General features: G+C 40.5%; 2 protein-coding genes and 1 long non-coding RNA gene across 6 annotated transcripts; 2 read left to right on the forward strand and 1 right to left on the reverse strand.

Moving 5' to 3' along the window:
* Positions 1-928: 928 nt before the first annotated feature.
* Positions 929-29,987, forward strand: slc5a6a (solute carrier family 5 member 6a). Of its 4 annotated transcripts, none has more exons than XM_041975844.1 (18): positions 929-1,030; positions 13,272-13,367; positions 14,956-15,184; positions 15,823-16,044; positions 16,529-16,594; positions 17,062-17,113; positions 18,561-18,628; positions 18,740-18,894; positions 18,988-19,128; positions 19,206-19,335; positions 19,422-19,510; positions 21,404-21,516; positions 21,605-21,672; positions 22,106-22,192; positions 22,299-22,483; positions 22,694-22,797; positions 29,081-29,202; positions 29,291-29,987. In XM_041975844.1, exons 3-18 carry the CDS (start codon positions 15,059-15,061, stop codon positions 29,489-29,491), a joined length of 1,929 nt encoding a protein of 642 aa, XP_041831778.1. In that variant the 5' UTR covers positions 929-1,030; positions 13,272-13,367; positions 14,956-15,058; the 3' UTR covers positions 29,492-29,987. The 4 variants fall into 4 exon arrangements, with proteins under 4 accessions (XP_041831778.1, XP_041831777.1, XP_041831780.1 ...); XM_041975843.1 differs by lacking the exon at positions 929-1,030 and adding an exon at positions 1,497-1,638; XM_041975845.1 differs by lacking the exon at positions 929-1,030 and adding an exon at positions 1,710-1,823.
* A 1,664-nt stretch (positions 29,988-31,651) lies between these two features.
* Positions 31,652-34,489, reverse strand: LOC121634195 (adenylate kinase 9-like; the record flags this gene model as incomplete). The annotated part of the gene is given in 4 exon segments (XM_041976708.1): positions 31,652-33,084; positions 33,310-33,767; positions 33,770-34,184; positions 34,280-34,489. Coding segments are annotated over 4 exon segments (2,373 nt in total), but the record flags the coding sequence as incomplete, so codon positions are not given.
* A 12,082-nt stretch (positions 34,490-46,571) lies between these two features.
* LOC121633696 lies at positions 46,572-47,724 on the forward strand. The gene is made up of 3 exons (XR_006009106.1): positions 46,572-46,761; positions 47,156-47,238; positions 47,472-47,724. It is a non-coding gene; the product is annotated as an uncharacterized LOC121633696 (long non-coding RNA).
* The last annotated feature ends 10,346 nt before the right edge of the window (positions 47,725-58,070 follow it).

Genomic DNA, 58,070 nt, shown 5'->3' on the forward strand with positions numbered 1-58,070 from the left:
AAACTGTATTTGCTTGGTAGAGTCTTGTAGCTGACTTTCTCCCCATCATTTTGGTATACTACATTTTAGCTTCCTAGTGTGTACAAAGATCTTCTGTAATGGACAAATCTCATTCTGCCCTCAGCACAGAAGGCTCCCATGAGATTAATGCTTTCAATAGGCATCTTTGTCCAGACTTCATGTACAAAAGCTTGTAACTCTGTCACATTTATGATTTCTTGCTTTAAATCCTAAAGATTTTTTATCAGATTTAAATCCAATGACCACGAAGGCCACTCCAGGAAGTTCCAGCATTTTTTTTCTCTACCAAGCTTTGGTTAACTTGGAAGTGTGACTTGGGGGTTGTCTGCTCAAAAGTTCAAATAACAACCAGGTTTACTTTGTCTACACATGGTGACCTGGAATTTCTGGGAATGCCAGATACATAATTAAGACTGCCAGTTCCTGGTGAAGAAAAGCAGCCAAACATCAATGAGCCATGTCTGTTTGATAGTAGATCTGGTATCATAACTCGAAGGTTTTGCATGACAATTAGTTGCAGTTTGGTGTCATGGTCATGGAACTGCCTCTTAATTCTCTGTTGTCTTTTCCAAATTCCTGGATTTTTCTAATCAACTTTTGACCTTTTAAAGAAGGATCATTATATAGATTCCCAAAGGCTTAATTATTTTTCACATCCACTTTAAGTCATAAAAACAATTTTATATAGAGGCTGAATAATTGGGACATGGCTTCATTAAATCATACTGTTATAATCTATTTTATGTGCATATGTTCATATGAGGCTGGAGAATTAAACGAGTCTCTGTTATGTGTTTTTCCACCCTCATCCTCTCCCTGTGGTACTACACTGGTGTCAGGATAAATTGGGTGTAAGACATGAGTCACCAGCCTGAGAGGGATGTGGCAGCTGCGCTTGTACGAATGCGCACTGGGGAAACATGGAGGACGGATCCACTGATGTCCTCTCCAGGACAGGATGCTCCCGACGAAATGTATTCATATTAGATTACAAGGTGGAAAAGAAAAGGTAAGATGCATCAACATGATTTGTGTTGAGTGAGCAACTGTTGGCTTAAGCGAAATCAATCTGCGGCTATTGGCATAGTAATTAATTACCATGACGACCGTGTTTTGTGCTTTTATTATAGCAGGTTATGGACGGGCGTCGTGATAAATAATACACCAGGTTCTACTCAGGGACAAAAAGGCTATTTTACGTGTAGGACAATTGAAAAGTGTTACAAAAAATAAACGTAGCTTAGTCAAATGTAAATGTGTTAGAGGCTGTAAAAGCACGTGTTGTGTTGCCTTCATAGATGTTGGAAGGATAACACGTATCTTAGCACTGTAGAGACTTGCATGATTAATGTGACTCCTTTGTTAACAAATTTATAGTTAAAATTGTTAATTGTGTATTTTCTAACCAATTAACTAAAGTGACGTTGACGCAATGTGTACGTGACTGGTGACGGAAACTATTTTGTCGTAGTTAGGGGTTTTGGTTTACGAGGTGTACATGAACGCAGCACATCGCAGGCATCAAGGAGAATGGGCGGTCCGTTGCGCTTTAACGTACTAACACCTCCAAACGACACATTGGAGCCACGGGATTTTGACAGCAAAGTGAGGTCAAAGGTAAGGTTGTCGAACGACTTCATTCCGCCGATAAATATATTATTAGAATATTTAGAACGCCCGTGTTCTGCGGGCTCGCGTGTAACCGGTGTTGTACCACCAGATTAGTTTCACGCTTGTGCACGCGGTATCTGAAAGAAGTTAGGATGATTGGACAACAGCGCCATGTGGTTCGCGTCCAAAAGGTTAAGAGTGCTTGTGTTCTTCAGCTAGCTGTAGATCACACGGCCGTAGCGGTTACAGAGGAGAGGGGCTGGTTATTGTTTCGTGTTGATTGTAACCAGTTAGCAGGTTTGACTGGTCCACACTCAGGACTGACGAAATGAATGACAGAGCGCGTGAGGAGTAATTAGGTAACCCCGCGCGTTAGGAAGAAGAAATTGTCCTGTGAAATTGTACATTCCTGTCCCTAACCTTAACAACCCAACATAAATAAATACAACCCAAATCCAAAAGAAAAAGTTTGGACATTGACTGAAATGTAAATGAAAATATAAGAAATGATTAATAAATCTCACCAACCAACAGGCCAATTTTAGACCCAATATCAGAACCAACAAATCAGATGTTGAAACTGAGACATTTTACCATTTCGTTACTTATTTTGAGCCTAATGACACCATCATGTCTCTAAAGAGTTGGAACGGACATCAAAAACCTGGAAAAGTAATTGGCTTAATTTAAGATCAACTGGATGAGCATTTAACTAGTTAACTAGCGACTAGTCAGTAACAGGACTTGGTTCAAAAGAACTGTTTCAGAGAGGAAGAGTCACTCAGATCTAGAGATGGGTAGAGGTTCATCCATCTGTTGGTGTAAAGCTTGACAAGAACAGAGAACTTTGTTCTTGTTCTCGAGGTGGTGAGACAAAGTTGGTTTTGGCCCGTTTATGTCACGAGAAGCTTGGCCGGAATTTTGTATGTAGTGATGTCTGTGTGTTTACATGTCACGCGTTGTATAGATTTTCCTACTTTCTCACCTCTCTTCCAGCTGTTCCTTAAAACTATCTATTCAATCTCATTTGAATCTTACGTCTCAACGGACAAAAAAAGACAACTTGGCTTTTTTTTTGTCAAATAGGCACTAATGCAGCCCCATCCCATCAGAGATGCAGCTTTTCACCTGTCCACTGATAACAAGCTGGATGCTCCCTCTCCTTTTTAGTCTGCAGGACACGCCGTCCATGCTTTCCACAAACTAGTTCACATCTTCATCCATCTGACCACAGAACAGGTTTCCACTTTGCCTCAGACCATTTAAATGATCTTTGCTCCAGAGAAGACAGCGGTTTTTCTGGATCCTGTTCACATCTGGCTTCTTCTCTGCATGATGGAGCTTTAACCTGCATTTGTGGATTTCAGGGTGAACTGTGTTCACAGACAGTGGTTTTTGGATGTATTCTTGAGCCCATGCAGTGGTTTCCAGTAGAGAATCATATCTGGTTTTGTTGCAGTGCTGCCTGAAGACCCCCAAGATCACCAGCATCCATTTTAGACCGTAAGCCTTTTCCCATGCATACAGAGATTTCTTTTGATTCTCTTAAACCTTTGATATTATTCACTGTAGATCGGTGGTGGGGAACCCTTACTCTCATGGGCCACATTCCTGCTTGTTTAGTCCAACACATCTGATAAGTACTTCCAAATGTGGCCTCTATCCTTTGGGTGAAAACTTTCCTTAAATCTGATGTATGAAAGAAAATAGCCATTTACAAATAGATCATCTATTATCCTGATGTCTTTTCTTAGCCACTAAGCCCAATAGATAGACTGTCCTTTGTTTTGTCATATCTTACTAATAGTTGTCTTGGAATGCAGAGGGGTATCATCCCGGTTGGTGCCACTATCATTTTTATTACATTTATTTTACCCCATAATGTCAGTTGTAATTTACTCCAGTTATCCAAACTAGCTTTCATTTTATTTAATACCTTTTCCATGTTGGTTGTCATAATTTCTCCTATATCTGGATCCAATTCTATACCTAAATATTTCACCCCCTCCTTGGTACCCATTTGAAATTAAAAGCAGAAAGCTGATCATGTGAACAAGTTTGAGATACTGGCATAACTTCTAATTTGTGCCCGTTGATGTAATAACTAGAATTTTAGAATATGCTTTTATAGTTTATAGTAAAACTTACACAGACCTGACTGGATCCCAACTGAGTATCAAGATATCATCAGCATAGAGAAAAAATGTATGCTCCCTGTCACCTGAACACATTATTCCAGCAACTTTAGGGCTCGATTATAAGATTTTTATCCAACTGCAGAAACCATCACCAAATCCAAATTTTGTAAGAGTTGCAAATAAAAAGGCTTTTTGAGCATCAAGTGATATGACTGGAACAGGGTGAGGGTTAGTTCTAATGCAACAGTCTCCTCATGTTATCAGCTGAAGGTCTATGTTTTATAAATCCTACTTGAACTTTGTGAATAACTTTAGGTAAAACCTGATCTAATCTAAGTGGGAATTCCTTGAACAAAATTTTGCAATCAGCATTTATTAGGCTTATGGGTCTATAATTGGCTGGGTCTGTTGAATCCTTATACTTTTTTGGTATCAGTGATATAATGGCCTTGTTAAGGCTGGGAGTGAGCCATGGGTGAAACGTACATGCGCAGTGCCTTTGCTTTTATCTGCTGTGAAGCCCATGGAACGAGGAGCGTGGCAGCGACTGAGGAGGGCGAAAGCAGTGCATTGACTGACAGAGACGAACCAGAATTGGCTTGCAAAAAAGGTGCATTCTCATGGTTCGGTTTTTGTCCGTCAAATACACGGCAGAGCATTATTTTTTGCAAAACGTGCAATGGTTGTGGCGAAGGGAGGAAATATCCCAAACTCACCATTTAAAGGTGAAGGTGGGGAGGCGTCTGCTTCAACTGATGTGGTGGTTAGACCAAATAAACTGATTCTGCAAACCATCGACGTAGCTTTAAATAGCAACACACCTTTGTGAAGAAGGTAGCAAACGCTGGGGGGACCTAACTAACGCAGTGACACGCTGTTTGGCCAGAGACATGATGCTCATTCAGTGTCGAAAGAGAGGGCTTTACAAGTATGCTTAAAACGTTAGATTTCCATTACAAGCTGTCACCCCCAAAAAGTACTGCTCTAAAGGTTCCACATGCCTAAAGGTGTCTGACGTCTTAGGCTTTCCTAATCTCAATAACCAAGCCGACCTCCCATCGGTGTGGAGCTGTCCCATATTCTGCCAGTAATGATTAGACACAAAGAATCAGCCAAGTGGCGTCTTTTATCATCTGTTATGTTTTTGATTATCACAAAAGACAAACACAAAGTTCAGGGTCGAGCTTTCTGCAGCAGCAGCAACCAGTAACTGATTAAGACTTTACTTTGTGGTCCATGGTGGTAGTTTATGTTCCACATGAAAGTGTGCTCTTCAGCTGCGTTTCTAATGTAAACAAGTTGCAGTTTCTTCAGTGTTCCCGTCTGTCCTCAGTCTGGACAGTTGGTGGTAATTTTATTTAACATATTGCAGCTGATTACTCAGATTATTGGACTTTAAGGGTCATTAAGATACAAACAGGTGATCTCTGCTGGTGCTTTTCCAAACCAAAGATATTCTTTCGATAACTGTTTAAATGACAGTATGGTTCAAGAGAACGTGTCCTTTTTAGACCAGTAGTGAAGCTCAGATGATTACTCTCATTGGGATGCAACAGAAACTGGTGAAGCATCATTGCTTCTGCTGTGTGACACATATCTGTGTCAAATGTCGAGCTAATCCAAAACATTTGTGGTTCGCTTTAATTTACTGTTTTCAGGTCATCAGATGACAAAAAAGGCCTCTACCAAAAACTGCTATACAAAGACAATTGCAGATTCATATTTTTTTTCCCACATTTATTTACGTTTATTTATTATTATTTATTTATTTTAATGTCGCTCAGATTTCTACAGAGCCCCCCAGTGGACACAAATTATTTTATTTTGTGTTAGCACGCAATACTTTTGCATTACCTTCCAAAAAAAGGGATGATCCGAGAGCAAGCACAGCCTGCTAAAGCCGTTTGGCTCAGTTTCTGTAGGTGTTTCTAGTCTGCATCTGTCCCTCTCAGCATCAAATCAACATAACAAGCACATCCGGTAATTACTTTATGTCCACGTTAACAGGAAGTGTGTTGTTGGAATGTAATGCTTTAACGGATTAATTACAAGTGCAGCCAAATTTGCTGTGATCAGAAACTGCATCAAACATCTTGCTGCTTTACTGTTTTGGCTGCTTGTGTTCAGACTTCAGTGAGATTGATATGATTTGCTGGTAATTTATATAAAAAAAAAACCCTCCAATTTCCATTCATTTTCATATTAACTGCTGCAGCTTATTATTAAGAGGATATTAGGCTGAGTGTGTAAAAAATGCCAGGGTACTCGCCACCCAATGGTCTCTGTGTGAGAGCATAAACATTTCCACATCACTGTTGACGGTGTTTTGAGCCCACTTATTCTTATTACCTTCTTAATTCATCTTTTGTGTTTGTCTCTTCTCTGAAACAGTGAAGCAGTGACTGTGAATTAGGCTATTTAACTGCTCAGTAGTCTTCAGACATTGTTAATTGTTGGCTTCCTTCTGGCTCAAACGGGATAATTTAATCTTCGTTCTTAAAGGCTAAGTAAGTAACATTTTTTTCTGTAAAAATAATTTAAAATGTTCTCCTTTGTTGCGAGGGATAAAAGGAAGCTTCTCTATAAACAATCTGTCTCTCTACATTAACAATGTCTTTGTCAAGCTTTTCTCCTTTCAAAATAAGAGTTACGTGATGGAATAACTTTCCTACTTCCTGGTTCCTTAACCAATCAAATGCGGCTCCCCACGGTTGCCAAACAACACAGTGTTTGTTATTTTATGTCGGCAGAAGAGCAGCAGCGTGCAGGTATGGGAGCTAGTAAAAGAAGCGGACCAGAAATAGTTTCAGAAAAACCTTGTTTTTCGTTCGTCATCATGATGTTTGCTGGCGCCATGTTCTCCGTCCTTCATAGACTGTTTATAAAAGAACCGTCTTCTCACAAATCGGCAACCTGTGTGAAACTCTCCGAGGGGGGATGAGGGAGGAAGAACGCTCTCTGTGTTTTTCTCTTTCGACTGCAGTTCTGATTTGAAACACTAGGTGTCATTGTTACTTATTTTGCCTTTAAATATAGACTATTTTGTTTGCACTCATCAGCATCGTCATCTGACCACTATAACGTGTCATTAATCAGCTGTTATTCATGTCAGATCCACCAGACGAGGCAAACCGTAATACTAAACTCATCGGGGAAGAGAGAAACACAAAAGAGAGGGACAGATGCAGACTAGAAACATCTAAAGAAACTGAGAAAAACAGATTTACAAGCTGTGCTTGCTCTCGGGTCGTCCCTTTTGTGCGAGGTAATGCAAAAGTATTGCTTACTTGTGCAAAAGAAAAAAAATCTGTCCTTTTGGGGGCTCCGTAGATTACTCAATCAGCTTTAGTCCTGAACAAAAATATCAAATATGGAATTATTTAAATTACTTTAACATTTAAATGCCATTAATAACACCATCACTGTTTTATAAAAAAGAAAATCCTGCAATCAAACTCAGATTTAAATGTTCAAGAACAATAAAAACAATTTTTTTCTGCATTCTGTATTTTCTGTGAACACAATTTTCTGTTTTTTCTTCTTGAATTGTTGTTTTAGTGCTGACAAGGTGAATCCGTTGTGGTTTTGTGCTGTGTTCAGTCTCTGGTTGTCAAGTGGGATTGAAGGATTTGCTTTGAAGTGTCTTTAAAGAACTAGAAAAAGCCCTGTTCTCTTTCATGAGACCGCCCATGACCGCAGCGAACTTTCCCACGCTAACCTTTGCTTTTATATCAAGCAGCAGCTGAACATCAGAGGCAGCAATGCTACCAGCTCAGCCTGGCTCATATTTTGATCACTTCGTAGTCCTGTGTTGCTAGGCAACCTTGTCTCACTGACTTTGTGTGATGTTTTGTGACGTTGATCTACACCAGCATTTACAAGCTGGAAATGCACAACTTGATATAAACCTGGTCATGAATTAATTCTATTATTATTATTATTATTATTATTATTATTATTATTATTATTATTATTATTATTAATATTATTATAAACAGAAAATAATGTTAATTTTAAAGTCAGGGCAGCTTCTTAGGATGCGCTTAGCCTCTGCATACGGAGTAAAGGAGTTTTTTTTTCTTCTATTCTGAACACTTGTCTAGCAGAGAGGCACATCTCTTATAAAATGGTCCCCAGCCAACTGGTGCAGAAGCTAAATATTAGCTGTGAGCCATGTTCCTTTGTATTGAACCTTTCTAACTATTGCCTATTGCAGCAAGCTTGTAACTGTACACTATTCATGTTGAGTGATGTGTTAGGTTGGAATTAACATGACTGCCCCAAGGCCAACATGGCATTATTCCACATAGATCCAAACCTTTTGTCTCTAATTGAAAATGTACCCACTGCGTATTTATGTGGTCTTTCATTTTACAATTCACTACTGGTTGTTTTGAACACTGAAGCTGAGTACATAGAAAAAAACATTAACCATTTAATAACTTGTGCTCAGAAGGGCTTTTTAAACCTGATTGAATTGGTCTTAGCTCTAACTGTACAGTCACATTTTCTCAAACGAAAGACGTTTGGACGTGTGAGGCTTGTGTACCAGGATTTCTTCATCTTAGAAGAAACAGTTTTGGTCTTTTTTATTTTTTAAGTAATTGGTTAGCCTGTGTTCAAATACAAAGGATTATATTCAGCCAAGGAAAACAAAGGTGTGATTGTTTTCTGTAAAGGCTTTGTTTTTCTGTGTTGGATGTTTATGTTTGTCATATTTGTTTTGCAGTCTGTACCTTAAAAATAATGTGAAGTTGGTAGAAAAAAAAAAAAGAAAATGCGTGTTTAGTGGAGTATTTATTAACAGACCCAGCAATGAAAAGCAGTCGTTGCAGCTGCAGGTTTTCATGGGTGCAACACACATCCTCAACTTTGCTGCTCATTCCACAGATGCATTTTCCTTACAAATGTAGCTCAGTTTAAAAGGGAAATGGACTTTCCAAAAGTATAAGACTTATTACCAACAAGCATTGTTTATACTGCATCGCACGTTGGCGACTGCATATCAACAAAGTGGTCATTTGTCATCAACGCACACTGTGGCTGATTCAGCAAAGAAAAGCAAGAGGACATTATTGGAGAAAAAGAGAAAGGGACAAGAGATAAGACCAGAGTCAACCTCGACTGACTTTTACTTAGTGAAAGGCGCTTAGAGAAGAAACAGGAGAAAGATAGATGCTGGATTAGCCATCTTTGGGGGGCGCCAAAGTGAGAAAATCTGTCAAAGTTCAGTAGTGCCTCTTTAAAGGTACAGTGTGTAGCTTATTTGGCTTTTTATTAGCAAAAATCTAGTATCACTTTCATAAATACGTATTTTACCAAAGTCCAATCACAGTCGCATCCAAATGAAAGCGTTCTCGTAGCTTAGGATGAGTTGTTAATAGGTGGCGGCGCACCCAACTGGAGGCTGCCATGTTGCATCGCCATCTTTGAATACGGTAGCCGAAAGGGGACAAATTTGTTAGCCTTGCACGATTTACCTTCAAATCCCTGCATATTTATGGGGGGGGCAAGCAAAGACGACCGTGGATCATTCAGCTTGCCAGTTTACATTGAAATGGAGGACCATCCCCACGAGACGGAGGACAAAATAGCCAAGGAAAAAAAAGAAATAATAACTAAGAGAAAACGAGCGTGTACATTGGTGGAGCGTTTACCAGGTGGAGACAATTGATGAAGGAGAGTGACTGAGGCGGAGGTTGCAGCTTTCTGCTGGTTAGGTGAGTTAATTCAGTCTAACAGTGAAGTTTATTTTGACATTCTGTTAAAAACAGGGAAAGATGGTCCAGCAACTACTTTATCCTCCTGTTTAAGTCGGATCATTTACTGTTACTTAAATTATAAAAAGGCAGAAACGGCTAATTTGTTAGTTAGCCTACAGTAGAAAAGCTCTGCTGCAACAGTTGTTGTTACTCTTCACAGGAGTCCTACCAGTTGACGACCGTGCGCTTCTTTCACAAATATTTTCCGAGAGCTTTCCCTCGTGTTTCATCTTTTATTTCAGCTGATTTGTCAATGGGGGTGGGGGGTAGTTGTCCTCCTTCTAGTCAGAATAGACCAAAGTAATACCAGTTTGTCGTCGGGATTTAATCACTAGAACTGCAGCATTCTAACGCAAAAATATCTCACATGACAATTATTTTGAATCAATGTCGCCCACCTCCCTTGACAAATCAGCTGAAATACATGTTATTAAACACAGAGTAAAGTTACAGCACAGGATCTTCCTGTTGCAGCGCCGACAGGTCCACTGCCCCTGCTTTGGCTTCCTCTTCCTCTCCCTCTTCCTCTCCCTTCATCAGATGATGATGATAAAGTTAGCTATTAGCAGTAGCTTGGTACCAAATACATGAAGGGCATGCTTGTAACTTATCGGCACAAAAGAAAAACACAGAATTATGTATCATTCTGTACGGGACACTCGAACTTCTGTAAGATGTTGACATTTTCACATTTACGACTCTCCGCAGCTTTTTTAGTTGTAATAACGCGTTTAAACGGTGAGGTGCTACTCGCTTGCTTGCATTATGTATTAGTGCACCACTAGATGGGAGTAATTCTTACACACTGGGGCTTTAAAAAGAGTAAAATAAACAGGGCTGTAGTAACTAGATCAATGATACTTGAGCCACTTTCATCCTGACTTGACATTTGACGTTTTAAAACTGATTCACAGGATCTTTGCTTGGTGTAAGCGATAATATCAACAAACCTGTAATGCTCAGTTTGTTAAAATTGTCCATGACAAATTCATAGATGCTGTTTCCACACATTCTGTTTTGTGTGCACCTATTTTTTAATTCTTTAAGCAGTTTATAAACATATTTAGCTGTTTGCGTTGTGCCAGTACTTCTGTGCTTGTGTCAGACACAAGCTACTTTTCCATGTCTGTAATCAGCTTAGAGTCCAGTCTTTAACAGAGCTTCTGCTTGCTTTCCCAGCCTGCTGCTGTCGTGTAGATTTAAAATAATGAGTCAAAACCACAAGTCTGGGATTTACATGATGGAGCTTTTTACTGTGAAGGGACTGATCAAACAAACAGAATATTACAGATGTCAGACATGTCAGAGCGGTGCACCACCAGTTTCTGATGAGCTCAGATAAAGACTTCCTTTACTGTTTTTATGAGTACAGAGGCTGTTTTCTTATAGGCTGGATATGACGAATGGCACAAACTGAGTGTTTGAGCTGTGTTTTAAAGAGTTCATTAACTTCTAGTTATTTAAAACAGTTGCCTTTAAAGCATGTGGCAACACCGTTCTGATGCACAGCTCAACAGCTGTCCATGTGAACGGTGTGCTCGGTGCACATTCCTGCACAGATTTTCTTTCTTTATTTTTTATTTATTTCAGCCAGCCATTTAAACCTCAGTTTTCCATTTTGTGATTCTTTGAAACTGCTGGTTGTCTTTTCATCAACCATTTTTTTAACTGCTCAGAGTCCATTGTTTGCAATCTTTTCAGCACTGTCTGCATGTAACAAAGTTCACACATCTGAGCAGACCGTGAAGCTAAACAGACACCTGCCACTGGTAAATAATTAGTGCTATTCTTTTTATGCATTCTGCCCTCTAGCATGGTTGTGTCCTCTTTGTACACGTGCTTCACACAGCTTTCCTAACATAGTTGTTGCTTACATTAAGCAGGTTGTTTTGTTGCTTTTTGTGATGTTTTCAATTTTCTGTCATGAAAACGTCAGATCTCATTGAACAAATAGCTTCTTTATAATGTTGATGGAAAAAAACAAAATGCATGGACTGCTGCTTGGGTAGGAAAAAAAACAAGTAGTATTCCTCTCGTGCTCTTCAGGGATTCAGGTAAAACTCAGAAAGAAAACTGAGGTACTCAGGAAGATGATGAATAAAAAGCCTTTATTGTTTCATGGCTAATCTAATAAAATATGTCCATGCCAGTGCATTTCAGCCTAAAAGGCCTCCGTCAGGGCAAATGGCAAAATGTTTGTCAGTCAGCTCAGCCAGCCCATGTCACCCTTTTGGGCTGAGCCCGACCGGGCCCCATGGGCAAAGGCCCGGCCACCAGACACTCGCCTCAGGCATGGCTGCAGAGGGGTGCCCCAGTGACCCATGTCTGGGCAAGAGAAACCTGGATCCATTGATTTGACTCATCATAAGGGTCTGTTGAGCTGCACTTTGTCAGGTTCCTTCCCTAGAGACCTGTTTGCCATGAGTGACCCTACTAGGGGCACAAAGCCCCCAACAACATAGCTCCTAGGATTTTCAGGACACACAAACTCCCCCATCGCGGTAAGGTGTTGGCTCAGGAGGAGTATATATTTATATTAGGATGATTAATGATTAAAATTTTTATTCAGATTGACAGCTTACAAATGAATTAATCAATTAATCACCACTATGCCTGAAATAAGCCAATGCCTCAAATATTTAGTGTTAAATTACCTTGAGTAAATGTCAGATGTCCAAGGGTCATTAAATGCAGCATGTAAAATACTTTGTTGTTCTGCATCATCTCTAACACGTTTTTGACCATGATGCAGAACTCATGCAGCATCATCTCGCCAACCGTCTCCATGGTATCTGTCATACAACCAGCAGATGTGACGACTGGAGTTAAACAACCGACGTTTATGCAAAAACTAATAAAACTGGTGATCTGGATAAAAACACATTTTTCTTTTTATCATTGAAGTGTGTTTATACAGCAGTGATAAAAGTCCTACAGCAGCATCACCCAAAGTAAAACCTGTTGATGAAAACGTTTTCTTTGCGATGCATAAGATAGTGAGTTTTTATAAACACTGAATGAATCCAGCCCTCAACTTGTTCCAAGTTTTTCCATTTTGTCCAACTGTGTATTTGTGTACCCCTGTTCTATAAAACATGAGTAGATGAGATTTTATAATCCTTGCTGCACATGTATATTTATTTATGTTTTACACTAAGTCCCAACATTTTTGGAAGTGGGGTTGTATACACCATAATGCCTCACCTCATATTGTTTAAGCATGCAACCTTCAATAAAATGTTGTCTGGTGGTCGTGACTGAGCATAACTCCAGTTCTGTTTGTAGAACTTAATGCACTGGAGATAAACAAGTAACCACAGATAGTGGGAAAGAGATTATTCTGCTTGTTTTAGTAATGTCCTTATTTTAAAACCCATTTACCCATGATGCTTTGTTTAAAAAAAAACAGTCTGAAGGCTCTTATTTCTCACCTCTCTGCAGTCTGCAGCCACTCAGCTTATCTGTGTCATAAAGAATACAACTTAATCCAGCACAGGTTTATTTTACAGAGAATATAAAGGTTGATTCAGCAGCGCACAGCATGGCGTTGGGGAACCAAAGCTATCGTGGTTGTTGACAAAAGTATGTCCCCTGAAGTGAATTCTGAAGATGAGCATGATATATTATATCTTGTTTAAACATAATAATGTATTTTATTTAAAAAGGCCAGAAATCAAAAGAAACGACCCATATCAAGTAATTTGTAATAATAAAGTGGTCATTGTCTCACAGGCTTTAGGAGGTTGTGACACGGCAGGATTTTCCCTCCAGCCAGCCAACAGTCGAAGTGGTCAGTGAGAATCCAGCAGCAGCAGCAGCGACTGGATCCCAGCAGGTAGTAAAAGTCATTTACTGGTTTTCTGTTTTATCCAATATTGTCTATTTTCTGTCGTGCTATTTACTAAAATTACAATTAACAGCTTCCCAAAGAGCGTGTGGATGTGAGACCCAGGGAAGGATTCTGCTTTTAGAACTTGTTCTGCTGTAGTTTGAGACAACAGACGCAAGCCAAACGAACTAAACATGTCTTCTTGGCGTGTAAATCTGCTTAAGCTGTGTCAGCAGTAATCTTAACATGTAGAGTCTGTGTTGCTCTTTAGTCACAACTTTGAAGTTTAAAGTTCAGTTTTGAACTTCAGTAGGTCAATGTTGTTTTTACAGTCTGCAAACACATCAAACATCTGAACTTAAACGGAGGCTAAATCACACGTTGGTCTGCCTTCAGTGTAACTCGCTGGAGTCGTTGGAAAAAAAAATCTTTATTGAACATATGCAGTGAGTTGCAGAGGAATTATGGGACTGGTTGTTCAAACTTAATCCGATCGGATTTCTGTTAACGGATAGGACCAAATCTTGAAAATGGGTTGTTCAAAAGGGAAATCCAGATTCCTAAATCAGCTTGGATCATGAAATCCAATCCTGGTTGTTATCCGGATAAAACCCTCGGTTTGGGTTGTTCCGAACTTTGGAGTAGAACCCGGATAACTCTGATAAAAAAAAAATACAGGATTATCCTGATTCCAACAGAGGGCAGGACTACAAGGTGGATTTCAGGAAGAAAACCTAACAGCTGATCAAATAATAGAACTTTTTATTCAGTGAATATGCTTATATTTGTATTTTGCACCTGCCTTGTTTAACTGTTACAGGGATAAAGTGGTTAACATAGGGACAGGCTCCTGTTAGGCCTTTCAGCGTAGTAAAGCAAGAATAAAAACATGACATTATCATGTCCCCATGAAATAAACCCCCAAACAAATCCAATAACACAAATAAAATATTCAATTTTCCTGTTATTCATCACTGCATAATCAGAAAAGAACTTGTAAAAAAAAAAAAAAAAAAACCTACACGCCCCGTCCATCCCTCATTCTGACAGAAAGCCAGAGGTTGGACCACACGGGCTCAGGTACATCATCAACATGGTCACAGAGAGGGACGGTCCACCTGGTAGCAATGTTATGCAGGACAATACATGCACGTATGATGTTACATGTTCCCGGTGGTTCCACTCACAAGTAGTTAAAGCAAACCGTCTCTACTTCCTGTTGTTCTTCACATGGCCGGCAGCCCTCATTGATCTACATGCTGGAAATCCGGATTTTGTGATCCTGGAAAACGGGATTCTGGATCAGGGTGATCCAATCCTACCAGCTTTGAACAACCAGGGTAAAAGTAAGCCGGATTACGTGATCCGCCGTCCCGAAAAAAGGGATTCCCAAATCCGGATCGCTTTTATCCGGATTAAATTTTTTTGAACAACCGGCCCCATGTTCTTGATCATTTAAGTTAATAAAAAAAAAATACTTTATTTTTCTTGCTGTTTCATATCCAGGTTCTGACTTCATGCTGTTCATGTTTTTGTGAAGGAAATTAACTTTTAAATCATTGATTTTCCAGCATTTATTTCCTCTTGCTTTCAGTGAATGTCTCCATGGGCAAACAGCTTTCTTTGAAGTCCTGATCAGCCCCTGAGCTTTTGTCTTTCCCAAAGGCCATTACGTCCCCCCACCATCACATGTAATTATGGGGGAGGTGGTCCAGATGCACTTCACCACCGTGGACTACGTCATCTTTGCTCTGCTACTGGTAGCCTCAACTGGTATCGGCCTCTTTTATGCCCTCTCTGGGGGCCGTCAACGCACAACGCAGGTAAACACAGACTAGTTTAGTATTCATCGATTGACTTCATTTCATTAAAAAATATTGTAAAATGTATTTTATTTATATTTTGAGTGTATCTTATTGATTTGATTTATAATACTTGTAGTACTTATATCCTTTTTATTTTTCCTTTTTGTTTAGGTGGTGAGGTTGTTTGCATGCGTATTTATTCTTCTTTGTTTCGCCTGTTTGCAATGAAAGTGTCACATATCTCTGTACATGTACACCTTTTCTGAAAGGGCACTATAAGCTGACCATTCCCCAGAGCTGGACTTTACAGAAAAGAAAGGCCCAACTCTGTTTCTTACAGAAATGTTCACAAAACATCTGGAAGAAGGTCCTCTGATCAAATGAGACTCCCTCTCTTATCACTGCGAGAACTGCATCCCCACAGTGAAGCATGGTGGTGGCATCATCATGATCTGGAGATGTTTTCCATGGGCAGGGTCTGGGAAACTGGTCAGAACTGAGGGGGTGAAAAGGGAAGAAGGGAATTCTTGAATGAATTGTTTGCTGCTTGCTTTACAAAAAGAAAAAATTCCAAACTAAACCCCACTCAGGAAAAATGGTGAATACTTTAGCGAGCCATGTGTAGCACTCGTGTTGAAACATGATGGTTTTCTCAGGAGTTCTTGATGGCTGACCGTTCCATGAGCTGCCTGCCCGTGTCCCTGTCCCTGCTGGCCACATTCCAGTCTGCCGTGGCCATCCTGGGCGCTCCGTCGGAAGTCTACACCTTTGGAACTCAGTACTGGTTTCTGGGCTGCTCCTATTTCTTCGGTCTGCTCATCCCAGCTCATGTATTTATACCAGTTTTCTACAGACTCCAGCTGTCTAGTGCGTATGAGGTATCTGATTCTTTCCCTCTGGTTTACATCACTTTCGCTATACAAGCTTATCTTTAGGTGTCTTGATTGCTCACGAGATATAAAATGATGCATAATTAACTGTTACGCTGGACTGGATTTATGCAGTCATTGTTTTCTAGCCTTATTTTAAATATCCTCTTTCCCGTCTCTATTTTTTTTATTCACACTGTCGACACACTTTTCTCCTTCTGTCTTTGTCTTTCTCAAATATGATCTCAGAGCTTACATCCTCATCCTCCTAATCTGTCTTTTAAATATAATTATCTAAGAGGTTGATGTTTATAAGAATGAACATCGTTAAACATTCTTTATGGAGGATGTTGATCATTGACCAGAGGAAGAGCGAGTAACATCTGCTGCTCTGACTCTGTAATGCAGAAACCCTCTGAGATGATATGTGATGACACCTTTGATTTTTGCCTTTTTTTGTTTGTTTTTTTCTGTTTTATGTTCTCTCCAACAGTATCTGGAGCTGCGATTTAACAAGACAGTTCGCATCTGTGGGACTGTGACCTTCATCTTTCAGATGGTATCTTGTTCTGCATCATATATTTATTTTTTCTATGCTCACATTATCAAAGACTGTTGTTGAATTATTTTATGTTGTCTGTACTAGAGACAGTTAATCAGCAACTTAACTGCAATAAATGTTTGTTTACAAGCCAAAACATTCCTTTATCTGTTTATCCATAACTAGATGAGGATTAGTCTGACTGAAACCTTCTTCCTGCACACGTTACATTGACCCTTGTGTTGTTTTCTAATTTTAACAGCAGTTTCTTTCTTCCTTGAGAATATTAACTGATGTTCGAACTTTACAGTTCCTGATTTTACCAATGCAACAATCCAGATGTGTTTTCAGAAATGAAATATCAGAGCTCAGGTTTTGTTTAACTGAAATAAAATTGCCCCGTATTGGTACCATCAATATGGTGCCGTCTTTATTAAAACTTTTTGAAGTCAGAAAGCTTCTATAATTGTCGTCTCTCTCTGCAGGTCATTTATATGGGGGTAGTCCTGTATGCGCCAGCACTTGCTCTTAATGCAGGTAAATACATGAATACACCTGAAGCGGTTTCACAAAAACCTAGGGAATAAGCAGGGATTAGCTATCCTAGTTATTCTGGCTAAATTTAGCCTTGATTTGCTTTCACAAAAGCAGTAACTTTCTGAAATGCTTATTTATTCTGTACAGCTGGCCTGCGCCACGTTACGCTAACAGCCAGGCTCCGTTAACACTGAAGCTGTTCATCAGTCAGAAATGTTAGGTACAGTTTTAAAACTATTTGATCCATTTTTTTATATCCAAGCCAACTTTATTTGTATTGAACATTTAATACATAAAAGCACTTCAGTGTGTTTACATAATAAATCATATAAAGAGATTTACAAACCATTAAAATCATATTAAAACACTAGTTGCCAAAATAATAAAATATATAAAATAATACAAAATCACTGCATTAAAATGATTAAAATCAAGCAGCAGTCTAAATGAATTAAAAGATGCAGTGCAGACTTCATGGACAGGCACATGAGAACAGAAATGTTTTCAACCTGAAAGTGTCTACATTTGGTGAAGGTTTAACCCATAAAACTCTAGATTCCTGGCGCTATCGCTTACATTGACAACAGTTTCTCAGGAACCGTAGTGTGTACCTCTGTGGGGTAGAATGTGATGATGACTTACCCTTTAGGTGACCTATGGAAGTTTTCCAGGCTGGGTTGTAAACTTGGACAGGATATCTTTATACCATTATTTATCACATTTTAATAATAAAAAAAGATTGCTCTCGCTACAGTGTTGCTAAGAGACCTCTGTTTTGACCTTGAAATTATGGTTAACATACTTCCTGGCTAACTTTTGACCCATGTGATGTCCAATCAGGAGCAGACAAAGATGACAAGTGAGCAGAGAGTTCTGTGTGTGCCTAAACAAACTAAATGAATGCTCCTCTATGGCTGGAATAAAGCCAAGAAGATGTGGCACCAAAAACGAGCTAAACATAATGGGTAGTAATGTCATTTAGCTAACACCTTTTGGATTTATAACTGCTAACGATACACAATGAGGTCTGTTTTTGCCAACAACATGAACTCCCATAAGTGTTTGCAGCTGTATTCACTCATAATGCTACAATCTAATATGATTTAATGATATGTAAGCCTCTGTCACTAGCTGTTGCTCTGTAGGGGCGAAGTGAAATTAAAATAAGAATACAATCAACTGAGGTGCGATTATAAGTTTTTTTAAGTTTATTTGTTAAGTAAGGAAAAGCAACTTTTCCATGTCAGCATCAGGTAATCTGTGACTGATCTGTGATCTAATCCAGAATCCTCTGACAAGCTTTGGACAATCCTCACTTTCTCCTCTGATCCTGGACTAAACAGGCCCCTGGTTTTCATGGTTCAGAATTTAATATTCCCACCCTTTAGAGCCTCCAGTTGTGGCATGTTTAGATTTTACAGCATGTGGTTTTCACTCTGACTTGCAGTGACAGGGTTTGACCTCTGGGGGGCAGTGTTGGCTATGGGACTGGTGTGTACTCTGTATACAGCTCTGGTAAGTTGCTAAATTTGCCACCTCTTGAGTTTTTTCCTCTTTCTTGTTTTTTGCTCATTTTTGATGAATATATGATATAATATGATCAGCCACCATGTTTCTGTTTCCCAGGGGGGTCTGAAGGCTGTGATCTGGACTGATGTGTTCCAGACTGTGGTGATGTTTGCAGGCCAGCTAGCTGTTATCATAGTGGGGGGCAGTCAAGCAGGAGGTATGGGAGAGGTGTGGAGGAAAGCCATCAATGGCAGCCGCATCGCTGGACTAGAGTGAGTACTAAGCAGAGCTGTGGTGTGAAATGTTGACAAAGCATCAGGTACGATGTAATGAGAGTTAATGTAACCATGGCTTCCTCACCGTAGCCTGAACCCTGACCCTCTGCAGCGTCACACCTTCTGGACGCTGGGTGTAGGAGGAATCTTTCTCATGTTGGCTCTCTATGGTGTTAACCAGGCGCAGGTTCAGAGATACCTCAGTTCCCGCACTGAGAAGGAAGCTGTCATGTGGGTATCATCAGTTTCTCAGTTCTTGGCTCCCCCGTTAAGAGGCTAAATAATGGTGTGAATTTGTTCCCTCTCAGGTCCTGCTATGTGGTTTTCCCGTGCCAGCAGGTCGTCCTGTGTTTAGGTTGTCTGATGGGTCTGGTCATGTTCGCTCGTTATGGAGAGGACAGCCCTCTGGATAAGGGTTACGTCCAAACTAACGACCAGGTGCACACAGACTGTATTCATGTTAGAGCGGTACAAAGACAATCGTGTTGTGTTGATGGTCACTGATGAAAAATTTCTTTGTGCAGATGGTGCTGTACTTTGTAATGGACGTGTTTAGGGATCTGCCCGGCCTTCCAGGACTGTTTGTGGCTTGTCTCTTCAGTGGAGCTCTCAGGTAAATGACTCAGAAACGCAGTAGAAAGTAGAGATGCGTCATGTTGGCTTTTTCTGTTTATATGGAAAGTTTTCAATTGACTAAACTGAACAAAAATTTTAATTGTAATGTTATTTATATGTGTAAAATATCAGTTTGTTTAGATTATTCAATCATTGTCAAATTGAAATTGGAATTTGAAGCCAGCATTTCCAGTTGATTGAACCATCCCTGTTCCCTGTTAATAAACTGGGACAAGCATGGTAGAAGTTTAGCAGCCTGGTTGAGGGAGAGCAGCAGAGGTGTCCCAGATTACAATTCAGAGGGTGGAGTGCTCTCTCCGGGTCGGCAATGAGGTCCTGCCCCAAGTGGAGGAGTTCATGTATCTCAGGAAGGATGGAGGGAGCTGGACAGGCGGATCGGTGCAGCGTCTGCAGTGATGCAGACTCTGCATCGGTCTGTAGTGGTGAAGGATCTGAGCCAAAAGGCAAAGCTCTTAATTTACCGGTCGATCTATGTTCCTACCCTCACCTATGGTCACGAGCTGTGTGTAGTGACCGAAAGAACAAGATCATGAATACAAGCGGCCGAAAAGAGTTTTCTCTGCAGGGTGGCCGGGCTCTCCCTTAGAGATAGGGTGAGAAGCTCGGTGATCCGGGAGGGGCTCAGAGTAGAGTCGCTGCTCCTCCACATCGAGAGGAGCCAGATGAGGTGGCTCGGGCATCTGGTTAGGATGCCTCCTGGACGTCTCCCTGGTGAGGTGTTCCAGGCACGTCCCACCAGAAAGAGGCCCCGGGAAAGACCCAGGACACACTGGACAGACTACATCTCGGGGCTGGCCTGGGAACGCTTCGGGATCCCTCCGGATGAGCTGGTGAATGTGGCCGGGGAGAGGGAAGTCTGGGTTTCCCTGCTTAGGCAGCTGCCCCCACGACCCGACTCATGATAAGCGGCAGAAAATGAATGGATGGACCACATGTCTTCTTCATACTTTTTAAACTATTAATATCAGATTTTCTTCCAATATATTTTATTATTGAGTAGATGTGTCCACTTCATTGGGATTTAACATTTGCATCATCATCCCACAGTGTGCAAAGAGCAGTAAAATCAGTCATGGATTTCTCTTATTTGGAGAAGCCGATCTGCCAATCACATGATGAAGCAACATGGCATAAAATGTTGTTGGTATAAAAATTCTGTTTTGAAGACTGAATATGGACACAGATCCATATATATATATATATATATATATACACACACACACTCACGTCCACTTTAACAGGTATACCTGTTCAGCTGCTTATTGTCCCAAATATGTGACCTGCCAATCACATGGCAGCAAACCAACACTTCATGTAGACGTGGTGAAGACGACTTGCTGAAGTTCAAACTGAGCAATTGAACAATGATGAACAATTATTGAAGCAGATGAGCTCCAGCAGCAGAAGACACACCGGGTGCCTGCTAAGAACAGGAAACTGAGGCTACAATTCACACACACTCACCAACACTGGACAATAGAAGATGGAGAAACGTTGCTGGTCTGATGAGTCTCCATTTCAGCTCCACATTCAGATGCTAGACTCAGAATCTGCTGGAAACATCATGAAAACATGGATCCATCCTGCCTTGGATCAACGCTTCAGGCTGCTGCTGGTGTGATGGTGGTGGTGGGGGGGATTGTCATCATGGGTGCAGCCGACAAACCTGCAGCAACTGTGTGAACACCTTGTTCAATCTATGACACCAAGAATTGAGGCAGTTCTGAAGGGAAAAGGGCTCCAGCCTGTTACTAGTAAGGTGGTCCTGATAAAATGGGCTCTTTGTTTGTACTGAATAATTGCTCTGCAGACAGCTGTGCTTTTTCCCCAAAGCCCTGTAATTCAGTCTTCTTTCTTTTCACCTTTTAAGCACCATCTCATCAGCGTTCAACTCCTTGGCAACAGTAACTATGGAGGACTTGATTAAACCCCATTTTCCTAATATGACTGAAGCAAAAGCCACACTGCTCTCCAAAGGGCTCGGTAAGACAAGTCTTTAGTCTTTGGTCGATTAACTTGGTTAATTATTTGTTGAAGATGAAAAAAGGTCTGTGTCATGTGCTCTCCTAAGCTTTGGTCTACGGTCTGGTGTGCCTGGCTATGGCCTACATCGCCTCTGTAATGGGATCTGTGCTGCAGGTAACTACTCCAGTGAAGTAATACTAACCCATCAATAACAGCCTGACAAACATATGTTTAGTCAGAGACTGCTAGAGCTGTAGTATTAGTAGCAGTAGTAGTACATTTTCACACATAAACACCAGAGACTTTTTGGAGGAAGTCCAGATGGTGTTGTCATTTAATCCCAGAGGGAATTGCAGTTTAGAGAATACGTGAAGCAGGAATCGCCACAGACAGTCGGAAACAACAAATCTATTTTGTTGGAATCATCCACGATGCTGCTCCAGAACATCTCTGGAACATCTCAATACTAGAGTACATGTGTGAAGGCAGTTTCAAAATAAGGGAAAGTAGATATTCCCTATTTTTTTTTTTTTTTTTTTTTTTTTTTTTTTTGTTGGTGTGTTTGTACAGCAAATATTTGCATTATTGCCCCGTTGTGTGTCCTCAGGCAGCCTTCAGTATCTTTGGCATGGTGGGGGGGCCCCTTCTGGGACTATTCTGCCTGGGAATGTTCTTCCCCTGGGCAAACCCTATTGTGAGTCTGACTTCAAAACACATATTTTGACAAGGAAATGCTGTATATTTGTGTCTCCTTGGAGGTTTCATGTGCTTGTTTCCACCTCCTGTTCTCCTCCTCTCAGGGTGCCGTGCTCGGGTTGGCAGCAGGCCTTGCCATGGCCTTCTGGATAGGCATCGGTAGCTTTATCACACGCATGTCTGGTCCAACACCAGTGCCACCACTCAACAGCACAGCTCTGCCACCGTTTGACAACATGACTACCACCATTCTGACCTCACTGGTCAGCACTGCTGCACCGAAGCCAAGGTAACCCGTCACATCTATGTGTCTTTGTAAATGTGCTTTGATGTTGCTGCAGGGAGGGAAAATCTGTTTGTTGTTGTCTTTAAACCTTTAATTGCTGGATTTCTCAGAAAGATGAAGGAAAGACGATAGGAAGATGTGAGAAGAATAATCTATGATCTAACCAAAGAAAGCAATATTTACGCTTTTGTTTCTCTTTCGTCCGTCTCTCAGACCGACCGGTGTGGAGGCGCTCTACTCGTTGTCCTACATGTGGTACAGTGCTCACAACTCAGCCACTGTGGTGGTGGTTGGGCTGATAGTTAGTCTGATAACAGGTAAGCACATGGACTGGACTATAGCTATAAGACAGTGTTTTTTCTTTAACAGCATTTTACATGATACAGTTCAGGCCAGCGTCCGTATGGTTATCATTTTCATTCAGATTTCTTTGTAAGCCAGAAGACTAAAGTAAAACCCTTAAAACTCCACTGTTGGTGCCCTCAAGCACTATCACTTGTATTTTTAACAATTTCTCTAGTATGGTATGGGGTAAATTGTGATGGATAGCTTACCCTTTAGATGATATATGGAAGTTTTGCAGGCTGGGTTATAAACCTGGATTGTAAACATTCTGGATGGGATATCCTGTCCAGGAGGTTTACAATTCAGCCGCAAAATGAAGAGTTTTTCCAGAGACTCTATATGTTAAGTCCACAATAAGTGAATCCATGATAATTTTTTGTGGATTCACTATCATTGCTATGTTGCTAAGAGACCTCTATTTTGACCTGGAAATTATGATGAAGCCACTTCCTGTCAAACTTTCCACCAATCAGAGAGCTTCAATTGACAGCAATGTCCAATCAGGAGCAGCCAAAGATCAACAAGCGAGCAGAAAGTTCTACGTCTGTATGAAACTAAAATAATGGCATACAGCCAAGAAGACGTTTTCGATGCATGGGGGTGCCTCAGGTGAGCTGAGTCGGGTAAATAGTGACATGAATAACTATTAATATGTGTAAAGGAAAGAGTGTACATGTAAATAGTTTCTGTTGTGTGTTTGTTTCAATATTTTTCCTCCAGAAATCAAAAACTAAGAGAATGATAAGCAGATGAGAAAAGGCCTGGTCACTGTTGGTCTGTGTTGATGTAAAAAAAATATGTAGTGTTACTTTTACCAACTATTATTGAATGAGACCCACTGTTTGACAAAATAAGTTGACATACCCCGGCAGAATTTCTGATTTTTTTTTGGCCATTTTTCGGAGAATATAAATGACAACACAAAAACTTTTCTTTCACTCATGGTTATTGTTTGAGTTAATCTATTTATTATCAAACAAAGTGTTTACTCTTTATAATAAGGACAACAGAAACTACACAAATGACCCTGATCAAAAGTTTCCATACCTCGGGTTTTAACACCGTGTGTTGCCTCCTTTAACATCAGCTTGGAGTCTTTTGTGCTAGTTGTGGATGAGGCTCTTTATCTTCTCTGATGGTAATGCTGCCTATTCTTCTTGGCTGAAGGCCTCCAGTTCCTGTAAATTCTTGGGCTGTAATGCATGAACTGCACACTTGAGATCTTCCTAGAGTGGCTCAATGATATTGAGGTCAGGAGACTGAGATGGACGCTCCAGAACCTTCACTTTATTCTGCTGTAGCCAATGACAGGCCGACTTGGCCTTGTGTTTTGGATCGGGGTCATGTTGAAATGTCCAAGTACGTCCCATACACAGCTCCCAGGCTGATGAGTGCAAATTTTCCTCTAGTATGTTTTTGATAACATGCTGCATTCATGTTGCCATCAATTTGGACCAAGTTTCCCGTTCCTTTGTAGCTCACACATCCCCAAAACATCAGCCATCCGCCTCACTGAACTCTGTTTGAAAGCAGACAGATCAGGTGTGGGTGGTTACCTTTAGTAGCCATTCAGACCCATTTGTGTCAACTTGTGTGCATGTTATCAGGCCAAAATCTCAAGGGTATGTAAACTTTTGATCAGGGTCATTTGTGTAGTTTCTGTTGTCATTAAGACTTAAAAAGAGTAAACATGGTTGTTTGATAATAAATGGCTTAACCCAAACACTAACCATGAGTGAAAGAAAAGTTTTTGTGATGTCATTCATATTCTCTGAAAAATGGCCAAGAAATCATAAATTCTGCCAGGGTATGTAAACTTATGAGCACAACTGTAAGTTCAGTTCTGTTCTCAGCCACCTGAACACTGAAAAGCAGCACAATGAAAGTTCAATCACAGCTCAAGTGAAGGACAGCTGCAAGTTCAAGTCCCATGAGTCAGAATGAAACTGTACTGGGTCATACCAGAAGGTGGCGCTCCTCTGTTGGTGTTGAAAGGCAGTTCTTGCAAGGACAGCACAGTCTCTCCTCACCACCTCTCTGATCTTCTGTTGTCAGTCTTGTCTTTATCTCTCTTTCTGCTCATCGGCTTAAATTTTTCATTTTAAGTTCAAATGGAAATCAGAGATAAGGAGGTTGTTAGGGAACGATTCACCTTGCGTCACTTCCACCAGTTAAAATGGGCCGAGGCTCTTTTTCTATTTTATCTTTTTATAGAAAAAGAGCCAAAAAAGTCAAACATAACTTTAAGTAAAAGGTTTTAAATTGCAGCTGAGTTAGAGGCTGAGTTGAGAATGCATGCAGTGGTCATGTCAGAAGCATCATCTGCTTTTGTCAAGCGCTGCGATTTCCACAGCTGTCATTCCCCCACACCTCCTCTCTCTGACATGCTCGTGTTAACAACTGAAGATAGAAAGACTGAAAACAACTAGAAACACTACCAGCTAGATCTGACTAACTTGTGTGTAAACTTGAGGGATGTGTGAGTTGTTTCATTTCCACTTGGTCAAGTTTCATATTTTCTTTGCATCTAAACTCGGCAGCTACTTTATCAGCTCTGCCTCACCAGTTCCTTGTAGCACCCCTTTTTCCTTCAAAGCTTCCTTAATTCTTGGTGTCATAGATCCAACGAGGTGGTGGAAACCTTCCTCAGAGGTGTTCTCCATATTGACATGACAGCATCACACAGTTGCTGCAGGTTTGTCGGCTGCATCCATGATGAGAATCTCCCGTTCCACCACATCCCAAAGCTGCTCTGTTGCAGTGGTTTCCAACCTGAGGTCCAGGGCCTCCCAGAAAGCGCGGGGGGTCTCCTAGGCTGTGACCATTTTGTTCACATGGAACTGCCGTTTTGGGAGCCTGAAGGAAAAAAAAAACATTTTAAATCTGATCTCAGAGTGAATAAATGGGATCATCAAAATCTGCTGTAGAATATTTTAACACGTATCAAAAGAAAACAAGAAAAAAACATTTAAAAGGCTATTTTCATCCATGAATGGGTGCTTAGTGAGATCAGTGAACTGGTAGAGCTACAGTAGGGGAGCACTTCATCTCTATCCTGGTAACCTTTAATATGTGTCGGAGAAATTTTTTCCTGTTTAACAAAATAAAAAAATAAAAAAAAAACATTAGGGTAATTTTACTTTGTCTTTTTCGAAGGACAAGACTCATCTAGAATACAGTATTTATGGTGAGAATCTTGTTAATTAGAGCAAAAAAAACCAAGCATGGTTTCAGCATGAGATCTGGCAGGGGATGAAGAGGATTCTCAAGGAAGATAGGTTGGCAACCTCTGCTCTACTGGACTGAGATCTGGTGGCTGTGGAGGCCGTTGGAGTCCAGTGAACTCATCGTCATGTTCTAGAAAGCAGGTGGAGATGATCTGAGCTTTGTGACATGGTGCATTATACTGCTGGAAGTAGCATCAGAAGATGCTCCACTGTGGTCATAAAGCAGGGGTCAATAACTACATTTGGCCTGGGGCCAGATTCTTTCAGACCAACTGAATGGTGGGCCATAATTATTTATTTTTATATATATATACATGTGAGATATTTGCGTAATGTGTGTGGTTTCTATATACAGCTGTTTGTTTGTTTTTTTACTTATATATTGAACATTCTGTGGGCTCTATTGTTCAGCAAGTAAGTAGTTGGATAAAAACTGTCTTTGAATCTATTTGTCCTGGTTTTTATTCTGTATCGTCTGCCTGACGGCAGCAGTTCAGACAGAGTGCTCAGGGTGTGAATTGTCCTTAATGATAGTCTGTGCTTTTTTAAGGCTATGGGAACTGTGTGGTTCTTCTAGTGTTTGGAGAGGGCAGCGGACGATCCCTCTGAGCTACTGTGCAACTGCTGTACCACACATATACAGTACATTAAGATGCTTTCAGTGGAGCACCAGAAGGACACCAGCAGCCTCTGTGAAATGTTCTTAACACCCTCAGGAAATGCAGTCGCATAGAAAATACATTTTATGTTATGTGTATTTTCAGAAAGAAGATGTATGACATCTGAATGAAATGTTACAACTAGTGCTGGGCACATTAACACGTTAATCGCGCGTTAACGCAACACTTAATTAACGGCGTTAAATTTTTTTTTTTATCACGCCGCTGGCTTTGATGACAGAAACATGGCGTCCGTGTCTCTCTTCCCTGCTGCAGCGGTGCTTCTGATGTAATCAGGAGGGAGCGGGTTTATTAACATGAAGAGACGTTTTTCTGTCTGGAACTTAAGAAAGAAGAAGAAGAACCGGCGTTTCTCTTTGTCTAAACCTGCAGATGGCAGGACATCTTGATTTTTGGATGGAAACTGCTCCCAAAAGACAATGAGAAACTTTTTATTTATTTATTTTAATAAATGCGGTTTTAATTTATGCAACACAGCAAAGGTAAGACATGTTTTCTGACTTTTACAAACATGCAGCATAAATCAGGTCTTCTTCTGCCTCTGGTTCGGTGAATCTTGGTCGTAACGAGATGAAACTTCCAGCTGTGGAATCTGTGAGATGTGAGCTTTCAGTAGAGGAGCCGTTTGTTCGTGTTCATGGGGAAACATCTGTGTTTACATGTGTGTTCGGACTTTGTGTACCTTTTAATTATTGTTGTCTTAACTGTGTTTGTTGGTGATAGAAATGGTTTTGCTGAGCTGGTAGCTGAGATTCTGGACTTTCTGTGGATACCACACATGTTTATAGTTACATCTACAGACCTGACATTACACCTGTAAACCAGATGTTAACCCTTAACTCCCGGTAGCGGAGGCTGCAGGTGCAGAGGTGAAGCTAAACAGTCAAACAAAAAATGAAAGTTTAGAGAATTTATAGGCCAGAAATCTGGATAATGAAGCAGTGAAGGTGCATGGATGGAAGTTATTGTGCATATTGTGAATATTTCTCTCTCCTCACCATCTAGAAGCTGTGAGATTCTCATCCTGCTTTCTGTCTTCACCTGATGCTGATATTCATCACATATTGTTCCTTCTGTGTTTAGAAGGAAGCAGCTTCACAGCTTTAAATCCATCCTGCTGAATTTTTACCTTTTAGTTAGTAAATCCTGAACATTTCTTCCTTCTTTCTCATAAATATTTGATTTTATAAATATATATGAAGAAATATTTTATCTGAAAATTGCTGCTAAACCTGTTTATATGTTTAGTGCAGGGGTCTGCAGCCTTTCCAATCCAAAGAGCCATTTGTCCCTCAGCCAGCTAAATAAAACTCCTTTAGAGCTGCAAAAAGGCAACTTAATATATATATTCTTAATAAAGAGCCACCATAGGATATTTATTTTTGAAGAATCACATTTTTATTTCCATTTTTAGGTTTTAAAATAAAGAAAAACATAAAACCCTTATAAAAAGCGGATAAATAGACTTTCTTCTAAGGGATGTAGATATTTGTGGAAAATTATGTAAAGTAAAAAAAAAAAGTCCCTGGTTTCCAACCTAATGACAAGAAAGACAGATTTAAAAAAAATATTTAGCCACGTATTTAGAGACATTGTGGAAGGTCCAGAGAGACACTTGCAGCTCCAGAGTCGCAGGTCTGAGACCCCTGATGTCGTGTAACCAAAACTTACTGCATTTTCTTTTTATAGCTGTAGGCCTTCTTCTAAAGAAAAGAGACATTTTGAGCATAACAATCCAATTAATCACGATTAATCACAGCATGTCAGGCGATTAATGGCGATTAAAAATTTTAATTGTTGCCCAGGACTAGTTACAACAGATGCTATTCTGCAGACTTTGGTTGGACCCAGTGCTGATTTGACTTCCTGTTGCCTTTCTATCAGTCTAAGTTCTATCCTGTCCAACCAGTCTAACCATTCTCCTCTGACCTCTGACATTAACAAGACATTTTGGTCCAGACAACTGCTGCTCGCTGGATACTTTCTCTTCTTCAGACCACCTCTGGAAACCCTGGAGATGGTTGTGTGTGAAAATCCCAGTAAATACTCAGACCAACAACCATGCCAAGTTCAAAGTCACTTAAATCCTCTTTTTTCTGCATTCCAATTCTCTGAACCTCAGCAAGTCGTTTTCACCACGTCTGCATGACTACATGTGTTGACTTGCTGCCATGTAATTGGCTGATTAGATATTTCTGTTCACCAGTAACTGAACTGGTGGACCTGGTAAATTAGATGGTGAGTGTAGATGCATCAGATCCAGTACAATCCGGAAACAAAGTTAAAATTAGTGTGCGAAACGTTTGATTTTAAATGTGCCGTGTTTTCTTGTCTTCTCCACGTCCTAGGACCAATGAAAGAGAAAGAGCTGACTCCAGGAACAGTTTTCCCAGTCCTGGGCACGTTACTCTTCTTCCTGCCGGAGCAATACAAGGAGAAGCTTTGCTGCATCACTCCTCTGACTCAGAAGGTAACTTCATGTTTGCACCTGCTACAGCTGTACATTTTCCACTTTAGTCCCTCATGTGCTTTCAATAGTTTCTTTACTCACTGACCAGCCCAAAGAAGTCCATATGCAGCCTTATCAAATGGCCAAGAAGGAACGTAACGGAGCAACTTGCTGCAAAGAGGACTTGGTCACGGAGGACAAGGAAGCAGAAAGCGACAGAGCAGAGACGGAAGACGACGACTTGGACACAAAGATGTCTCTGCCATCATGCCAGCTGACGGACTCCACAGTTCAGGAAACAGCTTTGTGATCCTTTATTCTCCTTTTAAAACGCACAAGGCGCACACATTCACTTTGACCCCAGCTGCTGTACCATCCACTCGCCATGTAGGGAATAAAAGCAAAATGCCCTTTTAGGTGATCTGCTACAGTAATGTTGGATGTTGCAGCTTCAATTGAATTTTATTATAGAGCAGAGAAGAGACAAAAAGAGCACACACAGGGTCGAGGGTCTGTCCAGATGTTTATGTTTGACATGAGGAAACCGCCCAGCTCCCAGCCACAATGATCTGTCCCACCAAGACCGCATCCTCTTCTCCTTTTACCTGAAACAAAGAAATCAGGTCGTTAACTGATGCAAAATGTTAAACTTTTATTTTGTAGAGAAGATAAAACTGGCAAATACCAGAATTTATGAGGATATAAGTGTACTCTGAGACTGAACTTTAATGGAGGACATGTCGTGTCTTACAGTCTTGGTTTAACACTGTCACAAGCATGAAGCTGCGATGATGAGGATGGCGGAGGTGGCATCTCATGGCAGTCTGAGATCACTAGTCTGAGTTAGGGTTGGAAAAGGAAAAAAAGTTCTTTTTAACCCTGGTTTTTTTTTGTTGTCGTAAAACATGATTGGCTGCTTTAACTCGTGAAAAAACTTTTCAATTGTGGCTCGAGTTTTGCAGACACACTGTTGAATTCAGACGATATTGAAGCTGATTTAACTTAAAGTCAAATGAAATTACAAAAAGAATATAAAAGAATGAATTTCTGTTTGTAGACATTAAAGCAGGATAGTGTAAATTTAAACTTTAGTTATTTATTTATCTCCTTTATTAATACCAGTTGTATACCAGGTGTTTTGTCTCCCTGTGTCGGCCCTGCGATGAACTGGCAACCTGTCCAGGGTGTACCTGCCCCTCACTTGCTAATTTCTGGGATAGGTTCAAGCTTCGCTGTGACCCTGAATTGGAATAAGCAGTATGGACCATTCTCGGTGTCACACTGTTCGTTTACGCCACCACATTGGGAGGCAAAAGGCTGGCTGGGACCCGCTAACTGTTTCTCATCAGGGATGGCGCTAGCGGACCTGAAACTTTCCAAACCAGTTCAGAACTTATATGTTCAGGTCAGACAGTGATATTTTGAAAAACAAGTGTGCAGCTGGTTTGAGGTCTGGAGTCATAGGTCGTTTCATCCAGATTTTTGGAGCTTCTCAGATAATCCTGGTTTTGTTGGGAGAGCATTGTCATCCTGGAGGATGGAGTTGGGTCCCAGATTCTGGAGATATGAGATCGCTGTCTGCTTCAAAATCTTATTCCAACATGTCTGTCCATCAGTCGGGTACCAGTCATACATCTGTGACTGAAACACACCTGCAGAACTTTCAAACCAACAGTGAACACCAGCAGGAGAATATTACAGAATATATTGGTACATTTTTGGGGGGGATACAGCCCACATGTTTAGCTGTTTTCCCATTCCACAAACGCACCATCTTTACCAGTTCTTCTTGGTTTTAAGGAGACGGATCAGGCTTTTCACCCATTTAATTCAACAGCAACTGGCATTATCAAAGGACAGAAATAATCTGTATATATACAAAATGTCCTCATTAGATTCAAATAAGACCAGAGGTTGTTAAAACCAACAAACGATTCCACGTTTTCTTTTAGAACTACGTCTTACAAATATTTACTGTGTGAAGTTATTGATTACTGAATCTTAGTGTTACACTAATGAAGAAATGATAATGAGCGTCGTCATGTTTGCAGTTTTGCCCGTGAATCATCCTGAATTTCACACATTGGAACGAGACCGCTGTGGAAAATAACTTGTGTAGGCAGAACAGAGCACTTCAGAGATGAACATGGTGGAAACGTCATCAGTGGGAGCCCACCGGATTCATTTTACCTCCACTGAGTTGAAGCAGCACTTGTTTGTGTGGGAATTTATGACGTTTAAGTGCCTCCCTGACTAAATGTTGTCTGTAACTAAAATGTAGATCTCTAGTTTTCATTAACTTTACACATTTGAAGCACAAGTGGAGTCTGTTAAGTTGATGTGGAGCAGTCCCACAGACTCTCATGGGTTTAACTCTTCATCCAGAGAAAGTGACAGTTGCTTTATTTATTCAGGAAGAAAGTTTTTCGGAAAGTGCCCATCTTTTTTTTTTTTTTTTTTTTTTTTAAGTTTCTCAGACTATGGATGCTTTATTACTGATTTTAAAGAGATCACAACAGTAACTTTTACATCATATTTGTTTATGTACACAACAGCTTGCCATATGAAATACAATAACAGACTGTGCTCAATTGTGCAAAACAGGACAAAAAACTACAACACACTGGCTCCCAAGACTCCTAGTGCCAGAAACCTTTTCATTTTGAACTCAAAAGCAATGGGACGATCACTGGGAGGTTTGTAGTTCCCTATCATTTCTGAGCTCAGGTAAGGAATGAGTGCACAGTTTTCTTCAAACGCGGCAAGCTTCTTTCTGTACATATGGCGGGTATAGTCTGTACTCTTGTTGTTGAAAGCTTTCAAATATAAGGCTACATAGAGGACAGCTGATCTTTGGGCACTGAGAAAGGGATACTTTGGTTTGAGACGCCCAGCAGCAGTCAGGGCCTTGATCACTGGTACTGCGATTCCTTGTTCTAGATAGCCCTGAATTGGTAGGGAGGTGAGGAGCACAGGTTCACAAAGAGGTGGTACTTTATTGGGCAGTTTCTGTTCCCAGTAGATTTCGGGAGCTCTCAAAAACTTGTCCCGTTTCTGACTTGTCTCAAAAATGTAGATTCGTTCCCTGTATTCTACAGCATATTCCATCCTTCCTTGAACCAGAGCTTCATATCTCCTGTTTCCATCCAGGTAAGTAACAGGACAAAAACCTTTCATGTCAGCCTGCTGTGGGAACCTGTCCCTGACCTGAATCTCGGTCAGCTTTTTTGGCAGCATGTGGGGTTGTGGGAGGGTGTGTGGGCAGCCAGGTGTCACAAACTGATAAGGAGCTGACAGGAATTTCTCTAGATGGTTTTCACCACACAATTTGTAATAGCGTCCCTTGTATTCAGCTTCATGAGTCAAGGCTGTGGATTCTGAGCAATCCACCAGGTGGTGATGTAGAGCCAGACAGACGGAGCAGTAGTGGCCAAACTCTCCACAGTTAAGCTTGTTGGGTGTGATACACAGCCTGTTGATGGAGGCTGCTTTGCCACTTTTCCTCCTCTCCAGGTAGGTGTGGATCATTTTCAAGCTGATGCTGACCTCCTTTAAAACATGGTTCCAGATCCACCATTTGCTCTTTAAGCCATCAAAGATGAACCAGTTCTGATGTTGCTGTTGGAAGTAATGCCTTACGTACTCCACCTCCTTCTTGTAACAGGAATTCCTAATCTGGAGGATCTCAGAGCTGTCATGCATCAGGTGAGGCTTGTTAGGGTTCATCTCGTCTACATGGCCTCTCTTCAGCACTTCCACTGTACCCAGCTCAAGCTCAACTACTATCATGGGGATGATGCTCCGAGAAGTCATCAGTTTTGCCTGCCCAAGAGTCATTGGAAAGCCATCCAGAACATACCCTCGAGTGCTGCAGACTGCACTCATGAGTACTACCTCCAGACACTGAATGGCCAATTCATCAGGCACAACACAGCCCAGCATTGACTTCTAGTTTGGGAATATTATGTTCACTCCGGAGTTCCTAACAATTGAGAAGCAAAAATCAGCAGAAATGTCCATAAGACAAACAAAAGAACTTCACAGCGTAGCGCTCGTCTTAAACATTGTGTGTGAGGAAAACAATTAGGGCTGTGTCACAAAGTTCCTTAGTAATTTGTGTCTTTGTACCATCACAGTTATAAGGATGTTTTCATCAGTTTGAAAGCGTTCATTTATTTCCATCTCTAGCCTCTCAATAATTTCATCCGTGGGCTCATTCACAATCTCTTCATCATCCTCTTCTGCAGAAAACTCCTCCTCCAGTATGGCCTCTATTTTGTCTTTTATGTTATCTGGATCCTCGTCATCGTCAGCTTGATACCTAAAATTGGTTTTTGCTTCCATAGGGCTTTGCTCTGCCATGAGTTCAGCTCTTCTTTTGGACATTTTCTCCTCCCGATTTTTCTTGCGTAGATCCTGAAGGAGTTTCAACTGTGCTTTTTGCTTGTCCTGAAGATCATGCCACTTTTTAAGGTAGTTTGGCAACAGACGTTTCTGAGCATCTGTAACATCCACGTCCATGACTACAATAACATCAGGGAAAAGTTGTTTCTGCACCATGTACTGGATCTCCTCAGGATCAGGACCAAAATGAAGCCTGTGGATAGGTATGGTTCTTGTTTCCAGTATAGTGGAATAACCATATCAAGGATTACTGGACTCAGGGGAGCTTCACTGGAGAGGTATGCTTTTATGGCCATTTCGTTTTCAGTAAGCTCCACTTCCTGCTCCACGCCATCCATGTTGTGAGAGTTATCCTCCGTCTCATTCTCGAGTTCTTGTCTGGCTTTTTGTATTTGGGCCTCCAAATATGCAGAATCATCTTCTAGAGACATATACTCATCTGCATAAGGTACTTGCTTCTTTGTCTTGGCCATGATCAGCATTTGGAGCAGCTCCCTGAATTGAATGTGGAAGAGTCCAAGTTGCTGTGCCAACCATGCACCATGAGTTGTCTTGCCTGACCCTCTGTTGCCCAGCAAAAATATTCTCAAGGCAGGAGGCTTGAATAGAAGAGGAAGAGGAGCATATGAGATCGTTTCTGCTCTTCCAACCACTGTGTGACTTATTTTATTTCTCTTCAAATGTCAGCTTGTACCTTAAGAGGTTTGTCATGTGCAACAAACTGTGCAGGATTTTGAAGGAAGGAGTCTCTGGCATCCTGGCTGGACAAGAAGTAGGACTTTTCACGGTACTTAGCAGCTATTTCATCTGAACATGGCCACAGGATGTTGTGGTTTTTTAAGGCAACAGGGCAAAAATGCTTGGTATCGCCTAATATTCTCTTAGCTGTGATGTCCTCTTGCTTTCATGAAGAGGAAAGATATCGATAACATATATCAAAGAAACATTTCTACAAATTTAGTCTTTTAAACTGTAAAGTGAAAGTCAGTATACTGACTTCATCCTCCTCTTTTTTTTTTTTTTTTTTTTGCAAGACAAACAATTCAGACCAAGACCAGACAGCAACATGATACAGATAAACAAAACAGAACAAAACAAAACAAAAAAACAAAAAAAAAAGAAGAAATAATAATTAAATAGATATAATTTGTGTGTGTGTACCTATGTGTGTATATATGTATGTGCAATTTGTCTTTGTAAGAAGGGCATCAATTTTGTCAGGTTGGTTAGGGGGGGCAGGCAAAGGAGCAGAGAAGGTTAAAAAAAATGGAAGAGTTGATACTATGAGGTGAGGCAGATGTTTGGTTGAAATGGTTAGTAAGAATGAGCTGAATTCAGGGTTCCTTTCTTCCAATTTTCTTATTTCTTCTTGATATTATTATTATCATCACTATCACTGTTTTTCTTTTCTATTCCTTAAAAAAAAAAAATGAATTAAGTAAAATAATAGAAGTAAAATGATAATAAACAACAGACAGAAGATAATACAGTAATAAAAATTATGATTATATTAATAATAGTAGTGAATTAGTAGTAAATAGTGTGTCTTTAGAGCAGTAAATAAGTAGATAAATAATTAAACAAATACACGTTAAATGACAGCCATAATAGGGTTGGGTTCAATTATTGGACTAAATATTATGGGAAGGGAATAATAATAATAATAACAGAAAAATGACTAAACAGAAAATAAAGTAAAAATAAATGAATAAATAAATACATAAAAAAAAATAAAGAAATAAAAAGGGTAACAAATTATGATGTAGACGTAGAGTAACAAAAGAACAAAGAAAGTTACAATTGTAATGAATTAGTAAATAAAAGAAATGGATGGTATGAGTGAAGGTGATAATTCCCTGAAGTGATTGGTTATGACGGTAGTTTGTTATAGGTGCTTATTATTTAATATAAGAAATTATTATTATTTATATAAAAAAATTAAGGAATGATCGCCAGTTAGGGTTGAGATTTTTCCACAGAGGAGTTTGCATTTTCCAGTAAGGTGTAATCAGTGATAAGGTTTTTCCAATGTGCAATATTTATGGAGTTCCGTGATTTCCAGTTTATGAGGATAGACTTTTTGGCGATGGTTAGCGCCACCAGGAGTGAATGGTTTTGTGTAGTGTCTAAATTCATTGTGGATAAGTCTCCTAGCAGACAGAGGGAGGGGGAGAGCGGGATGTGGCAGCCCATGGTTTGAGTTAAGATGTCTGTAATGTTTTTCCAGAAATGTTGGATGGGTGTGCAGTGCCAGGTTGCATGGATGTAGCTATCTATGCAGTTTTGTGAACAGTGTGAACAATTTCCAGATGAGAATCCCATTTTTTGCATTTTTTGTCCAGTTAGATGGGTTCTATGAATGATTTTGTATTGTATAAGTTGTAAGTTGGCATTTTTTGTCATGGAATAAATATTTTGGCAGATTTGGGGCCAGAAGTTGGCATTGGGAGCAATGGAGAGGTCTTTTTCCCATTTTATGGAGGGTAGTGAAACTGTTTCATCAGTCTGCAACATTAATTTGTAAATTTTTGAAAGAAGTTTTTTTGAGGAGGAGCAGTTGATAAGTGTGGAGGCTGGGAAGGGGAGGTCAAGGTTTATATTGTTTTTCCCTAATTTAGAATGAATAGATGATGACACTTGTAAATACTGTAGAAAATGATGGCTCCCGATGCCAAACTCCTGGACCAGAACAGACAATGGAACCAGAGAGTTATTGTGAATGATATGTTTGAGGTGAGTGATTCCTTTCTCTGTCCAAGTCCTTAGGTTTAATGGTTGTTTATTGCATTGAAAGTCCGGGTTGTGCCATATCGGGGTGAATAGTGAAGGTGCCAGAGTGGAGTTAGTAATGCTGTGGAATTTCCACCAGGCTGTCAGAGTTGATGATATTGTGGGGCTTTGAAAGCAGGAGTGTTTTTTAACAGTCTGGCTGAGAAATGGTAAGTCTGAGATATGAATTTCTTTGCTGATTGCTTGTTCTATGTCTAACCATGTGTTATCTGACTGAGAGGGATGAGTTCATCTATCGATATATTGAAGTTGATTTGCCAGTGAATAATAGTGAAAGTCTGGTGCATTGAGTCCACCTAGTTTTTTGAGTTTCTGAAGTGTGGCCAGTTTGATCCTCTGGGGGTTTATTTTTCCAGTAGTATTTGTTGATGGATGAATCAAGTGCAGTAAACCAGGAGAGAGGTGGGTGAATCGGAATCATTGAGAAGAGGTAGTTGATTTTGGGGAGGATTGTCATTTTGACTGTTGCTATTCTACCTAAATTGGATTGTGGGAGGGTCATCCATCGTTCTAGGTCATTGTTTATGGTGGGGTGAAATTAAGATGAATCAACTCTGACAGTCTGGAGGAGATGTGGATACCTAGGTAAGTAATATGACTTGTGCAAAAAGGAATGGGTGATGTAAGGGCTGCCACATCCAGGCGATTCATGTTTAACGGTAGTATGGCCGATTTGTTCCAGTTTATTGAGTAGTCTGAGACATGGGAAAATGAGTTGATGACTTTGATAACCTCTTGTAGTGACAGTTGTGGATTCTGAATAAAAAGTAATATATCATCTGCATAGAGACTGAGTTTGTGGTGCATGTTTGGTGTCTGGATTCCAGTTATGAGGGGGTCCTGACGGATAGCTGCTGCTAAAGGTTCAATGAAAATGGTGAATAGAGCGGGGGAGAGTGGGCATCCTTGCCTGGTGCCCCTGTGCAGAGTGAAACTTTGTGAAGTTTGACCATTAGTAATGACTGTGGCTGTAGGTGAGGTATATAATGCTTTAATCCAGTTAATAAATGATTCCCCAAAACCAAGTCTATGGAAGGTGCTGATGAGGAGTTGCCAGTTTACTCTGCCGAAAGCTTTTTCTGCATCTAAGGTGACTATGGTAGATTTATGGTGATGTGTGGCTGAATAGTGCATTAGATTGAAGAGTCTGCGTGTGTTATTTGATGAGTTTCTTCCTTTAATGAAACCTGTTTAGTCTGGGTGAATTATGGATGGAATGATCTTTTCTAACCTGTGGGAGAGTGCTTTAGTAATGATTTTAATGTCAACATTGAGGAGTGAAATAGGACGGTAGCTTGATGGCAGAGTGGGGTCTTTATTGGGCTTGAGGAGAAGAGATATAGATGCTGCATTCATGTTGGGTGGGAATCTGGAGTTCTGTTGTATCTCAGTTATCATTCTATTAAAGAGTGTAGATAAGATGGACCAGAAGTGTTTATAGAATTCAGCAGGGAAGCCATCAGGTCCAGGTGCCTTATTATTGGGCATTTTATTTAGTGTATTTCTTCATTTGTTAAAGGGGTGTCTAATTAATTTTTTTGTTCTGTGGAAAGTTGGGGTAGATCTAGGCTGGCGAGAAATGATGTAATATGTTCTTCCTGTGGGTTGTTATCTGAGGAGTATAGGTTGGTGTAAAATTCTTTAAATATTAGATTTATTTCATCAGGTGAGTTTGTTGGCTTCCCCGCTGAGTTCTTAATGGAAGAGATGGTTGATTTTTCCTTTTGTATTTTGATTTGACTTGCAAGGTATTTACTAGATTTGTTGTTGTGGTTGAAATTTTCTTGACGGAGTCTGCTGATTAAAAAGTTTGTTTTCTTATTCATAATTTCATTTAAGTCTAGTTTAAGTTGTCTAAGCTTCTTTTCATTTTCTTCTAATGGATTAGTTGCATTGGTGATTTCGAGCTGTTTGATTTTTTGATGTAATTCAGATTCTTGTTGGTTCTCTTTCTTTTTCTTATCGGCAGAAAATGATATTATTATTTCTCTTAATACAGCTTTCCCTGTTTCCCATAAAATTGTTGGTGATGATGTGGGGGAATCATTTATTTCAAGAAAGGATGCCCACTCTCTTTTGATTAGTGTTTCAATTTCCGGGTCCTTCAAAAGAGATGTATTAAAGCGCCATCTGGTGATTGGTTTGTGTGGTCTTGGATGATTCCATGTGAGTGATACTGGGGCATGGTCACTGATGATAATTGGGTGGAGTCGGTGATCAGAAATATCTGAGATGATTGTGTTACTGGTGAGGAAAAAATCAATACGTGAATATGAATGATGGACTGGTGAAAAAAAAGAAAATTTCCTTGCAGCTGGATATTGCAGGAGCCAACCATCGCCAAGCCCAAAATCTGTCATGTATTTAATGATTGTTTCTGTAGATTGCCAAGTCTGTCTATTGCCGGGTGTGTTAGATCTGTCTAATGATGAGTCTAATACTGTATTAAAATCACCACCTATTATTATTGGAGAGTTGGAAAAGTTTGATATGGATGAGAAGAAGTTATGGAAGAAAGACGGATCATCTGTGTTTGGGCCATATAAATTACCAATTGTCAGAGGGTTATTGTTGATATGTTAATGATAACGAAGCTTCCCTCTGGATCTGTGATTGTGGCGTTATGGATGAATGATATTGACTTACTGATTAAAATGCAAACTCCTCTTTGTTTCTTATTGTAATGAGCTGAAAATGAGTGGGTAAACTGGGAAGATTTTAACTTAATGTTGTCTGATTCTGAGAGGTGTGTTTCTTGAAGTAAACAAATATCTGCCTGTAGTGAAGTCAGGTGGTTGAATAGTTTATTTTTCTTTGCCTGCGTGCCCAAACCACACACATTCCATGTGACAAATTTTATACCAGACATGGAGGAGGAGAGAGTAATAAGTGAATGTGTGTGGGTGTGGGTGTGCTCAGATGCTGTTGAGTGTGTGTGTATGTGTGCGAACAAGTATGAGTAAAAGTGAGTTGCTTGGCTAAATCTGTATAAACACAACAAAATCAAAACAAAAGCCGTACAATTTACATACATAAAAACAGAAGAAAACAACAAAACATTAAACAATCCAGAAATGCACTTGGGGTGCCACATAGTGTGTTATGCAAAGCAAATCATAGGGGCGTCAATGTTTAAGTAATTGTCCTGGTGGATTATGATAATATGGATTTTAGCTGTGTGTGTGTGGGGCTGGGGGGTTACGAGAGGGAAGGAGGAGGGGGCTCGTATAACCAAGGAGTGATGTCCTTGCTACGAAATAACTGTCCATTGATATATAGTTTGTCCACTGCCATGACTGCCTTCTTTCCTTCTGAGATCATTTGTTTACGGATTTGGAAGAGTTGTTTTCGTCTGACCATGATTTCCTTTGGGAATTGATCGTTTAGTCCGTAGTCCGTTCCTTTTAGCTGTTTTCCTTGACGTTTGACAAGTTCTTTCTGTTTATAGTGTTCGAATTTAGCGACAGTCGGACCGGGTTGGTTGTTATTGCCATTTTTCTGTCCTAATCGATGAACGCGATGAAATATGATGTTGTTTACCGTGTCTGTGGATAGTTTGAGTTAGTGTTTAATGAAGTCCTTTACCGTTTTCTCTGGGTCCTCTGAGTTGTGTTCAGGGATACCGGAAAAGACGAGATTGTCTCTCATACTGCGTGATTGTAAGTCCAGGATAGTTTCTTTCATGATTTTATTATCGGTGGTGACGGAGGTGAGCTGGGTTGTAACAGAGGTAAGTTGGTTAGTGATAGTTTTCACGTTGTTATGCAGAGTTTTGTTTTCTTTGGTGAGAAATTCAATCTGTTCGTGGCTGAACTCCAGGCTTTGGCGTAGCGATTGAAAGTCCTTATGCAAGATTTCCACAAGTGCGATTCTGGCATGGAGGCCGGTGAGTTTTTGATTAATCAGGAAATTGATCAGGAAATCGCTTACCTCTGAATGGCAGAGTAGGTTCGGAGATGAGGGTGAAGATGTACCTGTGCTTGGTAGAGAGCCTGAACGGGGTCTTTTGTTGTCTGGAGATCTGGATTTACCGGGTTTTGGGGTGCTCATTGTGCAGTATCTGGTGAAGAAGTGATCAATATAGTCCTCTAAGTGGTCCAGGTCAGAAAAATCGATGAGTTGTCACACACGGAGAAAAAAATTGAGGTTTGTAGGGGAAAGTATTAAATCCACAGGAAAAAAAGAAAAAAAGTTGTATCTAGCAGCAGGACGCCGCCATCTTGAATTGCGCACTGTCACGTGAGTGTCAAACCTCTGACATTGTTTATTTTTAAAAGTAATTCAGGTTGCTGTGTGAACATGAGTGAATATTTTAACGTGTCTTTTCACCATCATGACTTTTTGGAATCAGAATTCTTGACCATTTGAGTCACTCATTCACTGTGTGAACGTCGCTGTGTTTAGTTATGTTGCTGCTTCTGATGGGCCGTGTTCTGTCACCTGACTTCGGTTTATTCAGTCCAGGGGTGTCAAACATTTGACCCGGGGCCCAAAATCGGCCCACACGATGAATTTGGCAAATGTGAAAATGACATTAAAGACATTGGCTACAAATTTCTCAATGAAAGTATCTGTAATTCCACATTTTTCCCACAGGAGGTGTTATTTTTATTTAATTATAAAATCTTTCGAAGTTACAGGAATAAGTTATCTTTTCTTTCTTAAAAAATCTTAAACTGACTCACTTGTTCATGCAAACTTAAGTGGTCAGGATTACTGGAAATTTATGTACAATTTAAATAAATTTTACATCTTGAGAAGTGACACTAATCCAGGTAAAGAAATAATCATGGTTTTCAGTAATTGTTGGTGCAGCGCCGCCTCTGGCGGAGGGTGGAACATATTTAAAAGAATGTTGCATTCCCCAACTGAACCGAGTCCCCAATCGAACGAGTCTTGTAGACCCTCCTGGTGTGAATGCACCGTAAATTGTTCTGTATGTGGCCCCCAAACTAAAATAGCTTGGCATCCCTGGCTCAGCCTGTCATGGCCAACCCAGTCCAACTGGTTTCCAAAGAGTTTATGGCAAACATTCAGATCTGATCTGGCATCAGTTTCCCATGGAATACTGTCTTAAGTTAATTTGCCAAATAAGATTTTTTTTTCTTTTTACTGAACAGGCCAGACAATTAGGTTGATGCGGTTCAGCACGAGTCCCTTGTTGTTAGAGGATTAAAGACGCTCTCGCTGATGAAACATCGAGCCATTTTAAAACCGTGACTGCACCGGTCCATTACAGAAGCAGCATGTTCATACCATCATCCCAGCATCTGAATACCTCAAATCTATCCAAACCATATAGAATCTTGACTACTTTCAGACTTATTTTGTACCAATATAATGTATATTTAAAGTCTTATTTGTATATTTTTGTAATTTCACGTAAAGCCTGCACACGTTTCACCAAGTGAAATGTGAGATTCTATATGCAAGAATACAATGATTTTATTTTATTTAAGTCAGTCAGTGATGTAGCGCTGTCCACTAACTCATGAAACTGCAGCATAAACATTTAATCTGTTTTTAACTGCTGACAGCATTTCATGTGAAAAATGTTGGAGAGTCATTTTTCTGCTACATCCAAAAATTCTGCCAAATTCACAACTATTGAAAACCTTTAACACCTCAAAGTTGAGCTGTTTTTAAATGTCATGTGTGCCTATGATTGCTTAGCCTTGAATCCTCCTTCATACCTGAAATTACTTGAAGTGTGCGCCTGTTAATGATCCAGATTATCTCCCTGTTCAATGGAAGGGAACCAAATTTAAGAGCTGACATATTAGTATTTTTGCTGAAAACATGTCTCTGTGCTGGTTAGAGCACTGTGATAATAACAGACCAAGAATATACTTGCATCCATGTTTTCACCTGTTTATCAAGGCTGCATTGCATATTTTGGGTTTGTTTTAAGTGTCATTTGTGCAAGTCTTTAACGATGAACACGTTTGTAAACTGGAAATGGTGCTACTAACATGTAGGGGGCAGTGTAGGGACCAAGTTAACTGGATGCCATTACACAGGGTTGACAGCAGTAAAAATGACCAAGTTTTGAAGACCAGCTCGTTAACCAAAGTCAATTAGAGGCATGTTAGATCCTTGCTGACCCTTCTCCTGAGACTTATTTCTCACAAGATACTATATAGTTTTATTTACACCCTACAAAGTCAGCAACTCTGTCCTGCCTGAGTTCTCTAATACACCCCCTAGTGGAATCCTCCGGTAACAAACGTGGTACAAACGCAAGTATGCTAACGATTATGGAGCTGGTTGCCTACATGAAGTTGTGGTTAAACAGCAAGTATATTCTCGGCCTGACGCACCTAATAAAGCACAACATGATCAGTATATCTACTGCTGGAAGAATCTACCTGAAGCCATCTGATACTGTAAAGCAGCTTAAATTGTCTTTATAATGATCCGTTAATTGTAATCATTTGATGTTTTTAAAAAAAAAAAAACGAGTTTAATTTGTTGCCCTTTCTTACACTGAATTATTCAAACAGTGTGGCACTTAGTAATTTCTGCTAATAATAAATATTGTTTTGAACAATATTTATTTTTCCTCCACAAGAATTCTTCCTGTCATGCATTCCAAAAATAAAAGGAAAAGTAACCCCATAAGCACTGAAGTCCAGAGGACTCTCTGCTTTGGATGTGCCTTCATTGTGTGTTGTTTCTTCAAAGCCCTTTTCATCCTGATGTACTTTCCAGAGTTAATGCAGCGTGAGCTCAAACGTCTGTCCAGAACTGGACCAAACCAGCTCTTCCTGTCATTGGATGGATGGTCAGGTGTTGATGGAGGGACTGCAGGAGCACTGTGCATGCACCTTTGATTCAGTGCAAAACTAAAGTGACTACATTGAAATATGTCATGTCTGTGTTTGGATGTTGTAAATATATTAATTTCTAATATAAGATAACATTGAGGATAACACGTCCACTGTTTATAAAGAAAAAAAAAAAAGGGTTAATGATGAACTTGTCTTGAATGTTTGTGCCACCTTGTAGAGAATCTTTTTATGTACCCCTCTTGTAATTAAAATAACTACTGGAATCAATAACATGATTGGGCTTTATTTGTGTTTTGATCTGCAGCTGAAACGGTGAGTTTCAGAAACCAACTTATCAGCGTTTAAAGGAAGAGTTTATCATTTAGTCACATGCAGAATATTCCAGCCAACAGCATTTAAATGCCCCTTCACTCACATTAACTGGTAACTGTAACTTAAAGGTGCCATATTATAAATTTTTTTCAACAATTTCAGAGGTCCAACAACATTGTTTTTATAGTGTATTACCCCAAATTCAGCCTTGGTCCTTAATTTCACCCATTCCAAAACTGGCTCTGGTGAGTTCTGTGTCTGAACCTTTAAATGTTCACGAGTGGTGCTTGTCCACGCCCACTCTACGCCCCTCTCTGGGAGAGGATCCGGCTTTCGCTGGAATCTGCTCTGTGATTTTAGAGAGTAGGCTCAGCTAGCCGGGGGCTGGGTCAATGGCGGTGTCTACTACCAGGGGTAGAGGTTATTTCTGTTTGTGAGGTCACAAAGGGAAAGATCTCACACCTGTTTGAGCACACATTTACTAAAAAGTGGAGCAAACAGGTGAGAGGAGATAATTTTTTTTTCATTTTTGGACCTCATACACAGGCTATGAGGACACATATGACTGTTAGAAAACCTTTAGAAAGTGAATTTTGCATAATATTCCCATGTAGGTAAATTGTGTAAGAATTACTGGCATCTACTGGTAAGGATGGGCATAGAAATACTTCAAAGCTCAGCTGTGAATGTACAGTGGCTGTTGGTGGCCAAAATTCTCCCAAAGATAAACATGTTTTTATCAGTGAGTGGATCCAGTGGCTTCAGGTGCAGCGATTATGTGTACATTCTCAACTTGCACTAGTGTCGGACTGAACTAATCTCCCATAGTTCCATTAAAAGTGTAGCTCCACCCTCTACTTTTTGCATAACTCCACCCACTGCCAAATTTTGAAAAATGCCTGAAACTGCAGGGTTGGGGTGGGAGGTGTGGGGTGATCAGGAGAGTGGGCAGGTCGGGAAGCACAGGCCGAAATGATTGCCAGACAGCAGCTCAGCTCACTGGGAAGATGCAAAGCGAGATTCACGAAGCAGCTACACCACAGAGCGTCTTTGAGGTGGAAGACTTTTCCTTCCTGAATCTCCTCAGCTACATGAACCAGGTGGTCCTGAACGTATCAGTGTCAGCCGTTAGCGCTGTTAGCTGCCTGTCAGCAGCTCTGGAACGCTGTGGAGACTCGCGGCAGGTTGTGGCAGCTGCTGGAAGTTGCTGCTGCTACGATTTGAGCTGCTGTCTGTCTCCAGATGAGGATCAGCAGGTAAAGAACAAAGTCTGCTGTTACTTTTACACCCTCAGAAGCACAAATCCGTCCAATTGCAGGAGTAGTTAATCAGAAACTCTGAAAGAATAGCAGTCTGAAACTAGCAGATCTACACCAGATAAGTTCACATCCCTTCATATGTGTTGGTGGGCGTGGTTTTCTATGCCTGCAAGGCGAGGACCTGCCTACCTGCATCTGGAGGGAGGGGTTGTGGGGTTTAAAATTCTCTTGTGATGTAGAGAAGCAGCAAGTAGTTTAGGGTACACTAGCCCTTTAAATAGATGATGAAATAATCACGTTTCACATCAGTTTTAAACTTAATCCAAAGGGATCAAAGAGGTGTTCAAATCTCAAACAGGATGTGGATGTTGTACATTATGAGGGTTGTTAGCATGAGATATGCTATAATCCAAACAAGGTAACAAATTTGTCGTCTTCATTATCCCCCTGCCTTCTGTTCTCCCTTATTCTCTCTGTTCCAGCAGAGGTCTGGTCCAAGCGACGGGGGTAGAGGGAAGTGTGGTCTAACGGGCCAATAAATCCAACCTGTAATCAGCATGTACTGGCCATAATGAGCAGAAGATAGTGAAAATATGTTGATTATCTTCAAACGTGAGGGAGGCAGACACCATAAATACACACTTTGTTGAAGCTGTTCCAGTGGCAAAAAAAGTTCTCTGTGCAAGGAATCAAAACACATCCTACATAGGTTATTTTATCGTCTACAGATGGAGACGATTAAATCATTTCAATCCTTTTTGTAGATTAATATATTAAAACTCAAGCATTGACTTCATTTAGAGCATTGGCACCACCAGTGTTTTGGTAAAAGAGACCAAATTAGTTTAACAGGTGATTGTGATTATAAAGAGCCAAATTCTGTATAACTTAAAACATTTTTTTAAAAGAAAACTGAAAGAAGACATTTCTATTTGTTGATGTTAAAATAGGAAAACCACAGTAGTAGCATCCTTCTAGATCCAAAACTGATGCAAGATGCATGGACTGCCCTTCATGATACTTGGCAACATGCTACAAGCAAACCGGCCACCCACTGTGTTATTAGATGGGACTGAAAAGTCTCGTTTTCCCACCACTGGTCACTGAGAGTTACCAGTACTCCAACGGTTTTACTGATTATTGGCTGGCTTTTGCAAACATATTTTTTATGCCTCTGCTAAGAAAAGCATATTTATAATAAAATGAGTTTATCTCACCAACCACAAGGCCTATTTCAGTACTTCTGGAGTCATTTTTCATGAGGAGTGTGGTGATAAAATCACTTTTCTAAGTGCTTAGAAGTGTCTCTTATGGCGTTCTAAGTCACTAACAGATCAAAAGCGCCTATAAGAAAAAACCCATGGATGTATGGAGGACCAATACTGCCAAAATTAAAAATAAAATGTAATAAAAATAGAAATATAAAAATAAATTAAACAAATTAATGCACCAATAAATTATATTTAAAAGTGATTTTCCATTAAGAAACCTATAAAACATGACACAAATTTATTTTGTCATTTTCAAGTGTTTTAATTTAACTTTGTGTTAATATTCCTATTTATTTGCTTTTTCATGTAATTTTCAGTTCAGTTTATTTATTTGGTGATTTTCGATTTTTATTTTTTCCTCCTTTATATTTTTTGCTGTATTTATTTTTTTATTATTTTCCTTTGATCCGTGGAATTATTTATTCCCGTTTTTTTGTTCATCTAACATTTTATAAATTAATTTATTTATTTATTGACACTTTGTTTTTTACTCAGTTTCACATCCTCATTATTTCCATTCATGCATTTTCTTCCTCTATTTTTCCAGACGTATTTATCTCTTTGTCTCCTCTTTACATCTGTGGCCTAAACCACTGATTGACACCATCATTTTGCCAAACAGTCTCCCCCTGGCCTATCCCTGCCCAGTATGAGGACCACGACCCACAGCCCCCTCCCCGACAGGAAGACTTCACATGGGAGCAGGAATCTGTGAGGATGTAATGCAGCGTTTGGGATGAGAACAATGCAAAGGTTCATTCTTCTTACATACAGTTCATCTTTTAATGTATTAGATAGGTCACACATAACTGTCGCTGTGTTGCACATCACAGCTCTGATCAGCTGAAAAAAACTCACTATGTTTGGAAAATTTAATGTGTTAACTACACACCACAATGACAAATGCTGTCCTTTAAATTTCCTAAACATAAGGAAGCTTGAGGAAAATCAAGTATAACCTGAAAGTAGACCATTTTTACAGCTCCCCTGTAATTCCAACCCTGATTAAATATATTTTACCTCAACATCAACCAGTCTGTTGTGACCGCGGCTTCATGGTCACATCAGGATGTTTAACATCTACAGTCTCCATGTTTATTTTTCAGACTACCTGCTTGTCCTGAACGCTACTGTCTTCATCCTGCAGCATCATCTGCAGACCTGGTTAACACAACTCATTTCCTGAAGTCCAAGAAAGGCCGATAAAGAGCAAAGTGGAGCCAACCTTCAGTAAGTTAACAGTCTTTTACTGACACTTTAAAAAAGTAATAAAAAACGTGCATTTCTACAACTTTACAGATAAAAATATATACAGATTTTGTTTTTGAACGTGTTAAAGCTGCATCAGGACTAACGGCTTGTTTTGCTGCAATAGTTTTCTATTCAACGCGACTCAAAGTTAAGGATATTCTGGTTTTTGTATGATGTCAGAATGAACCTAAAACCACGTGTAACCTTTCCAGGTGAAAGTTATGTCCAGCTGATCAGTGTGTAAGTATTTATTTTATGTGGATCTGAATGTTGGATCCGTGATGATCTCCCAGCACAGTCTGATCAACCGGACAAGCTGGAAGTGATTAACATGTCCAGGTTCAATCCAGGACTGGTCTGAACCTGGTGGATCCACCTCCTGCATCAGGGAACTGCAAACCCAGAGCGGGACGTAGGAGGACAGAACCACTCCTGTAGACCTGGAACAGCTCAAGTCTCACACTGTTTACTAGTAACTGATGATCCACATTTCTATCCCTACCATCTCGTTCTATCCTTCCTTCTGCTGGGATGAAATGAAGACAGATAGCTGCTTGAAGTTTTATTTAAGGAAATAGTTTATTTCTTTATGACTGTTGCTGGATCTGTTGATAAATGACACATTTCTGTTTCTAATCAGGTTCATTTAAAATAAAACTTTGCTCTGAATAATCAGCCGTGTGTTTTATCACCGTTAGAAAAAAATAGTTTAACAAGATGAACAATTTATCTAAAACGGAATTATAATATATTCTGTATTTGTACTGAAGTGATGAATGATAGAACATGTACGTAGAGAGTGATGCTCTGATCCTCTGACATGAATCTGATCTGTACATGATGAATACATTCTGTAAGGAATAGACATTTAAAGACGCTCGATCCAGACCAGATCTCCTTTAGGTTCACACTCAGTCCACTTCCTCCTACTGGATCCAGACCAGATCAGCTTCAGGATCAGAACCGGTCCACCTCCTCCTACTGGATCCAGACCAGATCAGCTTCAGGATCAGAACCGGTCCACCTCCTCCTACTGGATCCAGACCAGATCAGCTTCAGGATCAGAGCCGGTCCACCTCCTCCTACTGGATCCAGACCAGATCAGCTTCAGGATCAGAACCGGTCCACCTCCTCCTACTGGATCCAGACCAGATCAGCTTCAGGTTCAGAACCGGTCCACCTCCTCCTACTGGATCCAGACCAGATCAGCTTCAGGATCAGAACCGGTCCACCTCCTCCTACTGCATCCAGACCAGATCAGCTTCAGGATCAGAACCGGTCCACCTCCTCCTACTGGATCCAGACCAGATCAGCTTCAGGATCAGACCCGGTCCACCTCCTCCTACTGGATCCAGACCAGATCAGCTTCAGGATCAGAACCGGTCCACCTCCTCCTACTGGATCCAGACCAGATCAGCTTCAGGATCAGAACCGGTCCACCTCCTCCTACTGGATCCAGACCAGATCAGCTTCAGGATCAGAACCGGTCCACCTCCTCCTACTGGATCCAGACCAGATCAGCTTCAGGATCAGAACCGGTCCACCTCCTCCTACTGGATCCAGACCAGATCAGCTTCAGGATCAGAACCAGTCCACCTCCTCCTACTGGATCCAGACCAGATCAGCCTTAGGATCAGACCGGGTCCGCCTCCTCCTACTGGATCCAGACCAGATCAGCTTCAGGATCAGAACCAGTCCACCTCCTCCTACTGGATCCAGACCAGATCAGCTTCAGGATCAGACCCGATCCACCTCCTCCTACTGGATCCAGACCAGATCAGCTTCAGGATCAGACCCGGTCCACCTCCTCCTACTGGATCCAGACCAGATCAGCTTCAGGATCAGACCCGGTCCACCTCCTCCTACTGGATCCAGACCAGATCAGCTTCAGGATCAGACCCTGTCCACCTCCTCCTACTGGATCCAGACCAGATCAGCCTTAGGATCAGACCGGGTCCACCTCCTCCTTCTGGATCCAGACCAGATCAGCTTCAGGATCAGACCCGGTCCACCTCCTCCTACTGGATCCAGACCAGATCAGCTTCAGGATCAGACCCGGTCCACCTCCTCCTACTGGATCCAGACCAGATCAGCTTCAGGATCAGAACCGGTCCACCTCCTCCTACTGGATCCAGACCAGATCAGCTTCAGGATCAGACCCGGTCCACCTCCTCCTACTGGATCCAGACCAGATCAGCTTCAGGATCAGACCCGGTCCACCTCCTCCTACTGGATCCAGACCAGATCAGCTTCAGGATCAGAACCGGTCCACCTCCTCCTACTGGATCCAGACCAGATCAGCTTCAGGATCAGACCCGGTCCACCTCCTCCTTCTGGATCCAGACCAGATCAGCTTCAGGATCAGACCCGGTCCACCTCCTCCTACTGGATCCAGACCAGATCAGCTTCAGGATCAGACCCGGTCCACCTCCTCCTACTGGATCCAGACCAGATCAGCTTCAGGATCAGAACCGGTCCACCTCCTCCTACTGCATCCAGACCAGATCAGCTTCAGGATCAGAACCGGTCCACCTCCTCCTACTGGATCCAGACCAGATCAGCTTCAGGATCAGAACCGGTCCACCTCCTCCTACTGGATCCAGACCAGATCAGCTTCAGGATCAGACCCGGTCCACCTCCTCCTTCTGGATCCAGACCAGATCAGCTTCAGGATCAGACCCGGTCCACCTCCTCCTACTGGATCCAGACCAGATCAGCTTCAGGATCAGACCCGGTCCACCTCCTCCTACTGGATCCAGACCAGATCAGCTTCAGGATCAGAACCGGTCCACCTCCTCCTACTGCATCCAGACCAGATCAGCTTCAGGATCAGACCCGGTCCACCTCCTCCTACTGGATCCAGACCAGATCAGCTTCAGGATCAGAACCGGTCCACCTCCTCCTTCTGGATCCAGACCAGATCAGCTTCAGGATCAGACCCGGTCCACCTCCTCCTACTGGATCCAGACCAGATCAGCTTCAGGATCAGACCCGGTCCACCTCCTCCTTCTGGATCCAGACCAGATCAGCTTCAGGATCAGACCCGGTCCACCTCCTCCTACTGGATCCAGACCAGATCAGCTTCAGGATCAGACCCGGTCCACCTCCTCCTACTGGATCCAGACCAGATCAGCTTCAGGATCAGAACCGGTCCACCTCCTCCTACTGCATCCAGACCAGATCAGCTTCAGGATCAGACCCGGTCCACCTCCTCCTACTGGATCCAGACCAGATCAGCTTCAGGATCAGAACCGGTCCACCTCCTCCTTCTGGATCCAGACCAGATCAGCTTCAGGATCAGACCCGGTCCACCTCCTCCTACTGGATCCAGACCAGATCAGCTTCAGGATCAGACCCGGTCCACCTCCTCCTTCTGGATCCAGACCAGATCAGCTTCAGGATCAGACCCGGTCCACCTCCTCCTACTGGATCCAGACCAGGGGCCTTAGTTATAAAACTGTGCACTGTGGGCTGTCATCACAGTGTCAGAAGAGAAGACACGCCAGAGTAGTTGGAACGCAGGGCTGGAAATCTGTCGAGAGATCGAAGTTCGATACCCCGAGCGATGAACCATTTTGTAGAAAAGCGTCTGCTAGATGACAGTACCGATACCTGTAATTTAGTCATTTATTTTAATATATAAAATAAATATGTACAGATACATCTGAGATTGGTGGCAGTTTATTTAGTGTTAAATAATATTTCTTTAGTTGCTGGGTGCTCCAGCTGGGTGGGTGGTGCTCCAGCTGGGTGGGTGGTGCTCCAGCTGGATGAGCGGTGCTCCAGCTGGGTGGGTGGTACAGAGAGACACAATCACCGCTATTAACCAGGTGGACAAGGTGAGAAATAAAGACCGTCTGGACAGAAATTAGGACAACAATAAAAAGAGTTGTGTAAGAATAAATAAATAAAAGGAAATCCTCCTCTTGTGTGTTTCGTAAGCATTGCATCACTTCTAGACCTCCAGCCTCCAGTCTGGTCCCGCTCTGCTGGGCCTTAGAATGAATGACCAATGGCCACTTTTTTACTGACTGCATGCTGGCAGCAGACTGTCACCTTTTTAGCTGGATGGATTTTATAACATGACAGAACATGTTTTAGTGGTTGAGGTTCTTATTAACATCATATCCCTTGTACCCCCCGTTTTTTTTCATCACTCATCCTTACTGCCCATATCTGCACATTTGACTCCTTTCAGAACTCCCCCAATACCATTCTGAGAAAAGAAAAGACACCTATAACACCTACAGACTATTTCGTGGCACATTTCTTCATACGTTTCTTTGTGAGCATCGAGGTGCATGTGGTAGTGGAATCAGGGGGGCTTGACATTATTGTTGTCAATGAAGAGGGGCCTTGCAGAAAAAGTTTGGGAACCACTGCAGTAACATAAGCTTTATGATACTGCAGTAGTGCTGCAGCTTGCTTTAGCTCCGGTGGCTTGGTTATTGCTGATTATAGCTTTACTAGAAGTGTCTGGCTTCGGTATGATGACTCATTAGTTCAGGGAGATATATGTACACACACTTGGGGTCTATCAGCAGAAAAGATGCAGTATAAAGGTAATTTCATAGGATGCAGAAAGGAGGACCGAATAAACATGTCTACATCCTCCACTAGCATCCTTTAGGCATGTTTTTAACACAGTTTACTAGTAAGAAACCTGAAAGTGTTGATGGAAACAGTAGCCAGATTCCCCCAAAATAAGGAACAAAGCTGCAGTGACATTTATAAGCTGCATATGTAGCTGATGCTAGTTCTGACACTAATGCTTATGCTTATACCATGAATGTTTTCTGTCCTTAGGAAATAGTTTGGTCTGTTTGAATGCACTTTCTCCTTGCTCAGGATGGCCTAGCAGCCAGGTTAACCATGTAGACATTTTTGAGGAAAGTTCTCCTGAAAGCCAAAAGCAGCCTGCCAGAAGGTCCAATTTGGCCCACGGGCTGAATTTGGCAAATGTGAAAATTACATAAAAGACATTTACTACAGATTTTTAATTAAAGTAGTTGCAACTACTAATTTATCGACTGGAGGTTATATCTAAATTAAAATCTAAATCTAAATAATCTAAAACATTCACAAGGAAGGGGATGGCTTTTTATATATTCATTTATTGTATATCTTTCTTACTTAATTGATCTAACTTAAGTTTGTAATAGAAGAGTCTGTTTAGATAGTCAAGGTAACTGGAAATGTTACTTTAACCATAATGTGAAAGACATTTTGTAGTTCCAGGTGTCTGTGATATTTTGTGCCTTTGTCGATCCATGTGATTTTATAAATTGTAATGCACATGAAAATGTTCCACTGAGGTGAAATATTGCTAAAAATTACACGTTTTCTAAAAAAAAAATCCTTTTATAGTATGTTTTGTTAAAGGATAAAACAAACAACGTTTTTTATTATCTATAGGTTATTATGCTACTGTTTTACTGGCTCACTTGAGCTAAAAATGCACTGATTGTGGCCCCCAAACTAAAATGTGTTTGCCACACCTTGTACTGACTAAGTCCTAAATGAAGTCTAGTACGTGTTGCTAACTGGAAGGATTACTAGCTTGACGTGCGCCCGATGCGCTCCAAACAATAAAAGAATTCCGTGAGTGAGTAATTATTTACATTTATTCGCCTTCTGTACAACAGGTAGAAGCTCAATGCATAATAAATAACAAACCGACATTCTCAACATCTTAATAGACACTAACACTGGCATAAATACAGCGCGCTAGCCTATGCGCATCTCAGGTGCAGACACAGGCGCATGTCAGGCGCATACACAGGCGCATCTCAGGTGCAGACACAGGCGCATCTCAGGTGCATACACAGGCGCAGTCGAAAACTGTTTGCTTCTCCATTCAGCAACAGCCTGTGCTCGTATTTTCCTCGCTTAAGAAGCCTACCCGGACTCAAGATCTGCTGAGCCCCAACGTACATACCGCCCCCTAGTGGCATGGAGGCAAAGTACATAACATGACTTAAATATGGCTCATACACACCTGCTGTAAGAGCAATTTCAATTTCAAACGTTGTCAGACACTGTCCACATATTCCCAATGCAATGCCTTATGTTAGCATGGTTGTTAGCCACAAGAAGGAAGTGCAGAGTTCAGAGTTCACTTCTTGGTTCCTCACTCAGACAGAAAAGGCGATGGTAGAGGAGATCATGACTCACTCAATTTTTATCTGTCCCTGCGCCCAGGTGAGGTAACATCACAACAGTTTGTAGCTCTGGACCCATTTACACGGCTTCTCTATCAAAGTTCCACCATTTCTGTTGTCTACGTTCTTTCGCATGCTGCAAGTGAGCTATAGACGAATACAAATAAATATCAGCTCTGGTTGCTGCTGCAAAAAGAGGGACACGGAAAGAAATCTGTGACTTCTGGGTGATGGGGAGGGATAAGAGAGCAGGATGTAGTAAACCTGGGGGCCTCGGATTAGAGCCTGGAGGATGGCATTATTACCACTATAGTGAAACAACAAAGCATGACTTTTTAGAATATTGTCTGATTAAAATCACACAATGAGGCAGCACTATGCTTGATTTGAAAAAAAAAAAATTAAAGGCAAAGCTGGAGTAATAAATAATCACATTTTCCTTTTATTTCTCCAGGACAGCTTCCACGACCTGTTTAAAAGTTGTATAAATTCTGAGTTTCTCTTCTGTTTGCCGAGTTTACACAGCCATAACTGGCTGTTGCTCCACTACATTGTCCAGCTTGACCTTCAGTTTCATTCCAGCAGCTCCAAATTAGTCCCCTCCAGACAGATTTATAGAGGTAACCTTGAATGCTGGGCTGTTGTTTGTGGAGCTGAGCCCATTTTGTTTAAGAGGGAGATGATTACAGTTAGTCTGGTCTTCCTTCTGTGGTAGACTTCTCTTATCCAAAAACATATCATCATGACTTACTGGGCTCTCATTTATAACTAAATATGACAGTGAATTATGAATTGACATAGAAAAAGGACCCAATGTAGAAAAAATAGGACCACACAACCAACTAACTTCATTTTGTATGACTTACTGGCTTCATTTTAATAAATGAATCCAATGAACACTTTTAGTATCTTTAAGTATTTTCGTTCAGGTAGGATTATTTTAAAACCACAGTTTGAGGTTTACCTAAACAAAATGAGTGCAAAGTGTTACAGTAATTTTATTTATTGGTCGTATTCTTGAGGTTTGTACAACCAACAAACATAATTATCCCTTGTGATGAATTTCAATCAGGCCTCCAACCTCATCACAGTACTGAAAAAGTACTGTTCAAAGTGTTTTGGTCATGTCCTGGTTTTGCTGGATCTCAGTGCTGCATTTAAAACTGTAGATTACAGAATCCTGTTGCACAAGCTGGAAAACTAGGTTGGACTTTCTGGAGCGGTTCTTAACTGCTTCAGTTCAGGTCTTATTTAGAAAAACTGAGTTATTTTGTCACGATTAGCAGCAATGAATCTGAGCGAGCTGCTTTGACTTGTGGAGTCCCCCAGGGTCAGTTCTTGGACCTCTTCTATTCAACTTTTATATTCTTCCTTTGTTGAAATATAGCAGAACTTTAATTATCACAGTTATGCAGATGATACACACCTTTATGTGTCTTCAGACCAGTAGACTTGCTGTCAGTAAGAGCAAATTAGCAACGGGATGAGAGAATTTCTTCAATTAAATGAAGACAAAACTGAGTTCCTTCTGTTTGATTGCAATGAAAAATAGTCCATGCTTTTGTTACTTCCAGATTGCACTACTGCAATTCCTTATTATTGTTCTGTGCCAAATATGCCCTGAAAAGTCTCCCGCTAATCCAAAACGCTGCAGTGAGGGCTCTGATGAGAACTAGTAGGAGAGATCATATTGTTGAAGTTTTAGCTTCTCTTCATCGGCTCCCTGTTAAATTCAGGATAAAATTAAAAATTTCTCTCCTCACATATAAAGCTCTCCATGACCAAGCTCTATTGTATAATAAAGTTCTCATAGTTGCATATATTCCCAACTCAACACTTTGTTTTTAGGATGCAGGTTTAAATGTGGTTCCTAGTCTCTAAGAGTCGAATGGTAGGTAGAGCTTTTGGCTATCAGGCCCCTCTCTTATGGAACCAGTTCCTAGTTTGTGTTCTAGAGGCAGACACCTTCTCCATATTTAAGCTCAGGCGTAAAACCTTCATTTCTGATAAATCTTATTGTTAGGATTGGTTAGCCATCCCTTAGTTACGCTGCCATAGGCTTCTGAGGGACATTCCATGATGCACTGAGCACTTCCTTTTCTACTCTCTGCTCCGTATTTTCCATTAACTTATGAAAGTATTGTCATCATTTACATATTTCTCATCTCTCAGCAGATCTCCTTGGCTGAAAGGTGCAGTGCCTATTGGTCTGTCTTTGCTGTCCTCTCCACCCCAACCAGATGAGGCAGATGTTTCCCTTCCTACTGTTGCTTGTGCATTCTAAGGATGGGGGATAGAATAAAAGATTTGATGCAATCTGTTGGTTTTCCATAATTAGGCTGTTACTTATTATGAATTGGCTTGTATGATTGGATCAAAATGAATTGGGCCAAATTGATTAGTCCATACCCAGCACAATGACAACATTGTTGTCATCTCTATACCAATGAAGCTGAAATGAAAATTGAATTGAAAGAGAAGAATAGTAACACACTAAGACTCACAGGCCGAGTTCCTAACCTCAGTACCGATGTTTTACCAACTCACAAACATCAACAGAATTGAAAAGTTTTGTCTAATAAAAAGTCCAGGAGAAACTCATCTTTGCATTCATCTCCACAGGATTTCCCAATAAGACAATTAAACACCAGAGTCAGTCCATGAAATTGGTACAATTAAAGTCCCTCTGACATTTTTGGCTGTATTTGATCCATATTCAAACATCTTTTTATATATATTGAAGTGTCTCCTGTAATACAGTGTAAAACACATTGATTATATTTTTTCTTTTGATGAAAAATTATATTAGTTTTTCAGTTGACGTCACCTATTTCATCACATACCTCGTGGCCTTCAATTAGAGTGTACTTGGAATATAATGACAGAGAAACTACACAGAAGTCCACACATTTTGATATTAACATAAACATCTGTTTTTTTTTTGTTGTTGTTGTTTTGTTGTTGTTGTTTTGTGCTAGTGATGATTATTTTTTCAAAATGCATAAATTCATTAAAATAACATTATTTAGTACAGTACCTAATTAACCCCTCAAACATGTTAAACATGTTAATCATTCCCCCATAAAAACAATGAGCAGAATTCAACAACGAGGGGCTGAGAGCTTCTCTTACTAGATGTTGGTCATCTATCTTGTGATATTGTGGGCAGACTCGTGATTCAACACTGTTACATGGAAAAAAGATACAAAACCGTAATTTATTCAAAAGGTTTTTATCTGTTTTAGGAGATAATAATTCTAAATCCGAGCTTGCCATGTGCTCGCTCTCTCTGGGTTTTCCAAACAATCACAGAACAGGTTTTAAAACCCTCCTTCCTGTTTACAGATCTCAGAATGTTTTAGGCCCAGAATCCATCAGTGACATGTTGAGAGAAAATAAACTAGCAGGGCCCTCAGAGCCAAAGACTCAGGTCAGCTAGTCCAGGCCAGAATCCAGACTAAACTTGGAGATTTATTCATTTTAATTATTTCCCTTTTTGTTTCTCTCTATATCTTATTTTGTCCTAAAGTAAAGCACATTTAGTTGCTTTTATGTATGAAGTGTGCTTTATAAATAAACTTGCCTTATGCAGGAGCGATACAGCGTACCCAGTTTATGTAGCAGCACAGACTTGATCATGCAAAAAAACTATTTCTCACTTACAAGTAACCTTTCATCAGCACCCAAGTTGGATTTTATTGTGTTAAACTTCATAAGATCTAAACAAAGCATCACTGTCATTTTTGTCATTATTAGTGCAATAGTTGCAACTTTTACTTACCTGTAAAGACTCTAAAAACCACCATGTGGACATTTCAAGGACCAATCAGGTGTCAGCTCTGGTACCCCTGGATCCACCCATAAGTTAAACTGTCACCATAGTAAATCATGCAGTGTAAATGACATCATAGCTCAATGAGCCAATCAGATCATTTCACAGCAATAACATAAATATATACCCTTAATTTTAATATAATGGAATGTTAAAAATAATTATTGCAAAGGTTGGTCTACTTGGCCATTTTGTATGCTGCTCATTCACAGCAAGAAAAACTAGTTATAGTTCATGCATACGGCCAAGGGGCCAAAACCGTCCGGCATCAGGACCCAAACAGGCCCATGGGGTTAATTTAGTGACTTTAAAAATAACACAGATAACATAACATACATTAACTGCATTATTTTTATATAAAAGTAACAACCATTCTTAATTTGTATACATTATTCTGCATTTAATTAATATAAAACATTTCCAAGGCAGGTGGATAACTTGTTCTTTCATATTTTACTTCATAGATCTGGTCGGGATTACTACACAGATATGGAAATGTACACATATGTACATTTTAAATAACTTCTAGATCTGGAAAAGTTCCTTTGATTATGATGTGAAAACCTGATTTTTCAGTTCCAGAATGTGATTAAATGTTGGGTGATTTTGAAGATTCTTTGTGATCTGGAAGGTGTAATCCTCGTGTAAAATATGTAAAATAAATAAACTATTAATAAAATCCATAAAATGAAAATCTAAGTTTTTAAAAATGTCTAAAGTGCTATAAATAAAAATAACTTCATAAATAAAAAGTAATCAAATTTAAAAATGAGAAAATTTATAAAATTATATATTGGAGATATATGAAAAATATACAA

Source organism: Melanotaenia boesemani, chromosome 22, assembly GCF_017639745.1.
Source record: "Melanotaenia boesemani isolate fMelBoe1 chromosome 22, fMelBoe1.pri, whole genome shotgun sequence".
NCBI lineage: Eukaryota > Metazoa > Chordata > Actinopteri > Atheriniformes > Melanotaeniidae > Melanotaenia > Melanotaenia boesemani.

Excerpts from the sequence above, each read along its gene's own strand:
- slc5a6a (XM_041975844.1), top strand. The coding sequence starts at position 15,059 with ATGGGGGAGGTGGTCCAGATGCACTTCACCACCGTGGACTACGTCATC. Across the intron at positions 15,185-15,822 it reads GCCGTCAACGCACAACGCAG|GAGTTCTTGATGGCTGACCG; the intron begins GTAAACACAGAC and ends TGGTTTTCTCAG. Across the intron at positions 19,511-21,403 it reads CTCTTCAGTGGAGCTCTCAG|CACCATCTCATCAGCGTTCA; the intron begins GTAAATGACTCA and ends TCACCTTTTAAG.